This window comes from Cryphonectria parasitica (assembly GCF_011745365.1).
Source record: "Cryphonectria parasitica EP155 unplaced genomic scaffold M406scaffold_6, whole genome shotgun sequence".
NCBI classification, from domain to species: Eukaryota; Fungi; Ascomycota; class Sordariomycetes; order Diaporthales; family Cryphonectriaceae; genus Cryphonectria; species Cryphonectria parasitica.
This window is the reverse complement of record NW_024468914.1, coordinates 3893329-3950794: the sequence shown is the minus strand read 5'-3', so window position 1 is coordinate 3950794 and position 57466 is coordinate 3893329. Positions and strand designations below refer to the sequence as shown.

The window sequence follows — 57466 nt, the reverse complement described above, 5'->3', positions numbered from 1 at the left end:
CCCTAACCCTAGCCCTAGCCCTAACCCTAGCCCTAACCCTAGCCCTAGCCCTAACCCTAGCCCTAGCCCTAACCCTAGCCCTAACCCTAGCCCTAGCCCTAGCCCTAACCCTAGCCCTAACCCTAGCTTTTCTTATTCTGCTTTCTATATGAATTTTGTTTTATATTATTATATTTTTGCTGCATACAAATATAAATGCATTTTACTTTTCTTTATAAATAATTCTTTTCTTCCTTCCTTTCTTCTTTCTTTTTATATCTCTCTTTTTGTTTTCTTATTATTCTACTTATCTTTTGATTCTTTTTCTCTTTTCTCCTTCTCCTTCTCTGCTTTTGCTTTTTCTTTTTCTTTTCCTTTTTTCTTTTCTAGCTCTCTTTCTATTTTTACTTTCTTTTATGCTTTCTGCTTCTTTTTGATTTCTTTCTCAGCTTTTTATTTAGTATTCTGTTTGGATTAATCCTTTTTTTCTTCTCATTTATGCATCTTCTTTCCTCCTTGCTTTACAGCTTCTCTTCTTTACAAGCTTATAAGTTCTATCTACAGTTTTTATATTATAGCTTTCAGCTTCCTATTTTAATACTTCCTAGCTCTTTTTTTCTATATTTATAATTCTTCTTTTTATCTTTTTATCCAGCTTCTTTTTATCCAGCTTCTTTTTATATAGCTCCTTTTCATACAGCTTTCTTTTATACAGCTTTCTTTTATATAGCTTCTTTTTATACCGCTTATCTTTTATATAGCTTCTTTTTTTTCTACCAGTTTATTTATCTACTAGTCTTCTTTTTCATAAGCTTATAGCTCTCTTTTATACAGCTTTCTCCCTATTGCTCTTTTTTCCTACTGCTGCTTTTTTCTCAGCTCTCTTTTCTACTGCTTCTTTCCATATAACTCTTTTTTCCTTTTTTTCACAGCTTCCTTTTATATAGCTTCTATTATTTTCTACAGTTATTCTTTCTGATCGCTTCTCTTTATCTAGCTTCTTCTCGATTTCTACTAAAACTGTTTTTATACAAAAAAAAAAAAAGCGATACTCTGCTTGCTTTCTAGCTCTTTCTATATCCAATCTTCTCTTTCTATTCTCTCTCTATCTCGCTCCGGACTAGGCTAATCTTCTAGCTCTGCTGCGCTCAACTATTCTTTCTGTGCTCTTCAGATCTCGCTCCAGACTAAGCTGATTTTCTAGCTCTGCTGCATTCAATTGTTCTTTCTGTGCTCTTCAGATCTCGCTCCAAACTGAAATAATCTTCTTGCTCTGCTGGAAATCACTTTTCCTTCTTCTATGCTCTTCTATAACTGCTTCAGACTGGAACAGCTTTCTTGTACTGCTATATAAGTTAGCATTGCTATATATATATATTACAATTCGTATATCCTGCTATAAAATCTAATACTGCTTCTTATTATATGCTTTTCATATAATCTCTTCTTATAATATCAGCATATTCATTCCTTGCATTCTGTAAAATCGCTAGCTCTTGCTCAGCTACTAATAAAAAGCTTCTCTATTCTGCACTCTCATTCCAAATCTCGCCTACGCCAGCATTCGCACTCATGCTTATCTGCAGCCTGCTAGCATTACTGCTAGCATCTTATTCATATTTATACATCCGCTCTCCAGCTCTTCCGCTTGCTTCTTCTTACATTAGTTTAGCAGAAGCTTATACTTAAAGCAGCATGCAAGCTTCTCAAATCGGATCCTTCTGCAAACTGCCTGATTATCCTTATTCTTATCCTTATCCTCCTTCTTCTTTCTCTTATCAAATATTCTATAATATTCATTCATACATTTTGCGCTTTTCCGCTTCTTTAGCTATCCTTCTTCTACTCATTCTAGCTCCAATCTTCAATAATGCTGCTATATATAATATACTATATACTTGCCTGCTATCTCATTTAGCTACTGCAGTAGCATTTGCACTTACTTTTCTTCTTTTAGCTTATATGCTTTCCATATCTAGCTTCTTTTTTCTTTATTATTTCTACTCTTCTCTATAGCTTGTAATTGCTTCTAGTACTAATTATACTGCTCTGCTCCAGCTATATTCTTGCATTTCTTTTCTTTAATTCTATTTATAAATACTGCAAGCATAGCTTGCTAATACTCTGTTATCAATACAAACTGCTTCATTTATTGCTAGTTGCTCTTATTTACAAGCTCTGCATATTCATTTCTCCATTTCAGCTTTTCATTATGAATAACTATTAACATTACTACCTTGCCTGCTTGCTGCTTGCTATACTCTATTTGCTGCATAAAGTTCATCAGCTTATACGGAAGCTTCATATATACTACTGCTACAATGCTCTCAATATTCATCTTTATTCCGAGTTCAGTTATAGCTATAATTCACCAGCTCGCACCCTGCTTAGCAGCCTATGCCTCACGCGCTGCCTGCCGCTCCTCCTTGCTCATTCTGCTGTAGTAGAAGCAGCAGCTTAGCTTCTCCGCTATCGCTATGCACTGCTTTCTCAACCAGCAGTAGATCATTCTCTTCTGCTAGCCTGTTATTCTCTGCTTGAGCTGCTCGGCTATCTCAACTGTCTGCGCCTGCATAGCGCCTCGCCCGCCTCTCTATACTAGCTTAACTCAGTATTAGCAGTTTGCCTTGGTTGTCTGAGTTTGCATGATTACTGTATTCCGTGCAAGCATCTTCTTCTGGAACTAGCTTTCCAGCGCTAGCAGCAGCATAGCTATTAGCAGCACTATCGAGCAGCTGAACTGCTGCAAGCTCTTCAGCTCGCCCAGCTGTGCTCAATAGCTAATATCTGTAATTGCTATATAATACTTGTTTACAAAGATTCGCTGCAGCAGCTCTGCACTTAGCAGCTTGTTTATATATACAGTAAACTTAGCTATAAATACCAAGTTAGCACTAACTACTACTATTCTTACTATTCTCAGTAGCTCATCTCGTTCTGCATTAAATAATAATTTATACTGAAAACAGTCTATTTCTATTGCTACTGCTCGAATGATTAAATTCTCTATCAGCGCTACAAATAGCACTATTACAATGCTTATTCCGCTGTTTACTAGCATCGCCAGTACTATGAATAGCAAGCTCTTGCCTGCTTCTGTTAGAAGCATGCAGATAGCTGCTTTGTTTAGCTGGAGCTTTATAATCATCTGCATACTCTCAGCTTGCTCGCTCAACTTTCATACAGCTCCGAGCTCTAGCAGTACCTGCAGCTCTGCTGCTAGCTCTGCCTTTATATCTACTGCTCCAGCATCAGCTGTTATTCTTGCTTGCTTATGCTCTGCTGCAGCTGCTGCTGCTGCTGCTGCTGCTTCTGCTGCTGCTAGCTGCTCGAGCGCTATGCTTTTTTGCTTTATACTTCTTCTTAGCTCTTCTTCCTCTCGATTCATCTTCTCCTTCTCTACCTCCCTCTTGCTTTCCAAAAACTGATACCATAGCTTGCTAATCGCTTGAAATATTGCTACTATCTTTAGCTACAGCTTGCTCAAGAATCCAATATGCACTGTATAGTACTGCTAAGCAATCTTGGTACTATATATAGCCTGCAGATCTTATACAATATTCCAGTTATTCCTCATATCTACTAGCTCGCTTATTAGCAGATTCATATCTACATCATCATTCTCATCCACTTCTTCCATCCGTGCTTCAGCTTGCTGTATTGCAAGCCTCCAGATCTGCTGCTCCAGCTCGATTACAATCAGCTAATACCGAGCCACGCCTATCCGCACGCCCATGCCTGCCTGCATTATCTGCAATAGCACCACGCTCAGCTGTACTATATCTCATACCTTAGAGCTGCTATCTCTTCACAGATACTCAAGCTGCTCGTCCTGCACTTCCGCCAGCTTGCACTTGCACTGCAGCATCCGCTCTCCGGGCAGCAGCTATGCAATATACGCTACCAGCACCTGCCCGATCCGATCCAGCAGAAATCGCATCATCTTACGCTCATAATTCCGGAGCGCCTTCATCTTATCGCAGTTGCTTACCAGCATTATCTGCTTATCCAGCACGAATATATTACAGAGCAGCTGCTATGTATTGCAGTACTGCAATATTATTAGCTCCAGCTCGCGCTCGGACTGCTCGTTCCAAATATAGATAAGCACTAACAGCGCTTCTCAGAACAGCTGCAGCTAGTATAACCACTTCTTTATTCCGTCCTACTTCCACCAGCTCTATACTGCATCCTATACAAACAGTCCAATCAGCTTAGCTACTTTGCTCAGCTTTGCATTCAGCTACTTATTCTTTGCATTAGTACTAAATAACTAGCTTGTATCGAGCTAAACCATGCTATTAGTAATTCATTTCATATTCAGCTTCTAGCTCGCCCGCGCTCATAAGCCAGCTATTAGCCTATCGAATAGCATCTCAGCATCTGCTATCAGCTTGCATACTATCTGCTTGAAATCCTCTACTGCAATCCGCTCTCCGCTGTAATATAGCATTTACTAATCTCCAGACTATTGTATAGATACTTGCTCGCTTATCTGCTGCTGCTAGCCCTTACTATATACTATTCATCCGATAATCATGCTAATAACTGTATATATGCTCATGAACATTCACTTTGCAAGCTTCTCATAGAATATAAGCACTGCTTCAACGCTGATCTTCTCGAGCTCTCTCAGCTAGCTCTCGAACCCAGCCTTCAGAAAAAACAGCTGCAATCATTACAGTACAGCTGCAAGCATTCCGATATATAGATACAGTTCTGCATATCCCAGCAGGATCGATTTAATGCTCAGCGCTGCACAAAAGCAGAGCAGCGGATTCGCATATACTCTGCTACTGATGCACTGCTTGATGGAAGCAATAACAAATAAGAATACTGCTCAGTCGAGTGCTCTGGTTGGCTGTAACCCTTCTCCTCCGCTCATCTCCCTGCTTATCTCTTCATCCTTCTTACTATTCTCCTCGCTCTCTTCTCCCTCTTCGCTCTAAGCTCAATATATATATTTAAGAATATAAGTATAGCATACTATTAAATAGTAGCGCTCAGAAAAACTTTATATTCCTATATATTATTAATCAGATATAATTACAATGGAAATGAAAGAAGCAGCTATATATTCTCAGCACTGTAAAAGAATAATCTGTTATATATAATTAAGGAGTAATCGATAAAAAGACTGATTATCTACTTGTTTTAATTCAAGAACATGTAATCAGAGTTTTCTTTGATATTACAAATATAGTATAGCATAAGCTGATTATAAAGCTTTCATAGCTCAAGAAGTACAATTCTCGAATTAATTGAACTACTAGCTAGATTTCATAAAAACAAGCTATATTCAGAGAAATAGTTGCAATCAACAGCGCAGGATGAAAGTTAGTTATTGAAGAATACTCAGAAAAAGAAGCTTCAAACAACTTCATATATACTTCCAAACTAGCAGAGCTAGCAATTCAAGGAGAAGAATCTAGTAATAAGCGGATTCAAACAATGCTAGAGCACTAATAGATTAGCAAAACAATGGAAGTGAAACTCTCAGCAAGTCGATTCGCTCCGGAGCAATAAGGAAAGGCTTCAGAATGTGAATTATAGATTCATACAAGAAAAATCTCGAAACCAAGCTCTCGAGCAATCAATCCAGCCCGGAGCGAACGCTCAAAGCTCTCAAAAACGCTACCAAAAACAATAAGTAAAAAGAAGCATGCTTAACAGTACTTACTATTCCTTCAGATAGCAGAAACAGTATATAAACTAGAATCAATACTCGCAAGCATACTATGGGAATACTACAAATTCAAGAAATTATTCCAGAAGGAATTGGATACAGAATTGCTAAAATATAGCTTATACAATCACGAGATCCTGCTACAAGAAGAAAAACAGTTCAAGTTCTTTCTCATCTACAGACTAGATAAGGTATAACTAGAGATGCTTAAGAAGTATCTTGACGAGAATCTCAAAAAGGGATACATACAACTATTGCAATTACTAGCAGAATACTCCTATCCTATTTATACTCAAAAAGAATAGCAAGCTTAAGCTATATATTGATTACAAGTAACTTAATAATATTATAATTAAGAACCGATATTCATTGCTACTCATTAAGGAATTGCAAGATAGATTGCAAGAAATATAATGATTTACAGCTCTAGACCTGAAAAAAGCTTACAATCTAATTAGAATAAAGAAAGAAGAAGAATAGAAAACTGCTTTCAGAATACGCTACGAATACTACGAATATTTGATTATGCTCTTCAGTTTAACGAATACTCCAGCTTCAGAATGTAAATTGTAGATCTATACAAGAAAAACCTCGAAACTAAGCTCTCGAGCGGTCAGTCCAGCCCGGAGCAAATGCTTAAAGCTCCCAAAAACGCTATCAAAAACAACAAGTAAAAAGAAGTATGCTTAATAGTATCTATTATTCCTTCAGATAGCAGAAACAGTATATGAATCAGAACCAACACTCGCAAGCATATCACGGGAATACTACAAATTCAAGAAATTATTCCAGAAGGAATTGGATACAGAATTGCCAAAATACAGCTCATACGATCACGAAATCCCGCTATAAGAAGGAAAACAGCCCAAGTTCTTCCCCATCTACAGACTAGATAAGGCATGACTAGAGGCGCTCAAGGAGTACCTTAACAAGAATCTCAAAAAGAGATACCCAAAGGCAGTAAATATTTGTATAGTTACTCAGTTGTATTTCCGTATTCAAGGCCTGTACTTAGCATTGCTCTTATTAGCATAAACTCTTTGTGAACTTTGGAATCTTTGGATTATTGCAATGCTTATTATATTTATGCTTAACTGCTATGCTAGAGAAAGGATTACTATTATAATTACTATTGCTGCTTTTGATAGGGAAAAATTGCATATAATACTGCTTTATATCTATAATTATTATAATTCTAAGATTGCTAATCTTATTAATATTTTCTTAATATTATAATTAGATTAATTATATTTAAAAAGTAATTATTTTAGAATTTATTTTATTAATATAAGTTTATTTCTGAATTATTTCTTCTTCTCTAATCAGAGTATCTAGCTCTATTTAATATATATAGAAGTTTTATTTTCTTCTAATTAGAGTATTTATTTATCTTGATTATATATATATACTTTGCTCAAGAAAACAAAAGAAAGAAAATATAAAAAAGAATTAAAATAAAAAACTATTCTATGCATAGAGCTAGATATAGAACTAGATAGATTTCAAGCTTAAGATCTCTAGCAGAGAAGCTAATACTTTATATTACTAAGCTGCAGAACTAGAAAATACTCTAATCATATGTACAGCACTTTGAACTAATCAAACTGCAACTATCTGATATACCTTAGATAGTAGAAGAAGAATCTCTATTGATTCAATAAATAACTAGAGAATTAGAAAAGCTTTCTAGAAACTTACTTTATTAATCTCTTCTAATTAGAGTATCTATTCCTTTCAATTATCTGTATATACTGCGCTCTCTTTTCAATAGCTATTTTATTAGCTAATTAATCATACTAATCTCTCCTCTATTCCTTTGCTGCTATCATATTCCAGCTCTTCTTAATATCAATCTGCAATCGCTTCTCTCTTTCTCTGTATTATGTCTGCTCATGTATCGCTCCTATTATGCTATGCTATCAGGCAGTTCAACCAGACTAACCTCTTCCTGTTTCTTTGCTGCTACCAAATCCTTCTCCTTCTTAATATCAATCCGCTGCTCTCGGAATGCTGTTCAGCTGAGCTGAAGCTCAGAGAGGAGCATATTTGGCAGCTCTTTGCCAAACTGATTCGAATTCCAGCCTAAATCAGCCTTTGGATCTGATTAGAGTCCCAGCCTGCTTTCTGTACTTACAAGAGCCTTGAAAGCTTGTACAGCTGAATGTTTGCTCTACATCTTGAAGATACATAAATGAGCTTTAACATGCTAAACATAGTTTGCATACGCACTGTCTTAAATGCTAGGGATAGAGCAGCATTCAAAAAAGGGGATTATAGCATGTGCAACTGTTTCATCTGCAAGCTAGCATGAATGATTTGCAGCTCTCTAAGAATAGCAATTACATGGATTGCAGTTGCGAAAGCTGAAGAGAGCAATGATCAGAGCTAGCATGCATCGCGCATCAGTAGAGTAGCTTAGAAGAGCAATATACTTTCCAAAGAGCCTGAATCTGCTAGCTTTTACAAAGATAGCATTAGATATAATCTTCTTGAACTTCTCAGCATAAAACATTCATAATGCTTGCTCTTGCAAGAGCAGCAGCTGATTGATTGCATTCCCAATTGCTTGCATTGATTTTTCCTGAGTATTCAGGACTCATATACCATATAGCTCCCCAACAAGCATCTGCAGCTTACAGAACTGCAGAATATTATGTAGCTTTCGGTGCTTCTGGCAGTAGTGGGTATATTCAGGCTGGGGCATAGCTTTGAAGAGCGTAATTCGATTCTATGCATTCTCCAGAGCGGTTGGATGGGCGGAGGTAAAGATGGGCTTGCTAGAGCTAGCTATGGCAGCTGGTGAGAGGTTGAGGGTGGGATAGTAGCTGATAAGCGGTTTGGAGGATAGGAAAGGAGCAGCTGATGAGATTTTCAGCAATAAAGCTCAGTAGGATAAGCAGAGAAAAACGAGGGCAGTTAACTAGGCTTCTGATCAGAGGCAGGCTATTCAGTAGGCTGGAGAAGAGCAGCAGGTAAGCAGCATGGAGAATAAGCTGTTTGAAGGAGAAAGGAGGAGCAGTTCAGTTGATTAGATGTTTAGTAATAGAAGTTGAGAAGCTAAGTGGAAAAAGAAAAAAGATGGTAGGTCTAGCTTTTGGTAGAAGAGGAGGCTAACCAATATGGAGGGGAAGAAGGGGTGGACAGGCAGAGAGAAGGCTGGAGGCAGCTGAGCAACCTGGCAACAGAAGCTGGTTGGATGAAGGCTTTTGATAGAAGAGGAAGCCAACTAATATAGAGAGAAAGAAGGGCTGTGGACAGGCAGAGAGAAGGCTGGAGGCAGCTGAGCAATCTGGCAACAGAAGCTAGTTGGATAGAGGCTTGGTAAGATAGAAAGGGAAGAGGAGAGATCAGTTAAGCACTCTGATCAGCAAAGCAGAAAGCTTTTTTAATCTGAACAAGAGCAGGAGCTAATATTCAGAGAGCTGAATAACAAGAATCAGTAATTTACTTGATAGCAGAGCTTGCTTAAGATCTGGAAGAGGGAAGATGCATACTCAAACCTCACTCCCTGCTTGTAAATCACTTGATGCTTGCAAATCACTTCATATCTGTAAATCACTCCTACTGAGATATTGGAATATAAATATCTGCTATCCAGCTATCAAATATCAGCTTTGATTCTCTTTCCTTCTCTTCCTTTCTTACACCAAGCAATAGAGCCAGATAAAACCAATACATCAAGCTGTAGCTCTGCTTCTATCTCACTTTCTCTCTTTCCTTACTGCCCTTATCAGGCTCAGCCTTTCTATCTTCTTGCTGATTATAGCCTAATCAATACCTTCCTGCTACATACTAAGCTATCTTTCTATTTCCTTCATACTGCACTCCTGCACATCTTTTATCAGCTCTTCTGCTACTATCCTTCAAAACTCATATTTTTCTTCTATTCCCTTTCACCCTTTCAGATCTCAACAGATGATACAACAGCCTACCAATCAGTACCTATAATATTTGGAAATAAAGGAAAGAAGTCTGCTACAAGCACTGATTTTCCAGTTCCCTCTCTTGAAGAGGCGCAAGCTCGACTGCTCTCAGGCAGTGAGCAGGTGCAGGCTCGTTCTGCTAGCTCCTCTCGCTTTGCCTCAGTTCCTTCTCAGCGAACTAACTCCTTTCAAGCTGCAGCTGATGATATCATGAAGGATATTGATGAGCAAAGCGAACAGCGCTATACTACGCTAGCAGGAGAGGCCCGATCAGTTCTGCAGATATCTGCCTCATCCGCTTTCAAAGCTCTTCCCCAATAACACCAGAAGACTACAGCAGACCTCAGCCGAGTAATTATGAACTCTGTAAACATTAATCACTCACCTATCGAGAATGCTCTGCTAGCTAACTGCTCTGACTACTTTGATGCTGAGCCAGCTCACTTGCCAGAGGCAAGAGCAATCGAGCTCTTTAAGCACTACTTTCCTGGTATTTACTTTCACTCTATACTGCGCAACTCTAATCAGAAAAGCTCAAATCTGGAGATTGGAAAGCTTAGTGAAATCCACTGAGTTTATACAGCTTTAATACTATACGATGTTGAGGATTTTATCCTGCAGCGCAAGCAGCTTACAGACTCAGCGCTGATGAGCCTGATCAGATAGCAGCTGATGAATCTGATCTCGCAAGTATGGATAACAAATTGATTCTTCAACTTTGCAAGCCAAAAGATTCCTTACTTCTGAAGGAAATACAGACCAGGAGTACGCTGAGCAGTCTTCCTCTATCTTTGCAACAACCACTAGTTTGTTGCAATCTACAACTATTATCAATATGCTATTCAGATGCTTAACTCCTACTATCGTAAGAACTCTACTATGCAAAAGAGAGTTATTCAGATAGTAGAGCAGCATCTGACTATTATAAAGCAGCAGCTAGCAAACAAGACTCTAGCCTACTAGCATGTGCAGATCTGTATGCAGGAGGATGGATGAAGCTGTAGCTTGCATGTAGCTAACAATCTGTGCTTTTTCTTTCAGGAGTCTAATAAGCAGCAGAATAATAGCCAGTTTACAGACTAGCGGAACTCAGTATTATTTCAAAATGCTAATACTGATATCTCGCCTCAGCAACATATTAAGAAAGCCTTTCTTATTGCTATTCAATCAGAGCTAAGCAGGGCAAATAGGGTTCTATAACAGGCTGAGTTCTTCAGGAGAAGCCTAGATTAGTGGAGAGCAAAGAGAGGTATTAAGAGCTTTGAAAGCATACAGATCTCAGATAGGGCTAGGGAAGCCTGAGTTTATCCTGCGAATATACAGCTCCGAGAGGATACAAAGGCTATTAAGTTTACTCCCAGCGAAATAGGCCGAATGCAGCGCTCGCTTCCGCCCCTGCCAGCCTCTTCTACAAGAGCAGAAAGCTAAGTCCTCCATCCTCTTTCGCCAGTTCCTGAAGCAGCTCCCCCCTCTTCATCTTCCAGCAGGCTACAGAGGCTTAGCTTTATATAGGGTATAATATGGATTAAGATTGCAAGCTGGGGCAATACTGCTATTATTACCTCTGCTTCTCCTAGCTCTGATCAGAGCCTCTCCTTCAGTATTGCAGAGCGCCAGAAGTCAGTTTCCTTCTTGCAATCGAAGTTACAATCAGAATCAGAATCAGAATTGCTTATGCAGATATATCCCTGCATTGATACAGTAGCTAATCTGCTGCAAGGTAGTCAGCTGCAATCTTTCAATAGCAAGAATGTTGCTTAATAAGCTATTTCGAAATCTATATTGCAGATAAGTATTCAGGAGAAGCTGCTATCAAGATCTTTCAGCATAAAAAGCGATATTTCGATAGCTAGCTAGTTTTTACAGAGCTCAGCAGAAAGGCAAGATATACGCTCTCTCTTCCCTATACCAGCAACAACTTCATTTCGACAGCCAATGCCAGCTTATAAAGCTAGTTTCGAAAGCTAGCAAGCTATGCTAAACAAGCTTTCTCAGAGATCAGAATAGAGTTCAGGGCAAGATGCAAGAGCGCTGAGAATAGAAAGGTGTAAGGCGAGTAAGAGGATAGGAGCATGAGAGTAATGATTAGAGAAGACTGAAGATAGCAGATATAGGTATTGCGCTGGTTTTTTTAAGCTTTTAGCTTCTTGATTTATATTTACAGCAAACAGAAATTGCTATCTCTATGCACTAAGCTCTAATTACTAGTTTATTAACTAATTTCTACTCTTCTCTTGTTTGCTAGTTTATAGCTTCTATTATCTTAAGAAAAACTCAGTACAAATTATTCGTCTCTATATTATGCTACTTGCAGCGCTAGCTTATTCACTCATATAAGAAGCTCTTCTTAAAAAGCTCTTCTTGATCTTTCTCTATAAGATTATAAATCAGCGCTTCTATTCTAAAGCTAAGAGCTCAGAGCTCTCCTATAACTGATATAAGAAGCTTTGAATACTAGCAGATACTACTCAGCTTTCATAAGAAGAATTTCTAATCAGATACTAGCTTATTCCAAGAAGCGCAGTATGCCTAGAGTATACTACATTTGGAGTATTCAGCATATACTGCTAAACGCTTTTGCGCAAAGATTCCTTTCTGCAGCTGAGCTTGCCTGCTCTCAATCTCGTGCTAGACTAAGTTATGCTTAAATAAGCAGCTCGCCCTAATATGCCAAGCTAGCAAGCCAAGCTCTCTCTCTCAGCCTTTGCAGAGAACACAGACGCTAGCCTATGCCTCAAGCTGCTAAACTAATGCTATAATTATCTTACTTCTCTCTTAGTAGTTCTTGAGAACTTCTCTCTGCATCCAGCTGCTTCTTTGCTTTATCTGTTCAAAATGCTTGCTGCTAAGCTCCTGATCAGAATCCAGCTTATGCTTCTAGCTAGCTAGCCTGCAGTAATTGCAGGAAATCTCATCTAGCATGCACTGCATTTGATCGAACTGCTTATCAAGAACCTGATTGAGAAGAATATGTTGATATCTCTTTATATGCAGATATTAGCTTATCTCAGAGCTAGCATTCCAAGGCGAATATTCATTCCAGAAAAGAGTTGCTTGAGAGAACTTGCTATCTCGGCCTGCTCGTTCGCTTTCTTAAGCATAGTTTCGTATATTTCTTGGAAGCTCTGCATGAATAACTGCATATACATTAGGAATATTCAGATCCATCTTTAATATACTAATTGCAACAATTATGCAATTATAATTATTAATCCATTGCTGCAGAATTGCAGTCTTGCTTAAAGTATTAGCAACTCTGCTGTAATAAATCTCACATTCCAGAGCAGATCCGAGGCTTTCTACCTAGCGAACTGTGCTACTATAGATAATCACTCTTCCCTTCTTCATCTTAGCAAGAGTTCTCTTTATCTCCCTGCAAACAGAAGCTTCTCTCTGATTAGAAGAGATCTGTTGAATAATATAGCGAATATTTTTGCGAATAGTAGATATTCGAAAAACTAATGATTTAGAGATGCATAGAGCTTAAAAGAGAGATGCCTCATCCTTTGGCAGTAGTATAGCTGTAAGGAAGATTTGCTGTATATCAAACGCTGCGATAGCAAATCCAAGCTCTTGAAGTTTTGATTAAAAGGTATTATTTGTATTAAGAGCAATATAGTACTCATTTATTACAATGCAGTCAAGCTGCTCTTGAGTATACAAGCAATTGATAAAGCTAGAGAACTGCTTAAAGATAGCAGATTCAGATGAAATAAAGATGATAGCAGCAGTGTGATTAAGCTTGGATAAAGTTCATATAGATATATCAATCTAATAAGTTTGGCATTTCTGAAATAAATCTTTCTGAAGAGCAATAAGCGGAGTGATAATAATTGTTATGCCCTAGGGTGAACAGTATGCTAGAAGCAAAAAGAAAAGAGCTTTTCCACTGTCTGTGCTAGCGATCTGCAGAATAAGAGTCTCTCCTCAAGCAATTGCACGGAAAACAAGCTCCTGATTGCTTTGAAACTAAGCTTCTGCTCTGATTATCTGTTGTAATTAGCCAAGAAGGTCAGTCTTGTATAGCTAACGAAAGCGCTGCAGCCAGCTCTGCTCTTATTCCTTTTCAAAAACCTCTCTCTTTCGCTTGAAAAGCACTGTAGAAGCGGAATGGCTTTGAAACCCGAGAAAGCGATGCCACTGAATGCTGGCTCTTCGAAACCGGTTTCTCCGGATAGCTATCTCAAACAGGCTCAGCTGCAGCTCTCTTCCATATACCATATGCGCTACAGCTGTGCTATACCCAGCTTGCAGATCGAGAATATTATCAGCTTCTTCATCATTACTAGTCAGATCATCTCCGCTGCTCTCAAGCTGGCCTTGCATATTGCTTTGATAGCTTTTCCCAAAATATTAACAAGCGATAACAATCGCGATATGCTGCCAGGCACTGATTGTAAGCTTTGTATCTATCAGCTGCAGGCTGTACTGCTAAAGAAAGCATCTTATCCGGTCTGCAAGCTATAGCTAGGAGCTAGAGGCTGAGAAGCTGTATTCCTCCTCTTCTTCTGGGTTTGCTAGCGGGAGGATCTGATCAGCTCAGAGCAGAGAGCTTCTTGCCTAGCTAGCTCCAAGAAGCTCTTCGATCTGCTGCTAGAAGGGGAGAGCTAGCTAGAGATACCAGACAAGAAGAGCGTTTACCTTGCACAGCAGGTATCAGTAGATAATCTTAAGCTAATCAGATGCTTAGTAGCTCTTGTAATAAAAAATAATAAAACAGATCAGCTCATCGTAAAGAAAGATATTTCGAAAGCCTTCATATACCGAGTTCTCTGATCAAAGCCCGAGGATCTCAGTAGTGCGGGCTGGCTAGCCTCCAGAGAAATGCAGAAGGAAGAGGATTTGCTCACGAAACCTCTCCGCCCGAAAGCGGAACTGGCTGATAGCAGAAGCCTGGAGCTATTAGCTGTACTTATCAAACCATGTGGTATACAGCTCTGTACTGCTCAGAATATGCTCTAGAAGCTACTGCTAGCTATTTATAAGCTATTGGTTGCAGCAATTAGCGAGAAAGGAATAGCTAATCTAGTCTTTATAATAATCATTCTAAAGCGAAAGCCAGTTAATCTGGGGCAGGGCTTCCAGATTTAGCGATTCGAGTATCTCAGCAAGGCTCTGCTATGCTAAGCTAAGGAGATTGTGAACCATATCGGAGATCTAATCAGTATACAGCTGGATGTTATAATAGGAAATAAGATTCCCTCGCTAGTCTACTCTGCTCTAAATAGCAGTAGTATAGCGGATCTTGAGGCTGTAGGATCTGGCTTTGAAGATCCAGTTGAGAGGAGTAAGCTTGGTTTCGAGGCTGGTGGTTGTTATAAATCGGAAGATCCTTGGCTGCAGGAGTTCGAAGAGCCTGCAGTAATGCTTCAGTGCTTCTTCTCGCAAGGTCTTCTGAGATAGTACAGCTAGCTTCTCGTTCATCTCCTTCTCCTGCTCGAGATAGGCTTAAAGGACTATAAGTATGCAAGCTAGCTTAATGATAGCAGAGTAGATAAAAGTATAATTAAGCGGTATTTCCTATTCATTATCTGCTCGGATATTGAGAATAGCAAGAGCGCTGAGGAGAGCACTCTTATATTCAGCATCTGGAAGAGGATGATCGAGAAGCTGAACTACAAAGTTCAGGCATGCTTTATTCTAGCGCGCTGCAGCTGTAGCAGAAGGAATCCCAGCTGTATTTTCAAGCTAGTATAGAAGGCGGGTATAAAGAGCGCTCTGTTCGGTGGTAAAGCGATAGAGAGGTTTCTAATTAGAGCTAAGAGCTTGTGTCTGTATAATATAGCTTAGAATGCAGCGCTAGATCTCCGTATATCGCTGCCATGAACTGCTCTCGAGTCAGCTATCGAATGGCTGTTTAGGCTTGATATGCTTATTCTTCCGATTGATCTCGAAGAGGACAGAATAGCTAACAACAGATGCAACTGCAGTATAGCGAGCCTGCTGAGCATTACGCTGAAAGCTCTGCCAGAGGGCCTGCAGAGTCGGCTCGTTGTCCCAGATCGGCGAAACCAGCTCCTTAGTTCTGATCAGATCTAGCCCCTGCAGATGAGTTGCCCAGCCTACCCTTCGGAGCTAGAGATTGAGCTCCAGCTGGTTGTTTCCTTCCTGGATAATCCAGTCTGTTAGATTGGCTAGCTGCTGCTATATCTAGCGGAAGGATGCTGTGATCAGCTGCCTCGGATCCTCTGGAATGCTGAGCTGGCTGTTCTCAGGCCTGCTCTGGCATTGAACCTCGAATCATCTGCTGGCCTGCCAGCTCGGAAAGAGCCTTTGGCAGCATACCTGCATTCGCTATGGGACGGAGGAAGCTATCTCCTAGGCAGACGGGCAGCTATCTGTGCAGGGATTTACTTACTTATGCAAGAGGCGATAGTAGTCTCGTATCTTATAAGCTTGTCTGGTAATGAAAGAGCATTCTCGATAGGCAAGGCTATTAGTTTGAATATTGCTAAGCAGCGGAATAGCGATGCTTGCTGAATCAGGAAACTGGAAATGCTGCAGATCTTGTTGAGTATAATAGATGCTAGGCAGGCTCTGAATGCAGCTTGCAATAGCTTATTGCTCTTTTCTAAGCATTCTATAGCGTGCTGAAGCTAGATATGCTGCTATCTCATCAGCTACAACGCTAAACTAGCATTCTCTACATATTATAATATATAATAGAGAGTAGAAAAACAAAGAATAAATAGAATTAGCTATAGCTAAGTTCTGATCAGAATAGCAGATTAGAAATACAGATTAGGATAAGCTCTAAAAATAATGCTAGATAATTGGTTGTTTTCAATACGGATAGAAATGCAAGTCTAACCTTCTCAATCTTTACTCTAGAAATGCAAATTCTGCAATTGAAATAGAAAGAGAGATAATGAGAACTTGAAATTCAGAAATGATAGAGTTTTAAGGGAGGCGATCAGACTTCAAATTGAAATGAGACAGAAAGCTTAAAATTTGAGTTGAGGACAGTTTGCAGAAAAAAAAACGATCCGCTACCCCCTGCATTTGCTAGCGCCGAAAATTCTCCCACCCAAAAAAACTGTCTTCTACCTTAAGGACACTTTGACTTTAGGATAGTGCTTCTAGTTATACTGCATTTAGTTCGTAGATAAGAAAGAATTTGAGCTGTTTTCCTTCTTATAGCAGAATCTTGTAATTATATAAGCTGTATTCCGATAATTCTATATTCAATTCTCTCTGGAATAGTTTCTTAAATCTGTAATATTCTTATAGTATATTCGCGAGTATTGGTTCTGGTTCTTGTACTGTTTCTGCTATCTGAAGGAATAGTAGGTATTGTTAAGCATACTTCTTTTCGTTTATTGTTTTTGGTAACGTTCTTGAGAGCTTTGAGCATTTGCTCCGAGCTGAACTGAGCGCTCGAGAGCCTGGTTTCGCGGTTTTTTTCGTATGAGTTTATAATCTATATTCTGAAGCTTTTCCTTATTGCTTTGGAGCGAACTGACTTGCTAAGGATCTTGCTTCTGTTGTTTTGCTAATCTGTTAGCGCTCTAGCATTATTTGGATTTGCTTGTTACTAGATTCTTCTCCTTGAATTGCTAGCTCTGCTAGTTTGAAAGTATGTGAGAAGTTGTATAAAGCTTCTTTTTCTGAGTATTCTTCAACTACTAGCTTCGATTCTGTACTGTTGATTGTAATTATTTTTTTGAGTATAGCTTGTTCTTATAAGATCTAGCTAGTAATCCAATCGATTCGAGAATTATGCTCTTTAAGCTATAAAAGTCTTATAATTAGCTTATGCTATGCTATATCTGTGATATTAAAAGAAATCTGGATTGTATATTTCTGAATTAAGATAAATAAATAATTAGTCTTCTTATTAATTACTCTCTGGTTATATGCAACAAATTATTCTTTTATAGTACTGAGAGTGTATGAATGCTTCTTCTATCTCCATTGTAGTTATGCTTAGTTAATAATGTATGGAAATATGAAGTTTCCCTAAGCGCTATTATTCAATAGTGCGCTATACTTATATTCTTAAATGTATATATTGAACTTAATATAAGCATAATCTATTCTGAAAGCTTTATATAAGAATTATTCTAATCTAATTATCTGCAGTTCCTTTACAAGCAATCCTATTCTTTTGAGTTTATTAAGAGTTACTTGTTCTTCTAAGCTTGCTTTGCTGCTTCTTAAGCAAGCTTCTTAGCTTGTTTTTGCTTGTATTATTATTATTTCTGATCTTTCTTCTATTAATGCTAGTTACAAACTTTGTTATTAATATGAATTATACAGAATATCATCTTATACTGCTATCATTTTATCTTCTTATTTATATATTATATAGAATAATTATCTAATAATCCAATATATGCATTGTAATACTATCTATTAAGAACTTCTCTGAAGCAGAATTCCTATTCTTTAACAGCTTGAAGGATTTATTCTAGTTCTCTAACAGGGAATTATTTATATTATATCTTCTCTGAGAAATGCATTCTGCAGCTATGTAATGAGCACTGCAGCAATCCGAAGATTCCTAAGTACACGAAGGGGTTTATGCTAACAAGAGCGGTATCAAAGTGTCAAGTCCTTAAATACGGAACCGTACAAGTCCTAGTAAGCGATGCAAGTGTTTACTGCCTTTGGGGCTATCAGAGTAGAGAGTAATCTGATACTTAGATTGACAACTGAAGAGCTACGTATAGTGATCTATCTAGTAATAATGAATGTATCCTTATATATCCAGCTCTTTATCGTAGCTCACCTGGCTCACTGTGATCCGTGATTCGTGTTGTGGTGATCCGGTGAGTGGCTCACTTGTTTTGCCGTGATCCAACCCTAACCCTTGCTTATGTAATTTCTGGTAGTTATCCGATGTTGGATCGTATCACCTGGTTCTCTATTGGCAGAGCCTGTTTCGTAATCTGCATGTTGAATGGATCATAACATCATCTCCCTCCTATCAATCATTATCCTCAACATACTTCTGTAAGTTTCCTGGCAAGCTGTTCGTAAGCTTAGTTATGCCTTCCTAATTGAGATGTTGAACAGAATCGAAAAGTCCCTTTCTCGAAAATCCGAACAACATCTTCAGCTTTCTCTAACTATTGATCTCCAAAGCTTCGAAGTTATGCTTTGTTCTTTCTGTATATCGAAGGGATTGGAGTGTAAGATGATGGAAGGTACTAAGCGGTATTCCTGTTGTATTCGTCGGGATCGTTCCTGTGATAATTCCGATGTTCCGGTAAATGCTTGTGAGTTTCATTCCTTTTCTAAGTTTTTCCTTGTTCGTTTTCTGATTCTTATGATAGTGTCTCGTATTACTACCGAACTTGGTTGCTTAGATCAGAAGGAGTTGGATGCGGAGGAAGTTCTTCTCGAGCTTCAGTCCAAATTGGGTAAGGCAACAGCTCGCTTGGTGCGTTTGCGGAAGCAGAAATGTTCTCTGCATGATTGTAGCGCGAAGATGGTTAGTTAGAGTTTGCGCTTTCTGGATGAGTTGGAGGAGAAGGAGTGTTGGGAGGAGGATGCTTAGCGTGCTGCCGAATCTGAGGCTGTAGCTGAGGTTTAATCCTGGGGTGCCCTCGATGTGGTGGATTGGAACAGCATTTTGGAAAGCGAGATTTCTGAAGCTCCTGGATCTCGGCCTGGGGCGGAGCAGCTGTCCTAGGTGCTGATTTCTTTCTTCTTCTAATACTCAGCTATCTTTTCCTGAGCATTTTTAACGTTTTTCTGCGGTTCCCAAGAATTTTTGCTTGCTGAATAATCTTTCCATTTGATAAGATATTCCCTCGTGCTGTCTATGCTTCTATGCTTGAGAATCTTTTCTATCTCATACTCTGATTCATTATTTTCCACTTCTGCTATATTGTCTATTGGTATTTCCTGTGCTACTAGTTCTAGCAATAAGATGTGGAAAACCGAGTGTATTCTCATTTCATAAGATAATGCTAACTCGTAATTAATCAGGGAAATTTGTTGCAAGATTTTGAATAGTCCCAACTTCTTATAATCGAGCTTATTGCTGGATCTAGTTGTTTTGATGTTTTTTCGAAGTAGGTAGATCTTATCTCCTTTCTATAGAATTGGTCTCTCAATCCTCTTGGAGTTTGTATATCGTATTATTTGTTCTTGAATGAATTGTAGTTCTAATCGGAGTTCCTCCTGAACTTTCTTGATCTTCTTAACTCTTTTATCTGCAGCTTCTGCATTTGCTTCTTGCAGTGCCTTGTAATAAGCTGTTGGATTGTATCTGTAGAGCATGAAGAATAGTGATTTCTTTGTTGTGCTTGTATCCGCGCTATTATAAGCAAACTGTGCAAGAAGCAACAGATTAATTCAGTTGTTCTGTTCCTAGTTGATATAGTATCGAAGGTATTGTTCAATAATCTGATTCATTCTTTCTATCTATTCATCTATTTGCAGATAAAATGCTATAGATATTCTATAGTATATTCTGAGCTGTTTTATGAGTAAAATTCAAAACTTTGAGTTGAACTTTCTGTTTCTATTAGAGATTACTTCTTCTGGTATGCTGTAGTTAGCAATAATTGTTCTGAGGAATGCATATGCAAGTTCTTCTGCTGTACTGCTTTCCTTGTAAAGAAGAAAGTAAGCATACTTGCTCAGTCTGCAAATCACTACTAGAATGCTATTGTATTGCATCTTAGTTAAGAATTCTTGTAAGAGAGATAGCTTGATAATAAAGTTTAAACTAATGGATTGCTAAACAGTTGTAGGTACTGGTAAGGGGTGCAGTAGTTTGTAAGGCTTATATCTTTCTATCTTATTCTTCTTGCAGCTATTGTATTATTATAGAATACTTTCAATCCTTTTTCTAAGATCTGATAGGTTTTAGTATCTTTTAATGCATTCATAAATTGCTCTAGTTCTCTAGTGCTTGTATGCTGATGCATTGTATACATCCTTAATGTAGTTGTTTTGTTCATTTAGAGTTATTGATTCTGGATTCTTTTCTGAAGGTTCTATTCTGAGAGCAGCATTCAGTTCTCTGTATGCATTGATGAGATTTCCTGATTCATCTTGGGCGAAGATGTTCTATATATCCGAAGAATCTGCATCTCGATGGTCTGATCTTCTGCTGAGAGCGTCTGCTCATCCATTCTCTAAGCTTTTGCAGTGTATAATCTTGAAGTTGAATTGTAAGAGAAATTCTGCTTATCTAACTTATTGCTTATTCAAAACCTTGGTTGTTATAAACGTAGTCAGATTCTTGTAATCCGAGTGAACTATGATCGAATATTGTATGCTAATGAGATAGTATTGCTACTTCTCAAAAGCTTTCACTATTGCTATGAGTTTCTGATTAGAGATCTTGTAGTTGATTTCCAAGCTATTCAACTTCTTTGAGAAGTTGCTTATAATCCTTAAACATTCTTGGTTATCTTGCTAATCAAGTTGTTCTCCGAGTGCATATCTTGATGCATTAGTCTCAATTTCAAAAGATTTGTAGGGGTTTGCTTCATACAGAACTGGTTCTGAAGTAATATGCTTGATGATCTCGTTGAAGGCTTCTTGTATCTTGGAGATCTATTCGAAAGGCTGTTCTTTTTTGGTAAGATTTGTAAGAGAGTATGCAATTCAGCTGTAGTTTCTAATGAACTGCTTATAGAAGTTAATATATTCGAGGAAAAATCTAATATTCCTGATATTTCTGGGAACTGGCTAATTCCTAACAGCTTCTATCTTATCTTTCTGTAGCTTAATGCATTCTAGCTCGATTGTAAATCCGAGATAGTTGATCTTTTGTATGTGAAAGTGATTCTTTGCAGATTCTATAAGGAGTTTTGCATCTTGAAGCGTTTGCAATACTGTTTCCATATGTTTCTTGTATTCTTTAAGTATTCGAGAATAAATAAGGATATTGTCAAGATAGGCAATGACGAACTGATTCAGATGCTTGTATAGAATGTGATTGATCATTTCCTGGAATGAAGCTGGAGCATTCGTTAAACCAAAGAGCATAATCAGATATTCGTAGTATTCATAGCATGTTCTGAAAGCAGTTTTCCATTCTTCTCCTTTCTTTACTCTAATTAGGTTATAAGCTCCTTTCAGATTCAGAACTGTAAATCACTGTGCTTCTTGCAATCTATCTTATAATTTCTTAATGAGTAGCAATGAGTATTGATTCTTGATTATGATATCATTGAGTTGCTTGTAGTTAATGCATAGCCTAAGCTTGCTGTTCTTCTTGAGTACAAACAGGATAGGGTATTCTGCTGGTAATTGCAATAATCGTATATATCTCTTTTTGAGATTCTCGTCGAGATACTCTCTAAGTGCTTCTAGCTATGCCTTGTCTAGTCTGTAAATAAGGAAGAATTTGAGCTGTTTCCCTTCTTGTAGCGGGATCTTGTAGTTATATGAGCTGTATTCTAGTAATCTCGTATTCAATTCTTTCTGGAATAGTTTCTTGAACTTGTGATATTCTCATAGTATATTTGCGAGTGTTGGTTCTGGTTCTTGTGCTGTTTCTGCTACCTGGAGGAACAGTAGGTACTGTTGAGCGTGCTTCTTTTCGTTCGTCGTTTTTGGTGACGTTTTTGAGAGCCTTGAGCGTTCGCTCCGAGCTGGACCGAGCGCTTGAGAGCCTGGTTTCGAGGTTTTTCTCGTGTGAGTTCATAATCCACTTTCTGAAGCTTTTCCTTGTCGCTCCGGGGCGGACCGACTTGCTAAGAGCCTCGCTTCCGTTGTTTTGCTAACCTATTAGCGCTCTAGCACTGTTTGAGTTCGCTTATTACTAGATTCTTCTCCTTGAACTGCTAGCCCTGCTGGTTTGAAGGTATGTGTGAAGTCGTATGAAGCCTCTTTTCCTGAGTATTCTTCAACCACTAGCTTCGATCCTGCGCCATTGATTATAACTATCTCTCTGGATATAGCTTGTTCTCATGAGATCTAGCTAGTAGTTCAATCAATTCGAGAATTATGCTCTTTGAGCTATGGAAGTTCTATAATCAGCTCATGCTATGCTATATCCGTAATATCAAAAGAAGCTCTGATTACACATCCTTGAATCAAGATAGATAGATAATTAGTCTTCTTATTAATTACTTCTTAGTTATATGCAACAGATTATTCTTCTACAATGCTGAGAGTATATGAGCGTCTTTTTCATTTCCATTATAGTTGTACCTGATTAACAATGTATAGAAATATGAAGTTTCTCTGAATATCACTATCCAATAGTGCGCTATACTTGTATCCTTGAATGTATATATTGAACTTGATATAAGCGTAATCTGCCTTGAAAGCTCTACATAGGAACTATTCTAGTTTAATTATCTGCAATCTCTTTACAAGCAATCCTGTTCTTTTGAATTTGTTAAGAACTGCTTGTTCTTCTAAGCTTATTTTGCTGCTTCTTAAGCAAGCTTCTTAGCTTGCTTTTGCTCGTATCGTCGTTATTCCTAATCTTTCTTCTATTAATGCTAGTTGCAAACTTTATCATTAATATGAATTATACAAAGTATTATTTTGCACTGCTATCATTTTATCTTCTTATCTATATATTGCATGGAATAGTTATCTGATAGCTCGATGTATGCGTTGTAGTATTGCTTGTTGAGAACCTCTCTGAAGCGGAGTTTCTGTTCTTCAACAGCCTGAAGGATTTGTTCTGGTTCTCTAACGGGAAACCATTCGTATTGCACCTTGTCTGAGAAATGCATTCTGCAGCTATAATAGATGCAGGAGATTCATACCAATTCGTGGTATAGATTGTAAAGTAAGCTAATCCGAGAATCTTCATCTTCTTATGCTTTAATGTTCTGCAAGGAGATGCAGATAAAGAGCTTCTCTAACTCTATTCTATAAACGAGATATTCAATTCATGTTATTCCCTTGTTCTACCCAATACTAAAGGGAAATCTTTCTGTAAGCTTCTTAGATTCATTGTTCACGAAAGACTTCAGTAAATCATTAGATTATTCATTCTGGCTTGATCTTTCTGTTGCTTAAGAGATGTTTTCAGTATTATTTAGATATTTATACCAATAACCAAGAGAATATCATCCTCTATTCATTTCTCTGATTATGATATCTGGTGCAGGTAATAGGGAATGGTGAAGAGCACTGTTGTTAAGTTCTTTCTCCAGCGCTTGAATGCTTTGTTTAATAACATCGGAGCAGTTCGAGTTGTTACTGCTTGTAGTTGTGTTAGGCATATACCCTCGCTCTGCTGTTGCTATCTGCCTGTAGTGCCTAGGTTTCTGAGGAAACCATCCTGAATCTTTCTTACTCAAGAGATGTGTTAAGCAGTTGTTGTCGTAGCAGAATGTTCAGCTGAGACTTCCGTGATCAACAGAGTTCGATACTTGCTCCAAGGGAGTGTTTTTGCTCAGTTGATTGGATTTCTGTTATCAAGCAACATTTATCTGGCATTCTTCCTGAACTAGTTGCTATTTGTTCTTTCGGGGTTGATAGCAGTTGTATGCGATGTATCCTTGTTTGTTGCAGTTGTAGCAAGTAACGCTGTTTCTCTTGCTATACTGCTTGTTAGCAGCATCGAGTTCCATAGGACTAGCATGCATAATGCTGCTCTGAGCTATACTATCATATTAACCGCTATTCTTATTTTGGAATTTCTTGCTTATATTAGCTGGAAACCTCCAAGTCTAACTTCCTCCTTTCTTAGATTTCTTCACTCATTGTTCATACAGATAGTTGTTGATGCAAATAGCTTGATTAGAGAACATCGCAAAGTTCTCTAGCCAATTCTGCTTGGAGATTTCATCTTTAATATCATCCTTGAGTCCCTTATAGTAATATTCCATAAGATTCTTATTTTCCCATGGAAGCTTTGCTGAGAGCTGCTTGAATCTGATTGTATAAGCAGAAGCTAACTTGGTCTGTTTGAGATTCATAAGCTGCTAAGCTGTGATGCATTCTTCATTGGAATTACCAAAGATCTTCTTGAAAGCTTTCTCAAAGCTCTCAAAGAAATCGAATATATTCTTAATATCCTGGGTACATGCATTGGAATTATTCTGATGCTCCAAGTGGTTGCGTAGAGAAGGTTTGTACTAGATGAGAGCATCTTTCTCGAAATGAGTTTCTGCAAGAATAATCTTCTCGGATTCCATAGTAAACTGAGTTGCATAGTGCAAAAAGTACGCCCTGCAATGAATAAGAAACCTATGCAGCATCTTCTGATTGCCATCATACATAGCGAGTTTATCCATCTTGTATGCCTTTCCAGCACTACTAGTGACTGCAGAGGTGAACTGCGCCTGCTGAGCTTGTTGGGCTAGCTAGGCCTGTTAGGCTAGCTGAGCCTATTAGTTAGCAATAGTAGCGCTCTGAGCCTGCTGTTATTCGCGCAGATCCTGGATACGCTGAATAAGCTGATACACCTGGTTAACCAGTTCTTCCTGAGTAGAGACGCACGGGAACGAAGAGGTTCCTGGAGGAGCCATCGTATTCCGTATTGCTCAAGGGAGTAATACTGAACCGTTCTTGAATAAGAATTATCAAAATGTAATGAGCACTGCAGCAATCCGAAGATTCCTAAGTATACGAAGGGGTTTATGCTAATAAGAGCAGTATCAAAGTATCAAGTCCTTGAATACGGAACCGTACAAGTCCTAGTAAGCGATGCAAGTATTCACTGCTTTTGGGGCTATCAGAGTAGAGAATAATCTGATACTTAGATTAACAACTGAAGAGCTATATACAGTAATCTATCTAGTAGTAATGAACGTATCTTTATATATTCAGCTCTTCATCGTAGCTCACCTAGCTCACTGTGATCCGTGATCCGTGTTGTGATAATCCGGTAAGTGGCTCACTTGTTTTGCTGTAATCCAACCCTAACCCTTGCTTATGTAATTTCTGGTGGTTGTCCGATGTTGGATCGTATCACCTGGTTCCCTGTTGGCGGGGCCTGTTTCGTGACCTGCATGTTGAATGGGTCATAACAAGCTATAATAGATGTAGGAGATTCATGCTAATTCGTAATGTAGATTGTGAAGTAAGCTGATTCGAGGATTCTTATCTTCTTATGCTTCAATGCTTTGCAAGAGAATGCAAATAAAGAGCTTTTCTAATTCTATCTTATAAACAAGATATTCAATCTATATTATTTCCTTATTTTACTCAATACTAAAGGAAAATCTTTCCATAGATTTCTTGAGTTTATTATTCACGGAAAGCTTTGGTGAACTATTAAATCATTTGTTCTAGCTTAATCTTTCTATTGCCTAAGAAGCATTTTCAGTATTATTCATATATTTGTATCAGTAATTAAGAGAATATTATTCCTTATTCATATTCCTAGTTATAGTGCTTAGTATAAGCAATAGAGAATATTAAAGAGTATTATTGCTAAGTTCTTCCTTCAATGCTTGAATGCTTTGTTCAGCAATATCGAAGTAGCTTAAATTATTGCTGCTCATGATTATATTAAGCGTATATACTCATTCTGCTATCACTATCTATCTATAATGCTTAGATTTCTGAGAAAACTATTCTAAATCTTCTTTACTCAAGAGATATATTAAGCAGTTATTATTATAGCAGAATTATAATAAGCACTGCAGCAATCCGAAGATTCCTAAGTACACGGAGGGGTTTATGCTAACAAGAGCGGTATCAAAGTATCAAGTCCTTAATACGGAACCGTACAAGTCCTAAGAAGTGATGCAAGTATTTACTGCCTTTGGAGCTATCAGAGTAGAGAGTAATCTGATACTTAGATTAACAACTGAAGAGCTATGTACTGAGTCTATCTAATGATAATGAATGTGTTCTTATATATCTAGCTCTTCAGTGTGAACTACAAGAGTTGGTGGTTGGTCGTTGCAGTTCACTGCTTGAACTGTGAGGATTGATCGTTGATTGCTCCGGTTCCTTTCTGATTGGCTACAGCTTGTAACTCTATCCCTGGATTACGTAATCTTTGCCAGTTATTCGTTGTTGAATCGTGATACCTGATTCTTGTTACTTGTAACTTGTTTCGTGATCTGCATGTTGGATAGATTATAATATCATCTCCTTCCTATCAGTCGTTATTCCCAACGATCTTTTGTAAGTATCCTAGCAAACTTTTCATATATGATCTTGCCTTTCTAATCCGAACAATGAATAGAATCGATAAGTCTCGTCACAAAAAGACGGAACAGTCTACCTCCCTCTGGCTCATTGCCCTTTCTCGTTGCGTTGAGATGCCAATGTGTTCTTTCTGCAAGAGTTGCAAAGCTCGCTGCCTTGCTTCTGAGGAGGATTCGTCACGCTGTACGGAGTGCATCAAGCATAAGCGTGGGAATTGTAATATGCATGGTTTGTCGCCGTTGCAAGTGGAAAAGATCGTAGCTCAGCATTCCGCTGCTGAGACTGCTCTTGATGACGCGGAGGAGGAGCTGGAGCGTGCTACAGCCAAGGTGCGCTGGTTGCGGAAACAGCGCAAGCTGTGGGCCGAGAAAATAGCGCGCGCGGTGCGCTGTGGTTTGGACACGATTGAGAAGCTTGATTGTGTGGAGGCGGAGGAGCTGGCGAAGGAGCAGCAAGCTCGTGTTCCTGCTGGTCCCCTTCCTGAGAGGTTTTCAGCTTTGGTCTCGGGAGAACTCTTCTGATCTCCTAGTAGTATGTTGGACTATTCCTTTTTAAGCGATATGGATGGTATCGAGGGTGATGGAGGTTCTTCTGGTGCTCGAGAGGTTCGTCCTGAGTTGGAGGATTTGGGGAGTGAGGTTTCTGGAGCTTCTGAGTCTCGGTCCGGGGCGGAGCGATCGTCTTAGATACTGGTTTCCTTCCTTTTCCAATACTCAGCTACTCTTTTCTGAGCGTTCTTAACGTTTTCCTGTGGTTCTCATGAGTTTTCGCTTGCTGAGTAGCTTTTCCATTTGACAAGATATTCCCTCGTATTGTCTATGCCTCTGTGCTTGAGAATCTTCTCTACTTTGTATTCTGGTTTATTGTTTTCTACTTCCACTGTATTATCCGTTAGTATTTCCTGTACTGCTAATTCCAGCAGTAAGATGTGGAAAACTGGGTGTATCCTCATCTTATGAGATAATGCTAATTCGTAATTAACTGGAGAGATCCATTGTAAGATTTTGAATAATTCTAACTTCTTATAATCGAGTTTATTGCTAAATCTTATTATTTTAATGTTTTTTCGAAGTAAGTAAGCCTTATCTTCCTTCTGTAGGATTGATTCCTCAATCCTCTTGGAGTTTGCATATTGTACTATTCGTTCCTGGATGAATTGTAATTCTGATTGGAGTTCCTCCTGAACTTTCTTGATCTTCCTAATCCTCTTATCTGCAGCTTCTGCATCTGCTTCTAGCAGTGCCTCGTAATAAGCTGTTAAATTATATTCGTAGAATATAAAGAATGATAACTTCTTTATTATGCTTATATTTGCGCTATTATAAGCGAACTGTGCAAGAGATAATAGATTAATCCAATTATTCTGTTCCTAATTAATATAGTATTGTAGATACTGTTCAACAACTTAATTCATTCTTTCCATCTATTCGTTTGTTTGTAAGTAAAATGCTGTAAATATTCTGTAGTATGTTCCGAGCTGTTTCATAAGTAAAGTTCAAAATTTCGAATTAAACTTTCTATCTCTATCAGAGATTACTTTCTCTAGCATGCTATAATTAGCAATAATTATTCTGAGAAATATATATACAAGTTTCTCTACTATACTACTTTTCTTATAAGAAAGAAAATAAGCATACTTGCTCAGTTTGCAAATCACTACTAGAATGCTATTATATTATACTTTAGTTAAGAATTCTCATAAGAAAGATAGCTTAGTAATAAAATCTAGACTAATGAATTGCTAAATAGTTATAAATATTGATAAGAAGTATAATAGTTCGTAAAGCTTATATCTTTCTGCTTTATTCTTCTTGCAGCTGTTGCATTGTTATAGAATATTCTTAATTCTTTTTCTAAGATCTGATGAGTTCTAGTATCTTTTAATATATTTATAAGTTGCTCTAATTCTCTAATGCTTATATGCTGATATACTGTATATATTCTTGATATAGTTATCTTGTTCGTTCGGAATCATTGATTCTGGATTCTTTTTCGAAGATTCAATTCTGAGAGCAGTATTCAGTTCTCTATATGCATTAATGAGATTTCCCAACTCATCTTGAGCGAAGATGTTCTATATATTCGAGAAATCTGTATCTTAATAGTTTGATTTTCTACTGAGAGCATCTGCTTATTCGTTTTCTAAGCTTTTGCAGTATACAATTTTAAAGTTGAATTATAAGAGGAATTCTGCTTATCTGATTTATTGCTTATTCAAAATCTTAATTATTATAAATATAGTTAGATTCTTATAATCCGAATGAATTATGATTAAATATTATATGCTAATGAGATAGTATTACTACTTCTTAAAGATTTTTACTATTGTTATAAGTTTCTGATTAGGAATTCTATAGTTGATTTCCAAGCTATTCAACTTCTTCGAGAAGTTGCTTACGATTCTTAGATATTCTTAGTTATTTCGCTAGCTTAGTTATTCTCCGAATGCATATTCTGATATATTGGTTTTAACTTCAAAGAGTTTATAAGGATCTGCTTTATACAGAACTGGCTCTGAGGTGATATGCTTGATGATCTCATCAAAAGCTTCTTATGCTTTGGAGATTCATTCGAAGGATTAATTCCTTTTGATAAGATTTGTAAGAGGATGTGCGATTTAGCTATAGTTCTTGATGAATTATCTGTAGAAATTAACATATCCGAGAAAAGATCTAATATCTCTGATGTTTCTGAGAATTAGCTAGTTTCTAACAGCTTCTATCTTATCTTTCTGTAGCTTAATATATTCCAGCTCGATCGTGAATCCGAGATAGTTGACTTTTTGTATATGAAAGTAGCTCTTTGCAAGCTCTACAAGAAGCTTTGCATTCTAGAGCATTTGTAATACTATTTCCATGTATTTCTTGTATTCTTTCAATGTTCGAAAGTAAATAAGAATATCATCGAGATAAGCAATAACGAACTGATTCAGATGCTTGCATAGAACATAATTAATTATTTCCTGAAATGAAGCTGAAGCATTTGTTAATTCAAAGGATATAATTAAATATTCGTAGTATTCGTAGCGAGTTCTGAAAGCAGTTTTCCATTCTTCTTCTTTCTTTACTCTGATTAGATTGTAAGCTTCTTTCAGATTCAGAACTATAAATCATTATACTTCTTGCAGTCTATCTCATAGTTCCTTAATAAGTAGCAGCGGATATTAGTTCTTGATTATAATATTGTTAAGTTGCTTATAATCAATATACAGCCTGAGCTTGCTATTCTTCTTGAATATAAACAGGATGGGATATTCTGCTGGTGAGTAGGATGGTTGTATATATTCTTTCTTAAGGTTCTCGTTAAAGTACTCCCTAAGTATCTTTAGCTATGCTTTGTTTAGTTTGTAGATAGGGAAGAATTTGAGCTATTTCTCTTCTTATAGCAGGATCTTGTAGTTATATAAACTATATTCTAGCAATCCTATATCCAATTCTTCCTGAAACAGTTTCTTGAACTTATAGTATTCTCATAATATGTTTGCGAGTGTTAGTTTTGATCCCTGTGCTGTTTCTGCTACCTGGAGAAATAGTAGATACTGTTAAGCATACTTCTTTTCTAATAGCATTTTCGAGAGCTTTAAGCGTTTGCTCCGGGCTAGACTGAGCGCTTGAGAGCTTGGTTTCGAGGTTTTTCCTATATAGATTTACAATTCACATTCTGAAGCTTTTCCTTGTTACTCCGAAGCGAACCAACTTGCTGAGAGTTTCGCTTCCGTTGTTTTGCTAATCTGTTAGCGCTCTAGCACTATTTGGATTTGCTTGTTACTAAATCCTTCTCCTTGAACTGCCAGCTCTGCTAACTTGAAAGTATGTGGGAAGTTGTATGAAGCTTCTTTTCCTGAGTATTCTTCAATCACTGGCTTCGATCTTGTATTGTTGATTATAACTATTTCTCTGGGTATAGCTTGTTCTTATAAGATCTGGCCAGTAGTTCAATCGATTCGAGGATTGTGCTCCTTGAGCTATAGAAGTTCTATAATCAGCTCATACTATGCTATATCCGTAATATTAAAGGAAGCTCTGATTATGCATTCTTGAATCAAAATAAATAGATAATCAGTTTTCTTATCAATTACTTCTTGGTTATATGCAACAGATTATTCTTTTATAGTGCTGAGAGTATATGAATATCTCTTTTATCTTTATTATAATTGTATCTGATTAATAATATATAAGAATATAAAGTTTCTCTAAGCATTACTATTCAATAGTATGCTATATTTGTATTCTTAAATATATATATTGAACTTAATATAAGCATAATCTGTTCTAGAAGCTTTATATAGAAACTGTTCTGATCTGATTGTTTGCAGTTTCCTTACAAGCGATCCTATTCTTTTGAATTCATTAAGAACTATTTATTCTTCTAAGCCTGCTTTGCTACTTCTTGAGCAAGCTTCTTAGCTTGCTTCTGCTCATATTATTATTATTCCTAGCCTTTCTTTTATTAATGCTAATTGCAAACTTTATTATTAATATAAATTATGCAGAGTATTATCTTGCACTGCTATCACTCTATCTTTTTATCTATACATTGTATAAAGCAATTATCCGGTAGCTCGATATATGCATTGTAATATTGCTTGTTGAGAACTTCTCTGAAGCAGAATCTCTGTTCTTCAACAGCTTAAAGAATTTATTCTGATTCTCTAATAGGAAATCATTTGTATTGCATCTTCTCCGAGAAATGCATTCTACAGCTATAATAGATACAGAAGATCTATGCTAATTCGTAGTATAGATTGTAAAGTAAGCTGATCTGAAGATTCTCTTCTTCTCATGCTTCAATATTTTGCAAGGAAATATAGATAAAGAGCTCCTCTAGTCCTATTCTATAGATAAGATATTCAATCTATATTATTTCCTTATTTCATTCAATACTAAAGAGAAACTTTTCCGTAGATTTCTTGGATTTATTGTTCACGGAAAACTCTAGTAAATCATTGAATTGCTTATTCTAGCTTAATTGTAATGAGCACTGCAGCAATCCGAAGATTCCTAAGTACACAAGAGGTTTTATGCTAACAAGAGCGGTATCAAAGTATCAAGTCCTTGAATACAGAACTGTACAAGTCCTAATAAGCAATGCAAGTATTCACTGCTTTTGGAACTATCAGAGTAGAGAGTAATCTGATACTTAGATTGACAACTGAAGAGCTATGTACGAGATCTATCTAATGGGAATGAACGTATTCTTATATATCCAGCTCTTCAGTATGAATATATTGGATAGCAACATATCCAAGTTATTCTGATAGCTCTGGATAGCATATATCCGAAGCTATTCTTTCTGATTAGCTGTGCTCATAATCCTAACCCTGAGTTATATAATCAATACTTCATTAGGATGTTGAGTTCTTGATATCTGATTCTTGTTACTTGTAACTTGTTCTGTAATCTGCATATTGGATGGGTTATAATATCATCCCCCTTCTATCAGTTGTTGTTTCTAACGATCTTTTGTAAGTATTCTAGCAAATCCTTCGTATACATAATCTTGCCTTTCTAATTGGAATGTTGAATAGAATTAACAAATCTCATCCTTGTACTGAGAAGATTAAACAAAAGAATTTTCTTCTTTCCTTAGTTCTTCAAAACGCTATCACTATGCCTTCTTGTTCCTTCTGTAAGGATTGTGGTATTCAGTCTTGTTAAGTCTCCGTTGCGGATTCCTCTTGCTGCGTTAAATGTATTCGCTTGGGTCGTTCTCGGTGCGACGTTCAAGGGCTGAGTGCTGCAGAAATTCGTTGGATAGATATTCAATACTAATGCTTAAAGAATCAACTCGAGAATGCTGAGGAGCAGCTGCATAATGCTGCTGTGGAGATAGAATGTTTGCGGAAGCAGAAGCGTTTGTAGTTTGAGAGGATGATGAAAGCTATTTGTTGAAGCCTTTCCAGTATGAAGGAGTTGGAACATGAGGAAGCTGAGAAGGAGCGGGCTCGCGTCGCTGCTGGGGTTCGTTCTGTGATTGCAGAGGAATCTGCTGTGATTGCTGGAGATTCTTCTTTTGAGGGTTTTGATTGGAATTCCGTGGATGTAGAGAATGCAGTAGTGGATTGATCGGGTTTCCTGAAGAGCGAGGTTTCTGAAGCCCCTGGACTTCGGTTCGGAGCAGAGCGATTATCTTAGATGCTGGCTTTCTTTTTCCAATATTCAGCTACCTTTTTCTGAGCATTTTCAACATTTTTCTTTGATTCTCAAGAATTTTCGCTTGCTGAATAATCTTTCCATTTGATAAGATATTCTCTTGTATTATCTATACTTCTGTATTTGAGAATCTTTTCTATTTTATACTCTGGTTTATTGTTTTCTACTTCTGCTGTATTGTTTATTAGTATTTCCTGTACTGCTGATTCCAGCAGTAAGATGTGGAAAACTGGGTATATTCTCATCTTATAAGATAATGCTAATTTGTAATTAATTGGAAAGATCTGTTATAAGATTTTGAATAGTTCTAACTTCTTATAATCGAGTTTATTGCTAGATTTTGTTATTTTAATATTTTTTCGAAGTAGATAAACCTTATCTTCCTTCTGTAGGATTGGTTCCTTAATTCTCTTAGAGTTTGCATATCATACTATTCGTTCTTGAACGAATTGTAGTTCTAATTAGAGTTTCTTCTGAACTTTCTTAATCTTCTTAATCCTTTTATTTGCAGCTTCTATATCTGCTTCTAGCAGTGCTTCGTAATAAGCTATTGGATTGTATTCATAGAGTATGAAGAATAATAACTTCTTTGTTATGCTTATATCTATGCTATTATAAGCGAATTATGCAAGAAGCAACAGATTAACTCAGTTATTCTGTTCCTAATTGATATAGTATTATAAATATTGCTTAATAACTTGATTCATTCTTTCCATTTATTTATCTATTTGTAGATAAAATGCTATAAACATTCTGTAGTATATTCCAAGCTGTTTTATAAGCGAAGTTCAAAACTTTGAGTTGAACTTTCTATCTCTGTTGGAGATTACTTCTTCTAGCATGCTGTAATTAGCAATAATCGTTCTGAGGAATGCATATACGAGTTTCTCTGCTATACTGCTTTTCTTATAAGAAAGAAAATAAGCATACTTGCTCAATCTGCAAACTACTACTAGAATACTATTATATTGCACTTTAGTTAAGGATTCTCATAAGAGAAATAGCTTAGTAATAAAATCTAGACTGATGAATTGCTAAACAATCATAAATACTGATAAGGGGTGCAGTAGTTCATAAAGCTTGTATCTTTCTGCCTTATTTTTCTTGCAGCTGTTGCATTGTTATAGAATATTCTCAATCCTTTTCCTAAGATCTGATAGATTCCAGTATCTTTTGATGCATTCATAGATTGCTCTAACTCCCTAGTGCTCATATGCTAATGTGCTGTATATATCCTTAATGTAGTTGTCTTGTTCGTTCAGAGTTATTAATTCTGAATCCCTTTCCGAGGATCTAATCCTGAGAGCAGCATTCAGTTTTCTGTATGCATTAATAAGATTTCCTGATTCATTTTGAGCAAAGATATTCTGTATATTCGAAGAATCTGCATCTCGATAATCTAATCTTCTGCTGAGAGCATCTACTCATCCGTTTTCTAAGCTTTTGCAGTATACAATCTTGAAGTCAAACTGTAAGAGGAATTCTGCCTATCTAACTTATTGCTTATTCAAAATCTTAATTATTATGAATGTAGTTAGATTTTTGTAATCTGAGTGAACTATAATCAGGTATTGTATGCTAATAAGATAGTATTGCTATTCCTTGAAAGCTTTCACTATTGCTATAAGTTTCTGATTAGGGATTCCATAGTTGATTTCCGAGCTATTTAACTTCTTTGAGAAGTTGCTCATAATCCTTAAACATCCCTGGTCGTCTTGCTAACCAAGTTATCCTCCGAATGCATATCCTGATGCATTAGTTTCAATTTCAAAGGGTTTGTAAGGATCTGCTTCATACAGAACTGGTTCTGAGATAACATGCTTAATAATCTTATCAAAAGCTTCTTATGCCTTAGGAGTTTACTCGAAGAGCTGCTTCTTTTTAGTAAGATTTGTAAAGGGATATACAATCCAGCTATAGTTCTTAATAAACTGTTTATAGAAGTTAATATATCTGAGAAAAGATCTAATATCCCTAATGTTCCTGGAAACTAGCTAATTCCTAATAGCTTCTATCTTGTTTTTCTGTAGCTTGATGCATCTCAGCTTGATCGTAAATCCGAGATAGTTGATTTTTTGTATGTGAAAGTAACTCTTTGCGGATTTCATAAGAAGCTTCGCATTCTGAAGCGTTTGCAATACTGTTTCTACATATTTCTTGTGTTCTTCCAATATTCGAGAGTAAATAAGGATATCATTGAGGTAGGCAATAACAAACTGATCTAGGTGCTTGCATAGGATGTGATTAATTATTTCCTGAAACGAAGCTGAAGCATTTGTTAGATCAAAGAGCATAACCAAATATTCGTAGTATTCATAGCGTATTCTGAAAGCAGTTTTCCATTCTTCTCCTTTCTTTACTCTAATTAGATTGTAAGCTCCTTTTAGGTTTAGAACTGTAAACCATTGTGCTCCTTGCAGCTTATTTCGTAGTTTCTTGATAAGTAGCAACGGATATCAGTTCTTGATCGTAATATCGTTGAGTTGCTTATAATCAATACATAGCTTGAGCTTGCTATTCTTTTTGAGTACAAACAGAATAAGATATCCTGCTAGTAATTGCAATAATCATATATATCCTTTCTTAAGATTCTCATTGAGATACTCCTTGAGTGCTTCTAGTTGTGCTTTATCTAGCTTGTAGATAGAGAAGAATTTGAGCTGTTTTTCTTCTTATAGTAGGATCTCGTAATTATACGAGCTGTATTCTGATAATCCTGTATCTAATTCTTCCTAGAATAGTTTCTTGAACTTATAATATTCTCATGATATGTTTGCAAGTATTGGTTCTAGTTCTTATGCTGTTTCTGCTATCTGAAGGAACAGTAGATACTGTTGAGCATGCTTCTTTTCGTTCGTTGCTTTCAGTAGCGTTTTTGAGAGCTTTGAGCGTTTGCTCCGAGCCAAACTGAGCGCTCGAGAGCCTGATTTTGAGATTTTTCCTGTATAGATCTACAATTCACTTTCTGAAGCTTTTCTTTATTACTCCGGAGCGAACCAACTTGCTAAGAGTCTTGCTTCCGTTGTTTTGCTAATCTGTTAGCACTCTAGCACCGTTTGAGTTCGCCTATCACTAGATCCTTCTCCTTGAACTGCTAGCTTTGCTAACTTGAAGATGTATATAAAGTTGTCTAAAGCCTCTTTTCCTGAGTATTCTTCAATAACTAGCTTCGATTCTGCATTGTTGATTGCAACTATCTCTCTGGGTACAGCTTGTTCTCATGAGATCTGGCTAGTAGTTCAATCGATTCGAGAATTATGCTCTTTGAGCTATAGAAGCTTCATAATCAGCTCATGCTATACTGTATCCGTAATATCAAAAGAAGCCTTGATTATACATTCTTGGATCAAGATAGATAGATGATCAGTCTTCTTATTAATTACTTCTTAGTTGTATGCAACAGATTGTTCTTCTACAGTGCTAAGAATGTATGAGCGTTTCTTCCATCTCTATTGTAGTTATGCCTGATTAACAATGTATGGGAATATAAAGTTTCCTTAAGCACTACTATTCAATAGTGCGCTGTACTTGTATCCTTGAATATATATATCGAACTTGATGTAAGCATAATTTATCTTAAAAGCTTCATATAGAAACTATTCTAATCTAATCATCTGCAGTCTCTTTACAAGCAATCCTGTTCTTTTGAATTTATTAAGAACTGCTTATCCTTCTAAGCCTGCTTCGCTGCTTCTTAAGCAAGCTTCTTAGCTTGTTTTTGCTCGTATTATTATTATTTCTAGTCTTTCTTCCGTTAATGCTAATCGCAAACTTTGTCATTAATATAAATTATACAGAGTATCATCTTGCACTGCTACCATTCTATTTTCTTATTCATACATTGCATGAAATAGTCGTTTGGTAGTCCGATGTATGCATTATGATACTGTCTATTAAGAATCTCCTTGAAGCGGAGTTTCTGTTCTTCAATAGCTTGAAGGATTTGTTCTAATTCTCTAACGGGAAACTATTCGTATTGTATCTTGTCTGAGAAATGCATTCTGTAGCTATGATAGGTGCAGGAGATTCAAGCTAATTTGTAGTATAGATTGTAAAGTAAGCTAACTCGAGAATCCTCATCTTCTTGTATCTCGATGTTCTGCAAGGAAGTGCAGGTAAAGAGCTTCTCTAGCTCTATCCCATAAATGAGATATTCAACTCATATTATTTCCTTGTTCTACCCAATGCTAAAGGGAAATCTTCCTTTAGGCTTATTAAGCATATTGTTCGCAAGAAGCTTCTGCAAGCTGCTAGATTGTTTGCTCTAGCTTAATCCTTCTATTATCTGAAAAGCATTCTCAGTATTGTTTAGATATTCATACTAATAATTAAGAGAATATCATCTCTTGTTCATATCTCTAGTTATGATACTTGGTATAGATAACGAGGAATGATGAAGAGTATTATTGCTAAGCTCTTCTTTCAACGCCTGAATGCTCTATTCCACAATATCGGAGCAATCCGAGTTGCTACTCGTAAGGGTGCTAAGCGTACATTCTCATTCTGCTATTACTATCTGCTTATAATGCCTAAGTTTCTGAAAGAATCATTCTGAATCTTTCTTACTTGAGAGATATATTAAGCAGTTGTTGTTATAGCAGAATATCCAGCTGAGACTTCTGTAATCAATAGAATCTGATACTTGCTCTGAGGAGATGTTTTTGCTTAGTTAATTGGATTCCTGTTGTCGAGCAATATTCATCTAGCATTCTTTCTGAACTAGTTGCTATTTGTTCTTTCGGGATTGATAGCAGTTATATGCAATATATTCTTATTTATTGCAATTATAATAAGTAATGCTATTCCTTTTGCTATACTGCTTATTAGCTGCATCAAGTTCCATAGAACTAGCATGCATAGTGCTGCTCTAAGCTATACTGCTATATCGACTGCCATTCTTGTTTTGAAGTTTCTTGCTCGTATTAGCTGGAAATCTCCAAGTCTAGCTTTCTTTCTTCTTGGACTTCTTCATCTATTATTCATACAGATAGTTATTGATGCGAATAGCTTGATTGAAGAACATCGCGAAGTTCTTTAGCCAATCCTGTTTGGAGATTTCATCTTTAACGTTGTTCTTGAATCCCTTATAATAGTGCTCCATGAGATTCTTATCTTCCTACAGAAGTCTTGCTGAGAGCTGCTTGAATCTAACTATATAAGCAGAAGCTGATTTAATCTGCTTGAAATTCATAAGCTGCTGAGCTGTAGTACATTCTTCATTGGAATTACCAAAGGTTTCTTTGAAAGCTTTTTCGAAGCTTTCAAAAGAATCAAATATATCCTTGATTCTCTGGATATGCGCGCTGGAATTGTTCTGATGCTCTAAATGGTTGCATAGAAAAGGCTTGTATCAGATGAGAGCATCCTTTTCGAAATGAGTCCCTGCAAGGATAACTTTTTCAGATTTCATAATAAACTGAGTTATATAGTACAAGAAATACACTTTGCAGTAGATAAGAAATCCATATAGCATTTTCTAGTTGCTATTATACATAGCAGGCTTGTTCATCTTGTATGCTTTCTCAGCATCATTGATAACTGCAGAGATGAACTGCGCCTGCTGAGCCTGTTGAGCTAGCTGAGCCTGCTGATTAGTGATGGTGGCGCTCTGAGCTTGCTATTATTCGCGCAGATTCTGAATACGCTAAGTAAGCTGGTATACCTAATTAACTAGTTCTTCCTGAGTAGGAGCGCACGAGAACGAAGAGATTTCTGAAGAAGCTATCGTATTCCGTATTGTTCAAGGGGTAATACTGAACCGTTCTTGAACAAGAGTTGTCAAAATGTAATGAGCATTGCAGCAATCCGAAGATTTCTAAGTATATAAGAGGTTTTATGCTAATAAGAGCAGTGTCAAAGTATCAAGTTCTTGAATACAGAATCGTACAAGTTCTAATAAGCGATGCAAGTATTCACTGCTTTTGAAGCTATTAGAGTAGAGAGTAATCTGATACTTAGATTGATAACTAAAGAGTTATATATGAGATCTATCTAATGGGAATGAATGTGTTCTTATATATCTAGCTTTTCAGTATGGATATGTTAGATAGCAACATATTCAAGTTATCCTGATAGCTCTGAATAGCACATATCCGAAGCTATTCTTTCTGATTAGCCGTGCTCATAACCCTAACTCTGAGTTATGTAATCAATGCTTCATCAGGATGTTGAGTCCTTGATACCTGGTCCTTGTTACTCGTAACCTGTTCTGTAACCTGCATGTTGGATGAGTCATAACATTAATCTTTCTGCTGCTTAAGAAACGTTTTCAGTATCGTTTAGATATTTATACTAATAATTAAAAGGATACCATCCTTTGTTCATATCCCTGGTTATAGTACTTAGCATAGATAATAAGGAATGATGAAGGATGTTATTGCTAAGCTCTTCTTTCAACGCCTGAATGCTTTGTTCCACAATATCAGAGCAGTCCGAGTTGCTACTCGTGAAAGTGCTGAGCATACACTCTCATCCTGCTATTGCTATCTATCTATAGCGCTTAGATTTTTAAGGAAACTATTCTGAATCTTTCTTACTCAAGAGATGTATTAAGCAGTTATCATTATAGCAGAATGTTCAGCTGAGACTTCTGTGATTAACAGAGTTTAATACTTGCTCCGAGGGAATGTTTTTGCTCAGTTGATTAGATTCCTATTGCTAAGCAACATTCATCTGGCATTCTTTCTAAACTAGTTGCTATTTATTCTTTTAGAATTGATAGCAGTTGCATGCTATATATCTCTATTTGTTGCAGTTATAGCAAGTAATACTATTCTTCTTACTATACTGCTTGTTAGCTGCATCGAGTTTTATAGAATCAGCATACATAATACTGCTCTAAGCTGTACTGCTATATCGATTGCTATTCTTATTTTGAAATTTCTTGCTTATATTAGCTGGAAACTTCTAAGTTTAGCTTTCTCCCTTCTTGAACTTCTTCATCCATCATTCATACAGACAGTTATTAATACAGATAGCTTGATTGGAAAACGTTGCAAAGTTCTTCAGCTAATTCTGCTTAGAGATTTCATTTTTAATATCATTCTTGAATTCCTTATAATAATATTCTATAAGATTCTTATCTTTCTACGAAAGTCTTGCTAAAAGCTGCTTGAATCTGATTATATAAGCAGAAGCTAACTTGGTTTGCTTAAGATTTATAAGCTGCTGAGCTGTAATACATTCTTCATTAGAATTATTAAAGGTTTCTTTGAAAGCTTTCTTGAAGCTTTTAAAGAAATTGAACATATTCTTAGTACTCTGAGTTTGCATGCCGGGATTGCTCTGATGCTCCAAGTAGTTGCATAGAGAAAGCTTGTATCAGATAAGAGCATTCTTTTCAAAACAAGTTTCTGCAAGAATAATTTTCTCAGATTTCTTAATAAACTAAGTTTCGTAATGCAGGAAATATGCTCTGCAGTGGGTAAGAAATCTATACAGCATCTTTTGATTGCTATTATATATAGCGAGCTTATCTATCTTATATACTCTTTCAGCACCACTAGTAGTTGCAGAGGTAGATTGCATCTGCTGAGCTTATTAAGCTAGCTGAGCTTATTGGTTAGCGATAATAGCGCTCTGAGCCTGCTATTATTTGCATAGATCCTAAATACGCTGAATAAGCTGATATACCTGATTAACCAGTTCTTCCTAAGTAGAAGCGCGCAAGAACGAAGAGATTCCTAGAGAAGCTATTGTATTCCATATTGCTCAAAAGGATAATACTGAACTGTTCTTGAACAAGAGTTATCAAAATGTAATGAGCACTGCAGCAATCCGAAGATTCCTAAGTATACAGAGGGATTTATGCTAACAAGAGCGGTATCAAAGTGTTAAGTTCTTAATACGGAACTGTACAAGTTCTAAGAAGTAATGCAAGTATTTACTGCCTTTGGAGCTATCAGAGTAGAGAGTAATCTGATACTTAGATTGATAACTGAAGAGCTATGTACTGAGTCTATTTAATGGTAATGAATGTGTTCTTATATATTCAGCTCTTCAGTGTGGATTGCAAGAGTTGGTGGTTAGTTGTTGCGATTCACTGTTTGGATTGTAAGAACCGATCGTTAACTGCTCCGGTTCCTTTCTGATTAGCCACAGCCTGTAATCCTATCCCTGGATTACGTAATCTTTGCCGGTTGTTCGTCGTTGAATTGTAACATCTGGTTCTTGTTACTTGTGACTTGTTTCGTGATCTGCATGTTGGATGGGTTATAACAAGAATATTCAGCTGAAACTTCCGTAATTAACAGAGTTCGATACTTGCTCCAAGAGAATATTTTTGCTCAATTGATTGAATTCCTATTACTAAGCAATATTCATCTAGTATTCTTTCTAAACTAATTGCTATTTATTTTTTCAGAATTAATAGCAATTACATGCTATATATTCTTATTTATTGCAATTATAGCAAGTAATATTATTCTTCTTATTATACTATTTATTAGCTATATTAAGTTTTATGAAACTAGCATATATAGTACTATTCTAAGCTATATTGCTATATTGATTGCTATTCTTATTTTGGAATTTCTTGCTTGTATTAGCTAGAAATCTTCAAATCTAGCTTCCTTCCTTCTTGAACTTCTTCATTCATTATTCATATAAATGATTATTAATACAGATAGCTTAATTAGAGAATATTGCAAAGTTCTCCAGCTAATCCTATTTGGAGATTTCATCTTTAATATTATTCTTAAGTTCTTTATAATAATGCTTTATAAGATTCTTATCTTTCTATAGAAGTTGCGCTAAAAGTTGCTTGAATCTAATTGTATAAGCAGAAGCTAATTTAGTCTGCTTGAGATTTATAAGCTGCTAAGCTATAGTGCATTCTTTATTGAAATTATTAAAAGTTTTCTTGAGAGCTTTCTTGAAGCTTTCAAAAGAATTAAATATATTCTTAGTACTTTAGATATGCATATTGGAATTGTTCTAATGCTTTAAGTAGTTATATAGAGAAAGCTTGTACTAGATGAGAGCATTCTTTTTAAGATAAATCTCTGCAAGAATAACTTTCTCAGATTCCTTAGTAAACTGAATCTCGTAATGCAGAAAATACGCTCTGCAGTAAATAAGGAATCCATACAGCATCTTTTGATTGCTATCATATATAGCAAGCTTATCTATCTTATATGCTTTTTCAGCGCTACTAGTAATTGCAGAGATAAACTATGCTTGCTAAGCTTATTAAGCTAGCTAAGCTTGTTAGTTGATAATAATAGCGCTTTAAGCTTGCTATTATTCGCATAGATTCTGAATATGCTAGATAAGCTAATATTGAATCAGAACTAGGGCGCCGTCGCCCTCGAAAGAAAAAGGGATAAACAGCTGCTGAAGCAATGGGCAAGGGCTCGTGCAACCCAAGCATGCCTGTGCAGATGAGGACAGCAAACTAAGGCCACACGGGCACAAGAACAGGGTGAAAAACCTGTCTTAAACCTATCCAAAGGATTCAAAATTGAAAAGAAGAGAAAGAATGCTTCCTTGTTGCTTATAGCTAAAGAATTTGAAAAGTAAGTAGTATTCTTTATATGTATGAGAACCCTTAACCCACTATACTCCACATCCCACGGATTACCACTCTGGCCACTACAATAGTTCTCCCTTAGCAACTTTCTTCCAAAGTTGCGATAAGTTCAATGGTATGCTAGGTCTGATCAGAGGGAAATGAAGTAAAGAAATAAAGAATTTATTACAAACTGCTAAAGGAAATACTGCAAACCAAACTATCCCTCCAATTCAACTCTTATATCTCTTCCTATTGCTTAAGCTATCATTCAAATCAATGCAGAAGTATTAGTATCCATCTTTAGTTCATTCGTAATATGAGCATAATCTGAACAGATCCTAATGCTGATCTTTTCTCTGTTTCCGTCTGCTTTCAAACTCTGCTCGAGCAGCAGCAGCAGCAGCAGTTCTCTTCTAATTCTGCATCCTCACTTAACGGATTCTTTCGCAGTTCGCTTCATATATATTCATCTTGATAGCATGATCGAACTCTGTTCAGTTCGGAGAATCTACTGAAAGCCTAATAGAGTTAAGGCTATGAAGCTTATTCCATAGAAGCATACGAAGCTTCTGAGGTTTATTAGGAAAACTGAGAAGCATAATATTGCTGCTTCTCAGTCTCTAATGCAATAAAGCTTTAGTAGTATATTCAGATCTAGCTGTTTGCTGCATTAACAGATTGATTATCAGTTCTGAACTAACAAGCATTTCTTGAGATAAAGAGGAATAAGAATTAGTAAGAGTTCCGGATGAGAGTCGATTTAACTCTGAGCTGATACTACATTCTCTTAATGAATGCAAGATTGGGCTAGCTGGAGCTGTACTCTCTCGGAACTGTTATCTTGATAGAACTAGGCTGAGTGCCCTACTCGCTCTGAAATTCTCCAGAGCAAAGGCTGATATGTTTCTCTTTATTCTGTTGAGATCGCTTTTAATAGATAGTTCAGGCAAATCTGCAACTCCTTCTATAAAGAAGGTAATATTCAGCTTATAGATTATATTCAGTACTCTATCAGCTTTTACTTGTACAGCCTTGTATTCTTGAAGTAAAATATTTCTTCTTAATAGCTGATTAGGATATTGCGTATAGTTGCTATATTCTAGCTTATAGGAAAAGGCTTAGCAGTGCAAGCTTGTTATAGCTATTTCCGCACTTCATTCTTCCACATTTTATGCAGTTTCTCTATAATTAAGATAGAAAGCTTGCCTTTAGTCTGAATAGCTACTAGATAATTGATAGAAATCAGTAGATTTCAGGATTCAAAAGCGAAATAGTTCGATTGTATAGAGCAGAGCTGTATTCGAATTGTTATCCAGCAGCATAGTTGGAACATTCTCAAAATCCTAATCCTGATTAGCTTTAGCATTTCTAAGCTGACTGTTTAAATAGTGCTTGCTTGCATAAGCCAGTAGGATATTGCTGGATTTGTATATAGCAATATAAAATCCTTTTTCAGTCTTTATATTAAGCTAAGATAGAATACAAGCTAAAGTTGCTATATTGACTGAGAGAAGAATTTATAAGTACTTCTATCTAGCTTTATATCTGAGCAGATTCTTCTTATTGAGAATATTAGAAAAGCTAGATGAATAAGCTATTAATAAAATACAAAGATATTCCATTAAGAATATATCTTATTAATTATACTGAGCATAATAACGAAAGGCAGCTACAGTATGCTGCAAACTAATATCTTAAGAGACTTCTGCATTTAAGAATCCAACTAGATCATAGATATCGAGAAGATATCTGAAAAGATTAGCGCTGAAGATCATAAGCAAGTACAACTTGCAAGGGAATAACTCTGGGAAGTACTTCTCAACGAATCCTGCTGCCAGATGATTTTCTTCATTCCTTAGACTGAAATAGAATGGATAACTCTTGATTACTTCAATTGAATATAGTGCTCTGGGAAAGATAGTTTGAAAGTAGTAAGCTTTAGTTATCCAGTTTTCTTAGCTATACTGAACAGATAGGAATAGAGAATACTTGAATTCGGCTATTGCTGCTGAGTTGAAAGGAAAGTGAAAAGGGAAGAATAGCTTTGTTGGAAGATGAGCAATTGCAAGAGGAGTTTGCAAAGGTGTAAAATCAAGGAACTGAAAGGATGTTGATTGAGAAAGAAAGGTAGAGAAGAATGCAGCTTCAGCTAGAGGATTTATTGAGAAAGGTAATATTATGTAAGCAGAGCAGTTAATAATTTGCTCTAATGTTGGTATACAGATCTGGGGCAGCATTGATGAGAAAGAAAAAAGAGTATATATATACTCGAGAAAAATAATTGTAAAGAAGTTGAAGAAGGAAGAAGAATAGCTAGCTGCAAGTATGAATAGAATGGCTAATTTATCTTATTTAGCAACTATTCAAGTGATTTACTGCTTTTCGTTTGTTATAAAGCAAACAGCTTCATCCTTAGCTAGATAGGAGCTGTTCAGCAATAGACTGGATAGAAGGTGTGATAACTCAGTTGAGTATATTTGTTATTCATTGCTATCTTATTAATCTTCAGCAATTTGTTCAACAATCTCTCTTTCAGTTTACCTTGCTTTTCAATTTATTCTTTATATAATAACTTCTTCTTCTGTTAATCTTTTCTTGTTTAGCTTTGCAATATGCTTAAGATGTCTCGAATCGTTACTAATGCTGTTTTCTCTTCGCATATAAATACTGCTTTTCAAGAGATTAATAAGATCTGAATCTAATTTTCTTCTTCAGTTCCTTTTTCTTAGAGCAGTAATTATTACTAGCTCAAGGATATTTATATTAACTTTCTTGATATTATAGATTTCAATATTATTAAAGGAAATCTTAGCTTAATATATGCTTCTTGAGATATTTAAAGTAATATTATATTTTGAAATAACTTATTGCTAAGCTCTGGCTTTGCTGCTTATTTTGCAAGGCTGAATAATAAGGATTTTATCAAACTGAATTCTATTGTAGTGTGTAAAGCTGGTTGGAAGCTCTTCAGCAAGTATCTTATTCACATCTTCTCTCGATCTGAGCGAGTAAATTTCCTTCTTATTCAGTCCTATAGTTAGCATAATCTAATCTCTTGCAATTGCTACTCCTGTTAGTATGCTACTGCTTGTATACTTGTATAGAGGCAGCAGATTAATATTAACTAGCTTTTTCTAGAATGCATCTTAATGAAGAGCTTTTTCAATAGAAAGTATAGTAACTGCATTTATTATGCAGAATCTGAGTATAACTATACTAAAGACTTCTCTTGTATCAAAGAGTGTAATATATAAATAAGATTTCTATTCTGATATTCTTAATCAGATTTGAGTATATATTAATTATTATTCTTCTTGCAGTATTAATACTTGTTTTACTAATTCAGCTTTTAATATATAATTGAGATAGATTCTTAAATTAACTCTAATGCTGATATCAAGCATATTATCAAAGCTTAATACAAGCTTATGCAGAATAAAAGTATTATGTATAATCAGATTAAATAAGTTCTTCTTGTACTAAGAAAATGATATTTATAAAATACTGTAAGTTTTATAATCAATTATGATTGTAATGCTTAAAGAGATTACTATTAACTTTATCTGCATAGATTAGCAAGAAGAATATTGCTTCTTCTGCTTCTAAAAAGAGAGTATCTGGTGTTGTGGTGGCCAGGGTGGTAGTCCGTGGGACATGGAGTACAGTGGATCAAGGGTTCTCATACATATAAAGGATATCACTCACTTTTCAAATTCTTTAGCTATAAGCAACAAAAAAAGCATCCTTTCTCTTCTTTTAAATTTTGAACCCTTTGGACAGGTCTAAGACAGGTTTTTCACCCTGTTCTTGTGCCCGCGTGGCCTTAGTTTGCTGTCCTCATCTGTACAGGCATGCTTGGGTTGCACGAGCCCTTGCCCATTGCTTCAGCAGCTGTTTGTTCCTTTTTCTTTCGAGGGCAACAGCGCCCTAGTTCTGGTTCAATGGTGCGGTGAGTATGGACTTAGCTGTTCAGGCTGGTAGCTCAGGGCTGTTTGCATCATAGTTCGTGAGGATCAGTAAGAGCAGCAAGTTTATCCTATGGATGAGCGCACTCTTTTTCCCTGCTGAGCTCTTTTATTTCCTTTATCTATCATGCTTATACAACAGGCTGTGCATCATGTCTGGACTCTGAATCATGCCTGAGATCTCTCGTAGAGGGGAGATGGGTGGATAGAGGAGGAGTGGTATGAGTTCTGGTTGTGGGCTGGTAAACGATGCGTTGAGCCTGCAAGCTAATATTACGAAGAAACGAATTCCTTTTTCCAACATTTCCCATATCAATCAATGATTCTATATAGAAGCTAATATAGCTCAGATCTGTATAGGCTGCAGCAGAAAGTTTAATTATGTTAGATGTGAGTTCATGATTAAATTACAGAGTGGAATGCTTTTGGTGGATGGTACTCTGCGGAGAAAAGTGGCATGGTTAATAAGATCTGTGCTCCTTACAATAGTCCGATCAGCACGCTCTACCTGGATACATCTGGCTACATTGATTCTTTGGATTAAAAGCTTGCTGGTTGTATTATTCCAAAAGCAAAGGATATAGGGAGGTGAAGATGAGAAACTATTAGTGCATATAAGGAATAAAGGTTGAGGATTATAATGATATCATCCGATATCGAACTTTAATCGATACCTTATATCTGGTTAGAAATGCTTCTATTGATTGATAGAACTATTGATAAAGGAAATTCTAGTATAGTACAGAACAGCTAATTCAATCCCTTATTATTCATTACAAGATAAACCTTATGCATGCTCTACTTACAGACTGAATCTCTCTCAAGCATCTGAATCCTCTTAATCTTTACAGTATTATTTTCTGCAGGATATGAAAGGCATTCCGGCTGTAGCGCTCTCAACTCAAGGATCTCGAACTAGGAAGGCAAAGAAATATTGGAGGAAGCGATAATCAAGAGGGAAGATGGCCTTCATGTCTGAGAGCTCTTCCAATCAGATACTCAGTTCAGCCAACTACCTGGCCAACAACTACTATGATCAGAACTTTAGGTTCCCCTTCCACAGTGAGCTTGCTGGTGGTGGGTTGATGTTGTTTGCTCGTGTGAAAGTCTCCTTGTGGCTGAAGCGATTCGACTGGTGGCGTTAGATCAAAGGGATTGATGATATTCAAGCATTCAACTTTATGAAAGGCTTCTGTGCAGATACAATCGTTGCTGGAGAAGTGGAGAGATTCACTACAAGCGCTAAAACTTGGGATGAATAGAAGGAGCAACTATTGATTGCTTATCGCTCTTGAAACCATTTTCAGGCATATATTTCCGAGCAGAAGCGCTTGAATATCATCAATAACCGTTTTATTACCAATGCTGCTAGCCTTTGATTATTTATTGTAAACTATAATAACGCTCTCATTCGTCTTAAGATTAGAGATAGTTAATCTGTAGCAGAAGTATGAATGAAGCTCTCTTTAATCTGGATCAAGCGCTTCCGAGCTGACTATAGTGTTACTGCTGAAAGCATTAGCAACAAGAAGTGGCCTTATCTTATGGAAAAGCTGTTGGAGGTTCATCATGAAGTACTCTAGGAGGAGACTCAAGACTAACTTGCCTCCAGTGCTACCAACTTTCAACTTCATCAACAAGCTCAATTCCAAGATCCTTCTATGCTTCCATCTCAGCTAGTTCTTAACTAGATATAGCTCGTTTCTGTTCTACATCCGATACATAGTGCTCTCAGTTAACTGATGAACCTGTTGGAATAAGCAGTAGAGCTATTGTACTATTAACCGCCTTAATAGTTAATTCGTGATTGGCAAGCTCAGCTTGAACTGACTAAGCAGATCTTGAAAGCTGAATCTGCTTAGAAGAGCAACCAAGAATACAACCAGTTAGCTTCAATAATAAAGTAACTCTGCATTAACCAAATTGCAATAGCAAAATCCTTAAAGCTGCAGACTGATGCTTTCAAACAGATGCAGAATATCTTGTATAATCAAACCAAGGCTCTATAGGAGATCTTATAACTGATCAGGCATTCCCAAACTGTTTCTGCGAGGAATCCTTTCCAGGGGAATGCAAATTCCTTGCAGATGGGTATTACCTATACAAGTCCGGAGGATAAGGAGGAGCAGTACTCTGAAGCATAGCAAGCGGAGATTAATGAAATTCTGAAGAAGGATGGAACTCTGCGCAGATGCTACAGCTGTGGGTTGAAGTTCCATGGAGCTCATGAGTGCATAGAACTCCGTACTGTTATAAACTGTAGCATTTGCTATGCTCCAGTATTAGCGAAGCCAGAGTAGCATCTTAGCAATCGCTTGGAGTTTCTGGACTCTAGGTCAAAACCAGTGTTATATAGCCAGATTATGTCCGCTCGAGATAATCCCAAAGGCAGTATGATCCGTCTAATTCTTAGTTTCTGTGAGGATCAGCAGCTGAAGGGTGTTGAGGATTCTTGGATCTCTTGATATATCAGCCTGATTCAAGAGAACGAGAAATAGCGTAGAGACTCTGAGATAGCTAAGAATAAGACACTGTGGAAAGAAACCAACCCCATTCCTAGATGCAATAATTAGTATAGAACTAATAACATTGAGATCCTTAGCAATGCTGATGAAATTCAAGTGGGAAAGTCATATCTCACTCTAGCCCAAGCTGAACTATACCTACTAAAGCTTCCCAGCATTAATGCTGTAGATATTAGGCTTGTTCAAGCTCAGGTAAATGCAGGTAAAGCAAAGAAGCGCTGTATTAGGGAGGCTGGGTATGATAATGGTAAGATTGAAGGAGATGCAAGTGTGAGGACTGTTGAGATCTCTATACATTTTGGGAATATTGGATCAGAGGAATTCAATAAGCAATCCAACAGTCTGGATAGAGAGCTAACAGTTCAAGCTATTAGTAACAAGCTCCTGAATCAGTTCCTAAACCACTCGTTGAAGATCTCAGGCCGGGAGATAACAGTTATATTATCAGGATAAGGAGTTTATCTGATTCACAGTCTTCAAGAAGTCAGCTCTGAAGCCCGAAAAATTATTGATCTCAACAATCAAACCAGCTTAAACCTGCACAAGATAAATACTGCTGAATCAGCCAATTCATTACAGCATAAATCCGGAATCTTGATGCTTTTCTAGCTTAAAGAGCTTATTAATAATCAGATTATCAATACTCGGAACATTACTGAATACTTTTCAAGACTAGCTCAACTATCCGCAGTTCAAGCTTTGTCCCTTATTGCTGAATCTAGCTATATCAAGCTTACTGTTAACATGATTCAAGCTTTCAACAAATCCTCATTTCCTCTTGTAATAGCTTCCATAACTGCTCTTAGCAGCATCCGAGATAGGAGCATCGCTCTGATAGCATACATCCCTCTGCAGCTGAGAAGTAAAGAGAATAAACCTATACAAGTAATGCTGAATACAGATGCTGAAATAAGCTTGATAGCTCTTTCTCTATATTCGAGCATGCGCTTATCTTATATGCTAATATCGAATATTATCTTATGCACATACAATGAATCAGATATAGCGCTTGTTGAAATTCTTGAAACCGATATTTTCTGTAGCAGCTTCTCTGAATAAGTAATATTCTATATCATTAATAACAGATTGATGTTGCCAAATTATCCTATGCTATTAGAAATGCTGTTTATAATATAGATCAAGCTTTTCTTTAATCACTCCATTCTCGGATTTCTTCGTATAAGCTTCGCCTTTGAAGAAGTACAACTAGTTATTACAATCAGCAATCAGAAACTCCTTGAAGAGAAGAGTTCATACAGAACTATACCAAAAAACTGAGTGCTGGCAGCTACTCTGAGGAATGCAGGGCTATTAGCGAAGAAGTTGTTCCAGAGTGAGTGTTGTTAGAAGAGGGAGATATAGCTATGATATTCATATCTGAATGAGATATTGCAGCTGTTATAAACGAGTTAATAATAGAACTGATGGGGAGAAAGTTGAAGGAAGGTTGCTCTATAGTGAATAAGAAAGGAGCGATCCGAGGGTTTTGCTTGTATGGAATGCATAGCAGCTAGCGCTATTCACGCTAGCCACGTTGTATAGGGAAGGAAAGAAAAGATGTCTTAGGCCTGATTAATACTTTTTACAAGCTTAAAGATAAGAAAGTTAAGCTAATTAATAATTCCTAGCTTAATAGTTTAGTACTAGAAGGGATGATTGAGTGAAAGCCTGCTAAGGTTGAGGAGATGAGATGAGCTTAGCGATCTATAAAGCCTACCAAGTATGATAAGTGAATTGAACCCAAGTTCAGCGATCTGAATCCTGATTAGCGCCTGAGATCTGATTGGTGAGCTGCTATGCAAGAGAAAAACTGTGAAGGGTTTTCTGAAGCTGAGAAGGAAATGTTCAAATATATGTTGAGAAACAGGATCAAAGCTTTTGCATAAGACTTTACTGAGATTGGAAAGATCATTGAGGAAGTGGCTCCCTTGCAAGAAATCAGAACTGTACTCCATAAGGTCTTTCAAGCAAGGTATATTTCAATCCTCAATGCTCTTAAGCCAAAGTTGATGGAGCTTCTGAAACAATGTATTAAGCAGGAGATCATTGAGAAAAGCTATGCATTATACAGAAATAACTGGTTTCTTATTATTAAAAAGAATGATAGCTTATATCTAATTAATAATGCTCAAAAGTATAATAAGCACAGCTTCAAGGATGCCTTCATGCTGCCTGCTTCAGATGAATTCTTGGAGGAGTTCGCTATATGCAAGATTCTTTTACTACTTAACTTCTTTTCTGAATATAACTAAGTGCAACTGCATCCTAATAGCAGGGATATAATAATCTTCTTAACGCTCTTAGGCTTGTTCAGGATGTATACTCTACTTCAGAGTGCTACTAACTCTATTGCTCAGTTTATGAGAATAATAGTCAGACTTCTGTATAATCTTATTCCTTATATATGCTAGCCTTTTCTCAATAACATTCCTGTTCGTAGTTCTATAACAATCTATAGAAATGAAGAGATTCCGAGCCTTTCCGGAGTGCGTAGATATATTGCTAAGCACATTGGAAACCTTAACAAGGTTCTTATAAATGCAGAGCTAGCTGAAGCTATAATCTCAGCATTCAAGTCAGAATAATGCTAAATGAAAGTTGATATAGTTGATTATATCGTTGATTCCAGCGGATAATAACCTCAGAACAGAAAGGTGGAAAAGCTTCTAGCTTGAACAGAATGCAAGGATATCAAAGATATCCGTTCTTTCATTGAATTGATTGTTTATTATGCAGCTTGGATTTGGAACTTTGCAATCATTGCTCAACTACTCTACAATCTTCTCAAGAAAGGTATTGCATGGAGATGGAAGAAGAAACAGAAAGAAGCTGTTGCTATACTTGTTCAGATACTCACATCTTATCCAATCATCATTTCAATTGATTATAGCACTGATGCTGGGAAGATCGTTCTTATGGTGAATGCAAGCTTGTTAGGCTGAGGCATTGCACTGATGCAGATAGTAGAGAATAAACGAAAGCTAGCATGTTTCGTTAGCGGAATCTGAATAGTTGCAGCATAGAAGTACGATGCTACCAAGAGGGAATATTATGCTATCCTCTGTACTCTATAGTCTCTTCAGCAGCATTTCTATAATTGCTATTTTATTCTGGAAACTAATGCTTGCATTCTGATAAACTAATTCAATAAAGGAATGAATAATATATCCGGTGCTCTCCTGAACAGATGGGTAGCAGTGATTAAGATATTTGACTTTACTGTCAAATACATTCCCGGATTAAAGAATCCTGTAGCTAATGCTCTTTCTTAACCTCCATACTCAATGCTATCTAAGAAAGATAAAGATAGCAATGTTAAGAACTGGTATAATGCTTAGCTTAATAGTATAAACTTAGATAGAGCTGATCTAGTACTACTGCTAAATCCAATTCTTCAGTGGATGGAATAGTTGAAATAGTATGCAGAGTTCTTATGCTACAGGATCATTCCACCAAAACTTTCCAAGAGGGATTGCAAGAACTTTATAGTAAAAGCATTAAAGCATCAAGTACTTAATCAGGCTCTGTAGCGCTGCGCTAGTGCGAAACTCTTATACTAACAGGTAGTAGATAATTCTAATCTTTATTGCTGAATCATCAGAGAATATTATGCCAAGTTTGGATATCGAGATCGAGATTCTACAGTAGCTCGTATTAAGCAACTCTACTACTGGAGAGATCTCTGAATAGATGTGGCTAATGCTATCTCGGGTTGCAAGAAGTATGCAAAGTTCGATCTAAAGATATGAAAGGAAGGAGTGATCCCAATCCTTTCAAGTCAACCCTTTACAAGAATCAGCATCAACATTCAATATATAGCTGAGGATAGCGGTTACAGATACCTTGCGAAGGCTTGCTGTAATCTGACTGGCTATATGCTTGCAAGATCCCTCAAGAAAGCTATAGCTGCGGAAATGAGGAAGTTCATTTTGGAAGAGATCATTCTTGTATTCGGGTGCTCTCTCAAAATTACTATTAATGAAGAATCAGAAAACAAAGCTGAGATAGCTAAGATTATCAGAGCTCTTGGGATCCTGCTTGTTCAGATCTCTAGTTACAATCCTCATGCTTAAGAACAAGTAGAAGCTGATCATCTTTCCTTAGCAAGTGCTCTTGCTAAGCTAGCTAATGCTCAATCCTGGAGATGAAGATAGTACTTGAGATTTGCACTTTTCGCTAAAAGAACTACGATCCGCCAGTTGCATGAATACAGTTCCTTCTATTTGATTTTCGGTTGAGAGCTGCTTATTCCAATTGAAACTGAAATCCCAACGTAGAGAGTTCTTATATGAACCGAAGACTAATCTCCTCAGAAAGCATTTGAAATGCAGTTAAGAATGATTGCAGCTAAGGAAGATAATATATAGAAGGCAATTGAAGCTATTCAGGCATACTATCAAAAGATTGCAGTCAAAAGTCAAATGCAGAGTCTGGTACGAAAATCTCGACTGAATGTTAGAGATCTCGTGCTTGTTTATAATCATATCCGGAAAATAAGCTATTCGCACAATACTAAGATCTCTTATAAGTAAAAGAGTTTATATCTGATTGCTCAGATTCTAAACAAACATGCTTATAAGCTCAAGATCACAGATAGAGTTCTGCTAAAAAGCATATATTCAGCTATCAATCTCAAAAAGTTTGTACAGAATATGAATAGCATTTGGGAATCCGAAATGCTCATGCTCTGGAAAGAAGATATCAAGCTTCAACCTAGCCAATTATTAGCAGAAAAGCTGAATTTGATAAGAGCTTCCTAGCAAGGAGAACCAGATAATAATATTCTTGAAGTTCAGAAAGCAGATTCAAGCAACAACGCCACATTCTGGATTCCAGATATTATTGAGCACAACCCTATGCCTAGCTAAATCAGTTCTGATCCAGAGACTATCAATCTAGCAACTAAAGCGGATAATGATGCTGAAGATGGAAATAGAGTTAGTGATAATAAATATTTCATACAAGCAGCAGAGAAGAAGAAGCGAGAATAGAAGAAAGCAGATAGAAGTAAGATATTTATACCAATTCCAACTAAATCAGCATTCCTAGCTTGTAAGAGAGATTGATTTCTTTCTATTCATATTTCCTTTTTATTTACAAAACATATTTTCTTTTCATCTTTCCTATTCCATCTCGTATATTTTGCTAAAGGAGGAGGGACGAAGTATTGTCTGCTATCACTCGCTACAGAATACTGTAAACCCACCTAAAAATTTCAAAGCACTCAGCACAGAGCATGTTAACCAGCTTTGAAGCTATTTTTATTGTTCAAAAATTGCAGTATATTGGAATGCAATGCATGAAAAATGCAGAGCGCTGAAGAAATACTGCAATCTATAAAGATCCCTTACTTTTATACATCATTCTCATTATCAGAATATTCGTAAATATCATTCGATAGCTCTCTTCTTATTCTGTTTAGATTCATATTATCTATATTATCCGCTGAAGAATCGTTATTAAAAACAGAGGAAGAATCTTGAAACTGAACGGATTTAGCTCGTTTCTCAACACGAGATCCTACTACAGCCTTGCTCTTGCTTTTATTCTTGCTGCGAGATACAGGTTGTGAAGCTGTCTGCTCAAACTCAGATACTCCCTTCTTGAAAGCAGAAGAAGCAGTACTCTTCTTACTAATCTATACAAATAAAGTTAGCAGTAATCTTCTTAAGTATTGCAACCATAATCAGTTATAAAACTTACAGTATTCTATAAATATCATTTCCTTAGTACAAAAGAAACTCATTTAATCTGATTATACGCAATATCTTTATCCTGCATAAGCTTATATTAAGCTTTAATAATACGCTTAATGTTAGCATTAGAATTAACTTGAGAATCTATCTCAATTATACATCAAGAGCTAAGTTAGTAAAACGAGTGCTAATGCTGCAAGAAGAACAATAATTAGTATATATTTAAATCTGATCAAGAATATCAGAATAGGAATCTTACTTATATACTGCGCTCTTTAATACAAGGGAAGTCTTTGGTATAGTTATACTCAGATTCTGCATGATAAATGCAGTTGCTGCATTTCTCATTGAAGAAGCTCTTTATTAAGATGTATTCTAGGAAAAGCTAGTTAATATTAATCTGCTGCTCCTGAACAAGCATGCAAGCAGTAGCATACTAACAGGAGCAGCAATTGCAAGGAACTAGGTTACGCTGATCATAGAACTGAACAAGAAGGGAATTTACTTGCTCAGATCAGGAGAAGATGCGGGTAAAATACTCGCCGAAGGGCTTCCAACCAGCTTTATACACTACAATAGGATTCAGTTTGATAGAATCCTTATTATTCAGCCTTGCGAAATAAGCAGCAAAGCCAGAGCTTAGCAGTGAGTTGTTCCAAAACATAATATCGCTTTGAATATCCCAAGAAGCGTATATCAAGCCAAGATCTCCCTTAATGATATTGAAGTTTATAATATCAAGGAAATCAACATAAACATCCTTAAGCTAGTAGTAGTTGCTGCTCTGAGAAGGAGGAACCGAAGAAGAAAACCAGATCCAGATCTTATCAACCTCTTGAGAAGCAGTATTTACCCGCAAAGAGAAAACAGCATCAGTAACGATTCGAGACATCTTGAGTGTATTGCAGAGCTGAGCAAGGAAAGATTAACAGAAGGAGAAGTTATTGTATAAAGAATGAATTGAAAAGCAAGGTGAACTGAGGGAGAGATTGTTGAACAGTTTGCTGAAGGTTGATAAGATGGCAATGAGTAACAAATACACCCAACTAAGTTACTATGCCTTCTATCCAGTCTGTTACTGGATAGCTCCTACCTAGCTAAGAGTGAAGCTGTTTGCTTTGTAACAAACGGAAAGCAGTGAATCACTTGAGTAGTTACCAAACAAGATAAATTAGCTATTCTATTTACACTCGCAGCCAGCTATTCTTCTTCCTCCTTCAACCTCTTTACAACCACCTTTCTCGAGCATATACACACCCTTTTTCTTTCTCATTAACACTGCCCCAGATCTATACACCAATATCAAAGCAAATTATCAACTGCTCTGCTTATATAACATTATCTTCTTCAACAGATTCTCAGGCTGAAGCTGCATTCTTCTCTACCTTTCTTTCTTAGTTAATACCCTCTCAGTCTCTTAACTTTATACCTTCGCAAATCTCTCTTGCAATTGCTCACCTTCTAACAAAGCTGTTCTTCTCTTTTCACTTTCCTTTCAACTTAGCAGCAATGGCCGAATTCAAGTACTTTCTGTTCCCACCTATTCAGCATAGCTAAGAGAACTGGATGATCAAGGCTTACTGCTTTCAGACTGTCTTTTCCAAAGCGCTATACCCAACTGAAGTAATCAAGAATCATCCGCTCTACTTCAGTCTAAGGGACGAAGAAAATCATCTAGCAGCAGAACTCATTGAGAAGTACTTTCCAGAGTTACTCCCTTGCAAGTTGTATTTGCTTACAATCTTCGATGCCAATCCTTCCAGATATCTTCTCGATATCTATGATCTGGTTGAATTCTTAGATGCAGGAGTTTCTCAAGATATTAGTCTGCAGCATGCTGTGGCTGCTTTTCGTTATTATGCTCAGTATAATCAACAAGATGTATTCTTGATGGGATGCCTTCGTGTTCTATTAATAGCTTATTCACCTAGCTCTTCTGATATTCTCAATAGGGAGGATCTGCTCAGATATGAGGCTAGACAGAGGCGCTTATGAGTTCTTTTCTCAGTTAATACAGCAACTTCAGCTTGTGCTCTGTCTTAGCTTGATATGAAGACTGAAAAAGGATTTTACATTACTGTATACAAATCCAGCGATATCCTACTAGCTTATGCAAGCAAGCACTATCTGAATAATCAGCTCAGAAGTGCTGAAGCTAATCGGAATTGGGATTTCGAGAATGTTTCAACTATGCTGCTGGATAATAATTTGAATGCAGCTCTGCTCTATGCAATCGAACTATTTCGCCTTCGAATTCTGAAATCTACTGATTTCTATCAATTATCTAGTAGCTATCCAGACTGAAGGCAAGCTCTCTATCTTAACTATAGAGAAACTGTACAAAATGTGGAAGAATAGGATGCAGAGATGGCTATAACAAGCCTGCACTGCTAGGCCTTCTCCTATAAGCTGGGATACAGCAACTATACGCAATATCCTGATCAGCTATTAAGAAGGAGTGCTTCATTTCAAGAATACAAAGCTATACAAGTAAAAGCTGATAGAGTACTGAACATAATCTATAAGCTGAATATTATCTTCTTCGTAGGAAGAGTTGCAAACTTGCCTGAACTGTCTATTGAAGGCGATCTCGATAGAATGAGAAGGAATATATCAGCCTTTGTTCTGGAGAATTTCAGAGCGAGTAGAGCATTCAGCCTAGTTCCGTTAAGACAATAGTTCCGAGAGAGCACAGCTCCAGCTAGCCCAATCTTGCATTCATCAAGAGAATATAGTATCAGCTCAGAGTTAAGTTAACTCCCATCCGGAACTCCTACCAATCCTTACTTCTCTTCATCTCAAGAAACATCTATTGATTCAGAACTAATAATCAACCTATCAATACAGCAAACAGCTAAGCCTGAACATGCTACTGAAGCCTTATTGCATCAGAGACTGAGAAGCAGCAATATTATGCTTCCCAGTTTTCCTAATAAACCTCAGAAGCCTTATATGCTTCTATGGAATGAGCTTCATAGCTTTAATCCTATTA

At 36.8% G+C, this 57466-nt stretch overlaps 6 protein-coding genes across 6 annotated transcripts; 3 read left to right on the top strand and 3 right to left on the bottom strand.

Moving 5' to 3' along the window:
* Positions 1-13644: 13644 nt before the first annotated feature.
* Positions 13645-13854, bottom strand: M406DRAFT_227584 (uncharacterized protein; the record flags this gene model as incomplete). The annotated part of the gene is made up of 1 exon (XM_040915774.1): positions 13645-13854. A coding segment is annotated over one exon (210 nt), but the record flags the coding sequence as incomplete, so codon positions are not given.
* Positions 13855-15426: 1572 nt separating this feature from the next.
* Positions 15427-15663, bottom strand: M406DRAFT_263097 (uncharacterized protein; the record flags this gene model as incomplete). The annotated part of the gene is made up of 1 exon (XM_040917563.1): positions 15427-15663. A coding segment is annotated over one exon (237 nt), but the record flags the coding sequence as incomplete, so codon positions are not given.
* A 2932-nt stretch (positions 15664-18595) lies between these two features.
* Positions 18596-19033, top strand: M406DRAFT_261209 (uncharacterized protein; the record flags this gene model as incomplete). The annotated part of the gene is made up of 1 exon (XM_040917421.1): positions 18596-19033. The coding sequence occupies one exon, from the start codon at positions 18596-18598 to the stop codon at positions 19031-19033; it is 438 nt and encodes a 145-aa protein (XP_040775002.1).
* A 7621-nt stretch (positions 19034-26654) lies between these two features.
* Positions 26655-27146, top strand: M406DRAFT_262286 (uncharacterized protein; the record flags this gene model as incomplete). Its single annotated transcript, XM_040917500.1, has 1 exon — positions 26655-27146. The coding sequence occupies one exon, from the start codon at positions 26655-26657 to the stop codon at positions 27144-27146; it is 492 nt and encodes a 163-aa protein (XP_040775001.1).
* Positions 27147-29788: 2642 nt separating this feature from the next.
* On the bottom strand, positions 29789-29944 carry M406DRAFT_261176 (uncharacterized protein; the record flags this gene model as incomplete). The annotated part of the gene is made up of 1 exon (XM_040917420.1): positions 29789-29944. A coding segment is annotated over one exon (156 nt), but the record flags the coding sequence as incomplete, so codon positions are not given.
* A 22598-nt stretch (positions 29945-52542) lies between these two features.
* On the top strand, positions 52543-52851 carry M406DRAFT_262363 (uncharacterized protein; the record flags this gene model as incomplete). Its single annotated transcript, XM_040917507.1, has 1 exon — positions 52543-52851. A coding segment is annotated over one exon (309 nt), but the record flags the coding sequence as incomplete, so codon positions are not given.
* Positions 52852-57466: the final 4615 nt, after the last annotated feature.